Genomic DNA, 60,948 nt, shown 5'->3' with positions numbered 1-60,948 from the left:
AGGTGATGTAAGAGACGTGGGTTCAATCCCTGGGTCAGGAAGATTCTCTGGAGGAGGGCACGGCCATCCACTCCAGTATTCTTGTTTGGAGAATTTCATGGACAGAGGAGCCTGGTGGGCTACAATCCATAGGGTCGCAAAGAGTCAGACACGACTGCAGAAACTTTGCACACAAACACACGTACATCCAATAACATTTCTCTTCTTCAGGGGAACGCAACTCTGTTGCTTTTAATCCAAAGATTCAGAAACTTCTTCCCAAGATCCTCCTGGGAATGCCAGGGAATTCACTTCAGTGGTTCAGATGCACAAATACAGCTCGGGTCTCTCACCTCCAGACTTGCATTCTCACTCTTCAATCCCCCAGATGAGTGATAAAAGCCACTTTTGAAAACTTATAAGGAAAGGGTATATAAGCTCCAGTTTTCTATTAGACCCTGAGAAACTAAAAAGCACTTTTCAACTCCGCTGAGTCATTTATGTATGTAATCATCATGTCTTTTTATTATCTATATATCTGATGCTTTGACATCTGGGGTCTTGCTGACCCTAAAGTGACCACCCTTCCCAGGGCTAGTCAGTTCCTAGAGATAATAAAAACATTTGTTTACAAGTGTGCCATTTATATGCAAACCAACCAATCCAGGGACTTCCCTGCTGGTCCAGTGGCTAAGAGTCCATGTTCCCCAATGCAGGGGGCCTGAGTTCAATCCCTGGTCAAGGGACTAGATCCTACATGTCACAACTATAAATAAAAGTTAGCCACAACTAAAGATCCCACAGGCTGCAACAAAGATTGAAGATGTCACAAGTCACAGCTAAGACTCGGTGCAGCCAAATAACTATTTTAATATAAATGTTCCAATAATAACAGTGGTGAAGAATCTGCCTTCAATGCAGGAGCCCCAGGTTCGATCCCTGGGTTGGGAAGATCCCCTGGAGAAGGGAATGGCAACCCACTCCAGTATTCTTGCCTGGAGAATCCCATGGACAAAGGAGCCTGGAGGGACTAACCAATCCAGAGCCCACACTCCCACCATCTCTATTGGGCAGTCACACATTGAGCCTTAACCCCCCGGGACCAGGTACCAGACAAATAAAGGCAGTACTTGCCTGCCAGACTCAATGGAATCTTCTGAACTAGCCAACACTAACCTGCTTACTCCGCCAGCATTTCCAGCAAAAACCCCAGTAAGGGCTCTTGCCCACACACCCCCTCAGTCCCTCTGCTGTTTCCCACCTCGCCCTACATAGCACGGCAGGCCCCCCTCCTCCTGGGAACTGTGAGTAACCAGCTATCTTTCCAATAGTAACTGTCCCCCAAGCTGCTGGCCTCAGCACACCTGAATAGTAAGGAAAACCTACAATTAAAGTAATGTACATCTTATTAATGCATGTATATATATGGCATCCATATAAACAGTACCGATGAACCTATTTACAGAGCAGGAATGGAAACACAGATGTAGAGAACAGACTTGTGGACACCAGCAGGGAAGAAGAGGGGGGACAAATGGAGAGAGCAGAATTGACATAAATACACCATCACTCGTAAAACAGACAGGTGGTGGGAAACTGCTGAACCGCACAGGGCTCTCAGCTGGATGATCTGTGATGACCTGGATGGGTAGGATGAGGGCGCAGGGAGGCTTAAGAGGGAAGGGGTATCTGTCTACATAGAGCGGATTCACACTGTTGTGCAGCAGAAACACAACATTGCAGAGCAATTATACGCCAATTAAAAAATAGATAAGTTTAAAAAAAATAAAGCGGCATACATCTGCATATTACAGACATTTTACATGTTCATCTGCCTACTTGAAAGACTCTCAAGGAGAGGCCATGTCAATGACTACCTGCAAGTTCTTCAATAACACCTGCACGGCTGACAGGCGGGCCAATTCTGACTCCCATTCACTTAACTCACTCCCATTCATTTAATGGTGCCATTAAAAATATAAACATCTCAGAAAATGGTTTTGTGAAAGTTAACATAAAATTCATTCATTCGGATATGTATTGAGCATCTACAATATACCACGCAGTACTAGAGATTCAATAATAAGTCATGGTCCAGACCTCTAAGAGCTTCTAGTATAAAAAAAATTTGGTACCCATATATCACGCTATATTATGTAGAATATAGTAGGGAGTCAACCTGTTCCTGCCTCCTAGCTGTGGTGGGGGTGGGGTGCTTGGGGGCACCAGCAACAACATAGCCAAAAAGGAAGTTAAAGTACTGGCAAATGTAAAGGATGGAAAGATCCTTTTCATCCATGAATACCCTCCCTTTCTTCCTGAAACTCTGGCCTCTGACCCACCCAATTACCTCCATTTTTAGTAAGCAGGTTATGGTTGGTTAGCTGGGATGATTTCACTGGGTTCTAAACTTCCAAGAATTTCTTACATTAAAAAAAAAAAAAGTGACCTATATCTTCTGGGTCATCTGCAAGATTTGTCATATCTGCCTTCCATTCCTTGGCCAAGCAAGAAAGGGAGTCAAGCCAAAACAGACTGCTGGCCCAGAAGACATCCATGCCAGAGCAGGCACCACCAGTGGGATGGCCCAATGAAGGATGGTGATGGCCGAGGTGGGCTTGCTGGTCAAAATTGCTATATGTCAAATAGTCCCACTCCTTTGTGTTAAGGGGTAGGGAAGGCTTGTCACATGGAGCCACATGACAGGTTTTACCCAATGGGTTGGAAGCAGAAGAATGTGCATTGGTCACTTCTAGACCAAGACTGTAACTGCAAGAGTGAAACCCTGAAGCTGCATTGCCCAGTATGGCAGCCACCAGCCAAGTGTGGTTACCGAGCACTGGAAACGTGGCTGGTCCAAACTGAGATGTGCTATAAGCATGAAATACTCATGGGGAAATTATAACATGGGGCTAAATAAAAGACAGTATCAAAATTAATTTCACCTGAATCATCTTCATTTTGCCCTTTTAATGAGGCTCCTAGAAAAAGTATATATGCAGCTCAAATTATATTTCTATTAGACAGCACTGCCTTAGACTTTTTCCCTCCTCTTCTACAGTGACTGGGACTTTGCCAGATAAGGTTACTCCTGATGACCAGGGTCCTGAGGTGGGAATGACAATGATGTCAAGAGAGTCCTCCTGCAACCCTCAAAGCACATGCAGCATAAGCAAGAAATAGACCTTTAATTAATCTAAGCAACTAAGATCGGCTTTGCTCATTACCGTGGCATGACCCAGTCTATTCTGACTGATACAAGAAAGATGAAGACACTGGGAGTCAGTCGGGGTGGAGGTGGGGTAGGACATGCAGTAGGAAAGGGACACAGGAGAGAAGTTTCTCATGCCACGTCTTGTCTCTACTCATCTCTGCACATGTGTAAAAACATGTGCACACACACACACATACCTGTTTAAAGACACGAAACACTTGTTTTGCCCGGTGACACTTCAGACCCACCGGTGTCAGACAAGCTGCATGGATCTTATATGGGCTTCTCTGATAGCTCAGTTGGTAAAGAATCTGCCTGCAATGCAGGAGACCCCAGTTGGGTTCCTGGGTCGGGAAGATCCACTAGAGAAGGGATAGGCTACCCACTCCAGTATTCTTGGGCTTTCCTTGTGGCTCAACTGGTAAAGAATCCACCTGCAATGCAGGAGACCTGGGTTGGATCCCTGGGTTGGGAAGATCCCCTGGAGAAGGGAAAGACTACCCACTCAGGTAATCTGGCCTGGAGAATTCCATGGACTATACAATCCATGGGTCTGCAAAGAGTCAGACTTGACTAAGTGACTTTCACTTCACTTTTCTGTGGGGATTGTTAACATTCGGGTTGTCGGCTTCTCTGTGTAGCATCCACCTGTGCTGGCATGTTTTTGGCTCATGCCTGCCCACTGAACCATGCCTGATATTTTACTTCTAGGGCAGACCATCACCAGAATGCCACATTCAACCTGTGTCCTTGATTCAATCAGGACCCACAGTGATAGTGCAGGGAAAAGTGATCCTGAGATGAACATCTGAAGGGAATTTTGAGAAGGGTGCCCTGCCACCTTAGGGTGAACTTCTGGTCTTCAGTGAACACTGCGGAAGAGGGATCATAAAATCCTGTTGTGAAGGAGGTGTGAGTGATGTTTACAAAGATAAACTTGCCAAGAACCAGAAGTCCAGATTCCTTTACCATTCACCTATCAGCTACTGTCCTCATTCCCTGCTTCCATGACAGGTGTTTTAGCTACAACAGAATATTTAATTAACAGAAGGGGGCACCCTTCTCAGAATTCCCTTCAGATGTTCATCTCAGGATCACTTTTCCCTGCACTATCACTGTGGGTCCTGATTGAATCAAGGACACAGGTTGAATGTGGCATTCTGGTGATGGTCTGCCCTAGAAGTAAAATATCAGGTGTGGTTCCGTGGGCAGGCGTGAGCTAAAATTAACAGGTTCAAAATAGGAAATTTCTTTTTCACATAAAAAGAGGTCCAGGGATAGTGAGTCCAGGGCTAGAGTAGTGATTCAATAAAGGCATTAAGGACCCAGACTCCACTCATCTTTCCTTCCATCTTCCGAAGCAGGTTGGCACACTACCTCATGGTTGTAAAATGGCTGCTTCAGCTCCAGCATCATGTCTACCTTCCAGATGGGAAGAAGAAAAGGGTAGGAACTAGCTTCAGTTTCATCCCTGTGGCACAAAATGTAGAACAGGTGCCCAGTCCTCACACTTGGGGAAGAAGGGTCATATTTCAGAGAGGTGGGTACCTTCTTCTCCTAAATCCACGGGCCTTGATTCAGGGCTTCATCAGCTGGGAACCTTTTTGAAATCTTTGTGTTTAGAGGGGTCTTTTTTGTAATATGCACAAAAGCACTGTTTATGCTAGTGGACTTGGACCTAGTAGCCTTGGTTGAAGGGCCTCTGCCTCACACCCTCCAAGGATGCCCCTAGGCAGCTGTAATGCTCACTTTTCCTGTAAAAGTGACCAACAGTTTGGAAAACAGTGCCTTGGGGTTAGAGTGTGTAGCCCACGGTGGGTCATCCCCACACGATCTCCAGCCCTATGCTCATCCTGATCCCCATCTCTTGCCCACAAACATCACCACCACCACCATCCAGAAACACAACAGGTTCTTACTGATCCTTATGGCAGCAGTTCATTCCCACCAAAACCTTAGCAGATAATGACCAAGAATTATTGGGAGCCCCTGATACTAAGAGGCCACCATGGGAGTAGCAAAGCTTTTCCTGGTGCTCCAGGGCCAAGGGCAGTGATGGGGCTGAGAGAAGAGGGCGGCTCTCTGGAGGCAGGATGTCTCACTCCTGCTACCCCACTGCCAATTCTGGTTCAGTTCCAGAGGTCGGACAGGGTTTTCTGCCACCCGTCCCTCCCCCGCCCACTCTGAGCGGGAAGTGGGACCCATTCCATAAACACAACTCTCACAAATGGCATTTCTGGCTGGGAAAACTGCCCTGCAGCAAAAAGAGCCAGAGCTAATTTAGTGCTCACTTCTCATCAGCTGAAATGTTTTTATTTTGGGAGCGAATTGGTGAGCCATAATTATTATTGATCTCTGTGACAGCAATCAGAGAAAGCGTTCGTGTACCCTCGAAAGAGCAGGACCAGAAATAGATGCAGTGTCTCTCTCAACCAGTTAGAGCTTCTACTTGCTCTAAATTGATTTTAGAGCTGACGTGCCATTTAAAGAAAAATAATGATAATAAAGTTCTACAGAGTGAATCTGGACATCCTAATCCCTCCCCTGTCAGTATTTATGGAGCACCCGCTGAGGTCTAGCTATACAGTCTTAGAGAACAGTCTTACCTGACTTTCAACAGATGGGTGTTAATGGGATATTTATTTACAGAGCAAAATTAAATTGGAGCTGCATCTTAATGCACAATTTACATAATCAGCTTTGTTCTGAACTGATGAGCTGTTTTCCATAGCACTTGGGACCCTTCAGTCACAGCTGCCTCAAAGCCACAGCCACTGGGAATGGAGATTAAACAGTTTCCTCAAGCCAGGAGTCTTGATGAGGGTCTATTCACCCATACCAGAGACCTCGTCATTTCTCTACACACTGGCAAATGATCAAAGATTCATGTTCATTTCTTGCCACCATTTGGCACCAAAAGAAAGATGTTCAGTTTGTATTTGGAAACCATTACAGTCATGGATAATCTCACCTTCACGTCTGTAAAGTTTATGGCATTTCAATTTCTTAATGCCTCACACTCCAAACAGCACACATAATTACCAATGAACCACACCATGTGCCTGGGGAGCCTGGAGGAAATCTAATGATGAATTTCATTGTAATACTTGTGCACAGAAAGCTGGTTTCCAGGGAGAGTGGATCATAGCAAGATGGATTCAGAGCCTGGAGGCATACAGGGAGTAAACGACCAAGGCGAGAGAACTGAATCCTCAATAAGGACCTGTCATCTCCTTACCTGACCCCAGCCCAACGGCAGTGTGTTGGCCAAATACTTCCTTGTCTTTCCAACCCATCTGATCTGCACCAGCTCCCTAGTGGATGGCGCTGCCCCTGAGAGACGTCAGAGCAGTGAACACTTTCATGGAAACTCAAGCTCTTTCAGTATGCTCTGTTCAGTCCTGAAGAGATAGCAATCATCACAGGCCCTTACCATCCTTTACAGATGAGAGAATTGAGCCCTAGAAAAGGTAAGTAATTAGCCCCCAGCCCCCTAGTGGAGTAAATCAAGTAACCAGAACATGAACTCAGTCTGTCTCCAGAGCACAAGGCACTTACTCACCCTGCTGTATGCAGCCTCCTGAAGCAAACAGCACAGACAGTTCTACTCTCAAACCTGAGGTTCCGAGAAGAGAAATCAGAGGAGGCTGAAAAATGAGGCTTCTATCACCCAGGGCTGTATTTGCTTACCTTGATTCTTACCTTGGGCAAACAAAAAGTTCTTATAGGAAAGGTTGATGTAAATTATTTATTTATCCATTCATTCATTTATTCATTACAGTATGGCTTGTAAGCTATAGTTAAGACATAATAGGTCAAAGTCATACCCCCTGGGGAACAAGCAATATACACCACTGGGATCTCTACAAATTTGGGATTTCGTGATGTCGTCTAGTTACCTAAATAAACTTCAGTTCTAACAGAAAGATCTATATATAGGAAACACTCCTAAAAGTCACCGAGCTTATTAGAGACAACCAAATGCAGGAGGAGAAATACTCACTTGGTGGGGTGGGGGCCGGCGGGGGGTTCTATAGATTCTTCCACTCTCTAGGCATAAGACCCACGTGGACCTGAGTTTCAGGGTGGGATAAGTGGCTATCGACATCCGTTCACTCTTAAACACCTTACTCAGTTCCACTGCGGACTCCACACTCGCTCTAGGGTGATCCAGAAACAAACAGATGAGAGCAGGAAGGTGCTCAGTTTCCCCAGGGCGTCCAGGAAGGTAAGCCCTGCACAAGATACAAAATGAGGAAAGGTCAGACTCTGACTTCTCACTCGGGTACCCTTCCATGATTCCGTCTGCGGGGGACCCACAGTCTTCAGCTAAACGTGCTCCAGTCCTTCACCTTGTAGCGCTCCATGTATCAGACCATTCCTGCCTCCTACTGCTTTACTAAAATTGGCCTCATCTGTCCCTTTCCCCGAGGATCCTGCTCTCCATCCTCTGATAGTGGGCACTAAAAGTTCAGGTGACCTTTTGCAGAGATAGTTAGCTCTTCATTAGGAGCCCTCTCGAGGTACAGTGGGCCTCCCAGGTGGCTCAGTGCTAAAGAATCCACCTGCCGTTACAGGACACCTGAGTCCAATCCCTGCATCAGGAAGATCCCCTGAAGAAGTAAATGCAACCCACTCCAGTGTTCTTGCCTGGAGAATCCCATGGACAGAGGAGCCTGGTGGGCTGTAGTCCACAGGACTGCAAAAGAATTGGACACAACTGCGTGACTAAACAACAATAACAAGAGATACAGTGCTTAAATCTCAGTTGTGTTTCTAATGGTGTCAATTTCAGGCCAAGGTAGCAACTTGAGTGAATGAGAAAAAAAAGAGAGAGATGACCACTTCAGTAGATTGGATGGTGGCCCCCCAAATTATGTACGTGTCCTAACACCCAGAAACTGTGGAGGTGACCTTATTTTGAAAAGGAGCCTTTATAAATATAATTAAGTTAGGATCTCAGGAGAAAATCTTCCTGGATTACCCAGAGGGCTCCTACATACAGTAACAAATTCTTACAATAAATAGGAGGCTGAGTGCCGAAGAATTAAAGCTTCTGAATTGTGGTGTTAGAAAAGACTCTTGAGAGTCCCTTGAACGGCAAGAAGACCAAACCAGTCAATCCTAACGGAAATCAACCCAATGAATATTCACTGGAAGGACGGATGCTGAAGCTGAAGCTCCAATACTCTGGCCACTTGATGAGAAGAACTGACTCCTTAGAAAAGACCCTGATGCTGGGAAAGATCGAAGGCAGGAGAAGGGAATGACAGGATGAGATGGTTGGATGGCATCACTGACTCAATGCACATGAGTTTGAGCAAACCCTGGGAGATGGTGAAGGACAGGGGAGACTGGCGTGCTGCAGTCCGTGGGGTCGCAAAGAGTTGGACACGACTGAGGGACTGAACAATAATATGAGAAACAGAGGAGACAGACACAGAGGAGAACACCATGAAAAGACGGAGGCAGAGGCTGGGGTGATGAAGTCACAAGCCAAGAAGCACCGGGAGCCACCAGAACCTGGAAAAGACAAGGAAGGATTCTCCCCTCATGAGCTTTCAGATTTTAGACTCACACTTGGACAGCTGTCTCCCAGGGGGCAGCCCAGTATTCTCTGTGGCATGCCTCCCTACCAAACCCACATGCCTATGGTGGGAAGAAAGTGTGTCAGTCGCTTAGTCATGTCTGACTCTTTGCGACCGTGTAAACTGTAGCCTGCCAGGCTCCTCTGTCCAGGGGATTCTCTAGGCAAGAATACTGGAGTGGGTTGCCATTCCCTTCTCTAGGGGATCTTCCTGATTGAACCTGGGTCTCCCACATGGCAGATAGATTCTTTACCGTCTGAGCTACCCGGGAAGCCCATGGTGGGAAGAAGGTGGGGAGCAAATACCAATATTCTTGTGACCCCAGATTGGGAGGGTAGATTCGGAGAAATAAAATATCTAGCACCAGGACCTTAAGAGAGAAAGTCACAATTTCCTAAGATACTGGAGAAAAGGTTTAACATAACAGAGGGGATTAATGGGATCAAGAAATAATGGAATTAAAATGAGAAAAGGCACGCTTGGGCAAATTCACGACTGCAAGAACTAAAATTAGACTGTGCAATGATTTCTATAGGTGGATGATGGAAGACTTGTCACTCAGCACATTTAAGGCTAAATCAGTCTGCAGGAGACAAATTAGAGATACGAGATGCATCACCCAGGCCGTTATTCAAATGATTCAGAAAGAAAAAGAAAACCACTCTTTGGGACTAAACCAGTTCTCCCATCTGAAAAAAAGAAATCTGCATTTGATCTTCATGGGGATGGAATTTACCTGGCAATTGCTTGCCTACTTTTTTGCATAAACCCGGATTTTGAAATGCACTTAACTTTCTCTGGAGTACCTTGTTGAGGTCAGGAAAACATGCTCTGCCAGCAAGACAATCAAATCACCATAAAGACAGTTTCAACGGATTCCAAGAGCTCTGGGAACCAAAGGTCTCTGTCTAGGGTGCTCTGAGAGGTGAAATGCAGGCAGGGGGAGTTTGTGGGCAGGGACTGAGGCTCCCTTGCAGCCTCATCATCTTTCTCCACCCACCTCAACCACACATCAGGGGGGATTATTCTGAGGGCCATGATGCCATTGCTTGGAGGATCCCAGCCCTGTGGAGTCATCTGATCAACCTCCTGGGCCACAGTGGGCTCCTCTGTGGGAGAAGGCGGGAGGGGGAGTGACCCCTCCCTGCCCCATCCTCCCAAAATTCAGTCCCGATTGTCCTCCCCACTGAGGCTGAGGCAGGGACTGTTCTTTGCCTTCCTCAAAATCAGATTTTACCCATGATTTGCACAAGCTCCTTTACTGGAATGAGCAATTCCCATCAGCAAGGAGTCCTCCTCCATTCTGCTTGCTTGTACACGTGTTTGCCTGCCAGCCCCTGCCTCCATTCTGAGCCCGCCTCCACTCACCTTCTGCCTGGATGCTCAGCTCAGCCACACTGGCGTCCTGCCTCAGGGCCTTTGAACATGCCATTCCCCTGCCAGGAGAAGTGTCCCCTGCCCATTTCTAACTCTGTAGCTTCTCCTCTCCATTCTGATCTCAGCTTGGACATCTCAAAGGGACCTTTCACTCTGCTTTCCAGTCAGCACACGAGGACCTCAGAAGTTGTCCTCACAAGGAAAAACTTTACAATCTGAAAATCAACAACTCTTCTCTGTCTGCCAAGAACTGAGGTCACAGGAAAAACCACTGCCCCTGAACTGCAGAGACAGAGAGAGGATAACAGAGAACCACAAATTACAGGAGCAGAAACGCCCCTGAGAACCAGTGCTGAGACAGGAATCTCTGAACTGTAACTGATGAGTCGCTGGAGGCTCTGAGTGGACGACTCCGAGAGGGACCCAGTCTTGAGGGAACCCTCACACTCTCCTGAGTTTCAGGAGCTCCTGCAGATTTTCCTGGTGAAGATCAAAGAAAAATCCTCTCCCACTTCCAGCAGGGAGAAGGGAAAGGTAGCCACTGTGAAATACACTGGAACACTGTTCTTCTAAAGGAGGTCTTCCCTCAGGAGGGACTGTTTCGCCAGCGCCTAACCTGCTGGGGTTTTACCAGAGCCCAGCCTACCTTGGGGAAGGGAGATACTCAACTGCAGCCCCCTCTAGCAATCCTGTCCCACCTAAAGGTGGGGGGTGGGAGTGAGATGCACTTGTGAAGGTCAGACCCCAGAATCGCCAACAGGCTGACACTAGGATGATACAGTGCTTCCTCTCTCCACACCTTCACAATGCGTCAACATATCACATCCCGTATCACATCTCATCACATATCACCTCAGTATCACATCACATATCACATCAGTATCACATCAGTATCACATCGATATCATCTCAATATCACATCACACCATATAAACATCACATCAATATCACATCACATATCACATCAATATCACATCACATAAACATCACATCACATATCACATCTCATCCCATATCACATCAGTATCACATCACATATCACCTCAGTATCACATCACATATCACATCAGTATCACATCAGTATCACTTCGATATCACCTCAATATCACATCACATCATATAAACATCACATCAATATCACATCACATATCACATCAATATCACATCACATAAACATCACATCACATATCACATCTCATCCCATATCACATCAGTATCACATATCACCTCAGTATCACATCACATCATATAAACATCACATATCACATCTCATCCCATATCACATCATGTCACATATCACCTCAGTATCACATCACATATCACATCAATATCACATCGATATCACATCACATCATATAAACGTCACATCAATATCACATCACATATCACATCAATATCACATCACATATCACATCATATAAACATCACATCAATATCACATCACATCAATATCATATCGATATCACATCACATATCACACATCAATATCACATCACATCATATAAACATCACATCACATATTACATCACATATCACATCAATATCACATCACATATCATACCTTCCTAACTCATCAATATACACATCATATATAAACAGGGGATAACAATAAAGAACATCACACCCCACACCTTATTTAAGAAGTCTCAAAGAGGCCTTTCCTGACAATACTGTCTCAAACCATACACAATCCATAGCATTTAGCACTGCCTAAGATCAATAACCTCAGATATGCAAATGACACCACCCTTATGGCAGAAAATGAAGAGGAACCAAAAAGCCTCTTGAGGAAAGTAAAAGAGGAAAGTGAAAAAGTTGGCTTAAAACTCAACATTCAGAAAACTAAGATCATGGCATCTGGTCCCATCACTTCATGGCAAATAGATGGGGAAACAGTGGAAGCAGTGTTAGACTTTATTTTGGGGGGCTCCAAAATCACTACTGATGGTGACTGCAGCCATGAAATTAAAAGACGCTTACTCCTTGGAAGGAAAGTTATGACCAAACTAGATAGCATATTAAAAAGCAGAGACATTACTTTGCCAACAAAGGTCCATTTGGTCAAGGCTACGGTTTTTCCAGTGGTCATGTATGGATGTGAGAGTTGGACTGTGAAGAAAGCTGAGCGCCGAAAAATTGATGCTTTTGAACTGTGGAGTTGGAGAAGACTCTTGAGAGTCCCTTGGACTACAAGGAGATCCAACCAGTCCATCCTAAAGGAGATCAGTCCTGAGTGTTCATTGGAAGGACTGATGCTGAAGCTGAAACTCCAGTACTTTGGCCACCTCATGCAAAGAGTTGACTCATTGGTAAAGATCCTGATGCTGGGAGGGATTAGGGGCAGGAGGAGAAGGGGACAACAGAGGATGAGAGGGCTGGATGGCATCACTGACTCAATGGACATGAGTTTGAGTAAACTCCAGGAGTTGGTGATGGAGAGAGAGGCCTGGCATGCTGCGATTCATGGGGTCGCAAAGAGTCGGACACGACTGAGTGACTGAACTGAGCTGATACTATACAGTCCATGGAATTCTCCAGGCTAGAATACTGGAGTGGGTAGCCTTTCCCTTCTACAGGGGATCTTCCCAACCCAAGGATTGAACCCAGGTCTCCCACATTGCAGGCAGATTCTTTACCAACTGAGCTATCAGGGAAGCCCCATCTGAGTCCCAAGGCTGTAAGCAAATCTGTCTTTTGCTCCAGAGGGAAACACTCTCTATCTCAAGGTTGTTCAATATACAAACATCCTGAAAGCATAGTCTGAAACAAAGGACATTGAATGCCTGGCTTGCCAGGTATACAGAAATTCCCTGTGGTCAAGTGACTGAGAATCCGCCTGCCGATGCAGGGGATACAGGTCTGATCCCTGGCCCGGGAGGATTCTGCATGCTGAGAGGCAACTAAGCCTCACACCTGAGAGGCCGTGCTCTGCCACAAGGGAAGCCACCAGAAAGAGAAGCCCACACACAGCAACTGGAGAGTAGCCCCGGCTCACTGCAACTAGAGAAAGCCCGTGTGCAGCAACAAAGATCCAGCACAGCCGGAAAAAAATAAATGCTTTAAAAAAAAAAAGCAAGACTTTTATACATTGTCTCTCCAACTAGCAGCAACGTTCCCTAATCTGGACTCCATCCCAGTCTCTGTACACATATGTAATCTAGGAAGTGGTTATGTTCTGCCAACTAGTAGTCTACAAACCCTAACAACTAAAACAACACGAAACTCTGGGGGCGGCGGCAGAGGCAAGGACATAGACCCCAGTGTGTCTCAGCATTGGGCGGTTGCCTGTCTGATGTAGCAATTCTCACTTCTCTGCCCTCCTGCTCCCGTGGCTTGTTTCTCATCTGCTGCTGTTAAACACAATAAGACTGCTGAGATCAGAGAAGAGTGTTCAGTCACATCAGCTTTTGATGGCACTGACTTCAGCATTCTGATAATTTGGACTTGACATAATCCAGTGCTGGGGGACACTTGAGATCAGACCTCATTAGCAAAGGGAAGGAAAGCTTTTGGTTTTTAGCTACACTGTCAGCAGATGAATGTGTGTAGAACCTTTCTTCCAAGTTGTCTCTTGAGTTGCTTATTTACTGAGCACCTACTGTGTGCCAGACACCATGCCAAGCAGGACTAATTCCTAGATGATTAAAATTGTCTTGAAGGAATTCTCAGGCTGAGAGGAAGGACAGATACAAAACCAAACTACATGGTAGTATGGTGAATGATTTGATAAAGGAATATTCATGGGGAATTCCCTGGTGGTCCAGTAGTTGGTTAGGACTCCAAGTTCTCACTGCTTAGGGCCCTGATTAGGGAGCTAAAATCCCACAAACCATGTAGCTTGGCCAAAACATTTAAGGAAAAAACAACAATAACAACAAAAAAGTCACGGCCAAGAGTTCAGTGAGGATACAAAAGATGGTCATTGGCCTAAACTTAAATTTCCAAGAAGGCTTCCTAACACAGATGATTCTTGAATTGAGTCTTAAAGGGTGACTGAGAATTGCAAGACAGAAAGGCATACAAGATACAAAAGAATGTTTCAGGTACAAAGAACTGTGTGGGCAAAGAATGATACCAAGACAGGAGCTGAAGAAAGGAGCTTGGATTTTCTTTCATAAGTTTTTTTGCATCATGGTATGGGCTACAGTCCATAGGGTTACAGCGTCAGACATGACTGAAGGGACTTAGCATGCACACACGTGTGGTAAATGGCATCTGTGTGAAATACAGGGCTTCCCCAGTGGCTCAGCTGGGAAGAAACTGCCTGCAATGTGGGAGACCTGGGTTTGATCCCTGGGTTGGGAAGATGCTTTGGAGGAGGAAATGGCAACCCATTCCAGTATTCTTGCCTGAAGAATTCCACAGACAGAGGAGCCTGGCGGGCTACAGTCCACCGGGTCACAAAGAGCTGGACACGACTCAGCAACTGAGCACACACACTGGCTACAGCGCAGAAAGGATTTGCTGAGGATCTGACCCCAATAGATTAGGCATCGTCTGATGAGGACTGGAGCCGGGTCAGCGGTCTCACAGATCAAGAGTAACAGTCAAGTTCAAGAAACATTAAGGAAGAAAAACTGGCCTAATTTGGCGATTTACTACAGGGGGAAAAGAAGGGAGAAAACGTGGTCTAGTTTTCTGGTTTCTAGCCTGGATATTGAACAAATGTATAAATACACAAGTCTACTTTGTCCAAAAGATTAAGATCTTTCCCCTTTAATCATATCACACAAAGAGAACGACAGGGCCTGCTTGTTTGCTTTTTTTTAAGATTTCCGACTTCAGACAAACAAAGAAAACACTGAGGCCTTTTGGCATCCTCTCTTCCTTTCCCAGTTCCTATCTGATTATCACAGCCAATACTCTTAAAGAAACAGAATTTTTAAAAAAAAATTTTTTAAGAAATTTGGCTTCCTGTGTGACAGCCTGATATTAAACTCTCTTCAGCTTGGGGCCACCTCTCCATCTGTCGGATCTCAGAACGCTGCAAGGGGCCTTCATCAGCATAAGCAGCCTCTTTGCTTCCATTCTTCCCAAGACTCCAGGTCTCAAGATAACCGTGTGGGTCTCAAATCTTCCAGATGACCCTGAGATTAATAAAGCTAGCCACTTAGGCATTGTCGATTCATCACACTGTACAGCTCTAGGGAGCGCATCTCTGAATACTTCTAAATCGGGGTGGCTTTAAACACACCAAATGGCAACATCAATGTTTCTTGGAGATGCACAAAAGAGTTCAGAAAGCTACACTGCTACATCTACCCTGGACCCAACAGGCCTTTTTCACGCCCCTGGCAGGCCGGACCTTGGATGTTGTTTGCTCTGTAGTCACGAAGCTGTGTTCAACTCTTCTGTAACCCCACGGACTGTAGCCCACCAGGCTCCTCTGTCCATGGGGTTCTCCAGGCAAGAATACAGGAGTGGGTTGCCATTTCCTTCTCCAGGGGGTCTTCCCGACCCAGGGATCAAACCTGTGTCTCCTCCATTGCAGGCAGCTTCTTCATCACTGCACCACCTGAGAAGACAGACCTCAAATAGCACTAGCCAATTCTGGATGCTCCAAGAACTGCAAAAAAAAAAAAAAAAAAAAAAAAAAAAAAAAATTCACCTCCTATAAACCAAACTTATGTTTCTTGAAAAAGAAAGTAAAAATTGCTCAGTCATGTCCAATTCTTTGCGACCCCAGGGACTATACAGTCCATGTAATTCTCCAGGCAAGAATACTGGAGTGGGTAGCCTATTCCTTCTCCAGGGGATCTTCCCAACCCAGGGATGGAACCCAGGTCTCCCACATTGCAGGCAGATTCTTTACCAGCTGAGCCACAATGTTTCTTACATAACAACAAATGTAATGTATGGATCTTGTTTGGATCAAACAGATAATGGGAGACATTTTATTATGGATCAGATATTAGATGATATTCAGGAACTACAGTTAATTTGGATAGGTGTATGATTATAACACGATGAAGTGAAGTGAAAGTTGCTCAGTCATGTCTGACTCTTTCCAACAGTCCATAGAATTCTCCAGGCCAGAATACTAGAGTGGGTAGCCTTTCCCTTCTCAGGGGATATTCCCAACCCAGAGCTCAAACCCAGGTCTCCTGCATTGCAGGTGGATTCTTTACCAGCTGAGCCACCAGGGAAGCCTGAATTATATTAAAATGTCTACCAGTGATACATCCTGAAACACTTGTGTGACATCCAGGATTTGCGTTGAAAAACTCTACCCAAAAAAAAAAAAAAAAAAAACACCAAATCAGAGCAGTAAATGAAGATGGGCTCATTGATCTACAGAAGATGCATAATGGAGGTATAGGGAATTACCATATTTTCTATGTGTGTATGAGAAAATTTCCACTTTATTCTGCTTCTGCTTCTGCTTCAGGCATTGATCACCTATTAGATTTCTCAGCATCACATTTATCCCAACTTGCATTTATTTTAGCAAGCAAGTGGGGCTGTGTGATTCTCTTCCAAACCATTAACCTTGTTGCATTAACATAATAATCATAGATACCATTACTTAGTGTTTATTACATTCCACACACTAAGTTCACCATTTTGTATACATTAACTTATCCAATCCTCACAATAAATCTGTGTTTAAGAGCATAAAGAGGAGCTCAGATGCTGAATTGAGACAGCTCTTCCAGGACCACCAAAAATCATGCTATACCAACTAAAAAATCCTCAAAAGTATTTGAGGTAGTTTTCTATGAATCGCTCTAATTTCTGTATTTTTAAAGATACACACACAAAAATATTATAATAATAATGGGTAAAACATATTGAGTGCTTCCAACATGGTCCCTAATAAGCACTTTGCATGTACCATCTCATCTGATTTGCACAACAACCTTTAAGGTATATAGTGGATGTTTAGCGGAAGAAGTGCACTAGGGTCCCAACCAAATGCTCTCCTGCATCCTCGTCTGTCAGAGCTCCTGCATCAAGAGAGGAAATGCATTTCCATCCCTTGAATCTGGGCTGGCCTTGTGACTTGCTTCCACCTACAGAACGTGGTCAGTAGAAGTAAGGATGGACCAGTTCCAAGCCTAGATTTCAGGAGGCCTTGCTTTCTCTCTATTGGGCCTCTGCTGTGAGATGATGCTTGGAGTAACTTGCTGGAGGATGAGAGACCACATGCCAAAGAGACAAAGGGTTGGGACTGACAGATCCTCCCTGGAAGCAGAGCCACATAACAATCTGCCAGCCAAGCAAGGTGTATGGGTGAACTGAACTACAACCAGAACTGCCCAGCTGAAACCAGCCTAACCAAAGTGGTTCAGCAGCTACGAAATTTTGGAATGGGTTTATGATGCAACAAGAGTTATCTGATATAGCAGGTGTCATGATTTTCTCCAGAAGAAGAAACCATGACACAGAAAGGTTAAGCAGCTTGCCCAAAGTCACACTGTGAGTGGGGGAGCTGAGATAGACACCCAGCAGTCTGATTCTGAAGCCCACGCTGCTGGAGCCCACAGCTGTTCAGAGTAAAGACCAAGGGGAGAGGTTACTGGGCTCTGGCTCCCGGAGGCCCACTCACGACACAGGAAGATTCATTACAAACACCTGGCAACACAGGCGTCTTCATCTTCCCTTATTACTTTGAGTACAACCTCCCTAGAACTCTGCCTGCCCTTCCCAGAAGAAGGAACTTCTCCTGTCTGGATGTAACCTCCAAGAGACGAGGCAGATATTTGATTAAATTATGTTGGATTCTGAAGGAGCCCAGTGGGGTCCCTGAGAAGCAGTGATGTGTTAACTGAAGTCAGAATATTCAGAAGAATATAAACTCGCTTCCACACTTAAGCCAGAGACCCATAGTGAAGTTTTATTGTGTCCTAAAGGCTGTGGGAAGCCAGTGATGAATTTTAAATGAGGAAACAGCATTTTCATATATGAGAAAATCAGTCTGGTTGCAACAGGAAGAATGGACTGAAAGTAACCTTGGCAATAGAGAGAGAAACTCAGAGTTGGAGCAGTCACCCAGGGGGAGACGTGGCCAGGACTGGGATTACACCCATGGGAACAGAGAGAAGCAGGATTCAAGGGCTATATAGGAAAGAATACCCATAGGGCCTGGTGACTAGCTGAATGAGTGAAGGAAAGGGGAAAAGTGAAGTCAACCCAACCATAGGTCCACGAAAAGTGACTGGCAAGCAGGAAGTTCTATTCCCCTTACAGTGTTCTTGGGTGACGACTGACCAATTTCTGAAAAGGGATTAAGATTCAGTGTTTCCATGGTGCAGGGACTTCTGATGGAGTGCTCTGAATCACCCTATTTGTAAAGAATAAAGACACGCTTCGAGAGAGAAAATGTCAGAATTAAACAGCCACTTGTCTTGACAGCATCTAAAATAATCTGTCACCTGCTCCTAACTTTGTTCTCAGTTACAAAGGCCATTGTTTGAGTGAACAAAGAGGTAAGGAATCTGGAAAGAACTGTTTTTGCAGAGACACTGATGAGGTCAAGCTGGAGAAGACTTGCACGTGATGAGGAGGGCGGGGGACTTCCCTAGTCGGGGAGTGGGTCCAACTCCTGGTCAGGGAACTGAGATCTCACACGCGGCATGGCCAAAAAAATAAATAAAAATAAATTTTAAAAAAAAATGAGGAGGGTGGTGGGCAGCTCCAAGCACTCATATTCTGTCTGCTGCAAACATCTCAGGGGCTCAAAATTATCACCAGAAAGAAGGCAATTTCCAGTAGCTGCTCTGGGCATAGCTAGAATATTCTAAAACTGACTGGTTTCTCAGAAGAAGCCATTTCCCATCTGAAGAACCAGAAATTCAACTCATAGGACAATACATAGATGGCTATTTGTAAGGGCCTCCAACTTCCTCCATCTGACACCATGTCCCAATGCACCCAGCTCCCAGGGCTCCCCATTCTGCCCGACCTACCTCCTGCAAGCATTCCTACAGGCAGGCGGAGGTCATGCCATTTTAGGGAAAGTCCTTAGAAAGGGAAGTGTTCAAGAACCGAATCTGCACATACAAAGGACTACCAGATTTGCTCCAAAATTGCTGATTCAGATTCCTACTGCTGACACTGCTAAACTCGTTCTTACAAACAGATTTTCTTACTGCAAAAAACAAAAAAAGTCATTCTAATTCTTTAGTTTTCACTAAATTAGTAGTTTTAGGTTATGAGTGTCCCCTGTTTGACCTAACTTTCAACTAACAAGCCCAAAATAGGCTGATGGCCAGAACTCAGGCAATTCTATAGGAGGATTCTAGTTGATTCTAGTCACCAAGGGTACCAGCCAGCCAAGCCAGGGGCTACATGGGAGACGCAAGGAAAGCCAGAATGCTTAGCTCTCTAAAGGCAAGCCCTGAAAGTGAAAGTGAAGTCGCTCAGTCGTGCCCTTTTGCCACCTGGGGAACTGTAGCCAACCAGGCTCCTCCGTCATGGGATTTTCCAGGCAAGCATACTGGAGTGGGTTGCCATTTCCTTCTCCAGGGGAATCTTTCCAACCCAGGAATCGAATCCGTGCCTCCTGAATTGTAGACAGACGTTTTGCCATCTGAGCCACCTGGCAGGATTGCAACCAAGACCTGACCTGCAAAGAGAAAGCAGCCTTGGCTATTAGAGAAAGGGCTTCAAGTTGGACCAGAAGGCAGACACAGGAAGAGTTGAAAAAAGGAGCAGAGAAGCGTAAAGGAAGGTCTCCACGAAGAATGAAATTTCACTCTGTTCTCCAAGAGCTTAGCAGCCAATGGATGTTAGTTAATCTGTGACAGATTGTGTTACACAATGAAACATGGTTTTGAAGTAAATCTCCCCCACTCCATAAAAATATTTTATGGTTCGTCTTACTAATTTTTCACCCATTTAGATTCTGCATGACAGAGAAAGTTGACAGTGTTAAATGTCCTCTGAGCTCCCTCAGCTTGCTACCTACCGACTGCTGTTAGGTAGCTTAATCCAAGTTAAATATTTGTAACACAAACATGGTGAGAGCCTGTCATCTAGTTGTCTAGAATCGCAGAAATCAATTCGGTTTCATCAAAAAACAAAAATGAAAAAAGCCCTATGCCTTGGGGTTAGAACACTGACTTAAAGTCCAGTATTTTATGATGCCCAGCATGATGCATTTACCAAATTCAGGAGGAAAAAATTGCAAAGGTCCAGAGGCCCATCAGCAACAACTTCCTGTTTATCAGATTTTTGTGGCAAGAGGGGAATGAATGACTCGGCCTCTGAGTGCCCGACAGTCACCTTCCACCCTTGTGTAGGGGTTGGACGTGTTGTCACCACCTGGAGAGAGAAAATACTCTGTTCTCCCTCATTTGGAATTTCTGATAAAGCTATTTTGGATAAGACTCAAATCCCTAAATCTGGAAAACAGGCATCCAGACCATTTTTAAACTTCATTTTTGGAGACCAGGTTTACTCAGCAATGTGATCTAACAGGAATTTGAGATCCACCGTCTTTAGGTCTGTGTTGAAGTCCTAGTTTGGCTCTTCCTGGCTAAACTCTGGCAAATCACATGGTGTGTTAGTTTCAGAGCTGCAGGAGAAACGAAAAATGCCTATTGTGGAGCCCTACACCAAGCTCACAGGACAAAAATCTCTGAAACTGACCAAGCCCCATAGCAACTGTTGCCCTGAGCCTCCAGACCTAAACTGGCCAGTTCCCAGATCCCATATTAGGTAAAAGAAATACCCATCCTATTATCCATGCTATAGCATCCTAACCAACCACCTAATGTCACCATTCCAGTAGGAATTTCTGTCTTGAGGCCATAAAAATTGGGCACTAGCTTGCGAAAGGGTCCAGCTCTCCCTTGAGCCGGCCTGCTGTTCAGCGTCTCCCATTCCGCCTCATGTCTGGAAATTCTTTTCTAACCCACGCATGGACCACGACACCTACCTTATGGGTGCCGCCAAAGATACAGAGGTCACAGCAAGCGAAAAGTGACGGGCGAGGAGCTCTGCGGGAACAGGCTGCCACCTCCGGCTCACCTTCTGAAATCTGCTCAAAGCTCAGAAACTGAGGCAGTGTGAACGACAGATCAGGATTGAGGACGTTGCAGTCTCGAGCTCACGGCGGTCACTGGTTTTCCATCAGCAGAGTGAGTAAAGTCCCCTCCGTCACATAAGCCTGCTCACCTACACCCATGACTAGGAAATGAGCACTCTACAGAAAATCAGGCAGCTTTGCTCACCTTACCACGGTGATTCCTCAATCATGTTGCATACTGGATCCACCTGGAGAGCTTTTAAGCCTCACAGTATCCAGGCCTACCCAAGACCAATTAAGATAGAACGTCTGCAGATGGTGTCGAGGCATCAGTAATTTTTCAAATAACACCCCCCTCCCCAGGTGAGACTACTATACAGAAGAGTTTAGGAACCTCTTTCTGGCTTCCCCTGTGTCTTTTCAACCTCTTGGTTCTAAAGTTATGTCTAATTTCACAATGGGAGTCAGAGTCCAGGACACCGATCTTGAGTCTCTGTGCCTCCCTCCAGGGAGCCTGTTAACCAGACCCCTCGCCTTATATCCAGCTGGGAGGTGGGAACTGCAAGTGAGCTGAGGGCAACTGGGGGCAAGGAGGTGAGCCTTGGGTTCGGAGAGCACAGAGCAGCCCTTCCCAAACTAGGTGATCAGCAAGTCACAGAAAAAGAGATCTCAATATCAGATACAATTGGCCAGTTCTGGGTCCACTGAAGAAGATAAGCAGGTTTTTTCATTGCAGAACCTCTCAGACCCTTTCAGTTGGAGTGTGACTATGAGCCTGCCCAAGACGACTGTCTCCCCCTCATGGAAACCTTCATTTTCTCAGAGCATTTCAAGAGCTGCTGTTTCAAGGAAGATACTCTGAGAAACCTAGAGCAATGTTGGGGGTAGGGCTGGGGTTCTGTCCCCTGGGGGACATTTGACAGTGGCTGGAAATGGTTGTCACAGCTGGGGGTCAGGTGGCGATTACTGGCCTCTAGTGGGTCATGGCCAGGGCTGCTGCTGCTGCTGCTAAGTCGCTTCAGTCGTGTCCGACTCTTAGCGACCCCATGGACTGCAGCCTCCCAAGCTCCTCCGTCCATGGGATTTTCCAGGCAAGAGCACTGGAGTGGGGTGCCATTGCCTTCTCCGGGGGCTGCTGCTAAACACCCTATAACACACAGGGCAGCCCTAGACAAGGAGTTATCCAGTCCACTGTTGCCAGCAGCCCAGCTGAAAAGTCCTGGCCTTGAGCCCCACAGCCCAACCCCCACTCTATGGCCTCATCAACACTAGGTGATGAGAGAGCAAGAAAGATAGGAGAAGGAGGAGGGAAACAAAGCAGGGAAAAGGGAGGAAATGAAAGAGAAAAACACATGATAAGGGAGGCTGTGGAAGGAGGAGTCAGGAGAAAAAAAGAAAAAGAAGCCAGATTCATAATTGCCAAAACTTGGAGGTAGCCAAGAAGTCCTAAAGTGGGTGAATAGATAAACACACTGCGGTACATTCAGACAACAGAACAGCATTCAGCATTAAAAAGAAATGAGCGATCAAGCCATGAAAAGACACGGAGGAGCCTTTAACGTCTGCTGCTGAAGAGCCTGCCTCCTGTACGATTCCACCTATATGACATTCTGGAAAAGGTAAAACCGTGGGAACAGTAAAAAGATCAGTGGTTGCTGGGGTGAGAGGTAGGGAAAGATGAATGAGCAGAGCACAAAGGAGATGTGGGGCAGTGAATGTGCTCTGTGTATTCATGGTGGATGCATGTCATTACACACCTAACCCAGACCCATAGAGTGTACGACACCCAGCGTGGACCCCAGTGTAAGCCATGCCTTTGGGTGACAGGCATGGGTCAACGGAGGTTCATCAACTGGAACCAGAGTGCCCTCTGGGGGAGGGGAGGAGAGGCTGACAGGCGGGCAGGCCATGGGGGCTGTGGAGGAGGGGACGGAGGGAATTCTCTGCACTTTGTGCTTCATTCTGCTGTGACCCTGTGCTGCGCTCACTCAGCTGGGTCCAACTCTGTGACCCAATGGACTACAGCCCACCAGGCTCCTCTGTCTATGGGATGCTCTAGGCAAGAATACTGGAGTGGGTAGCTGTTCCCTTCTCCCAGGGGATCCTCCCGACCCAGGGATCCAACCAGGGTCTCCTGCATTGCAGGTGATTCTTTACCAGCTGAGCTACCAGGGAGCCTGCAAGTGCTCAAATCAAGAAAAAAAAAAAAGCACACAAAACCCTCGAAAGCTGTGGTTAGGCCCCAGCCTCCTCAGGCCTTTATTACTTCTCTGAATTGACCAGGCCGCTCATTCTGCTCTTGCACTGGGCACCAGCTCGTAGGGGCCCACGGGGAAGGTGGGCGTTATGCGGTGGGGGCGCCCCAGCCTGGTGCCTCTATGCGCCTGGGGGGCGGGGGAGCCTCAGACCCTGCTGGGCTTCTTGGGGTCCTTGCTCTTGGCCGGCATGAAGGCGTACAGCTCCTCGATGAGCATCTCCATCCGGGCGGTGACCTCGGTCACCGTGTCGATGACCAGCTTCTGCTGCAGCTTCAGCTTGTTGTTCTCCCACAGCGCCTTGTTCTCCTCCTGGAAGAGCCTGTGCTCCTCGCGCAGCGCGTGCAGCGCCCGGTTCTCCTCCTGCAGGAGCCGGTTCTCGTCGCGGAGGACCTGCAGGCTCTGGTTCTCCTCCCGCAGCGCCTGCAGCGCCTGGTTCATCTCCCGCAGCAGCTCCAGGGACTGGCTGCCATCGGGCAGGCCCGGGCCCCCCTTGCCCACCTCCTCCCCGGGCTGTGCGGACAGGGTGCCCACCATCTCCCGCAGGGCCCGGAGGGTCTTGGAGCCGTCCGGTGGGGCCGGGAGGCCCTTGGGCTCCTCGAAGTGGGAGGGGAGGCCGGGGCCCGGGTCCGGCAGCAGCCCGTGGGACTCCTCGTGGGGCGAGGAGATGGGCTTGATCTCCTCGGTCGAGGCGGTCTTCTCGTCGGGCTGGGCCCAGTAGGCCTTCCTCTGCTCCAGCAGCTGCTGCAGGGCCCGGTTCTCCTCGCGGAGGAGCTGCAGGGTGCTGTCCTCCCGGCCGCGGTGCGCCTGCAGCGCCGGCTCCTTCTTCATCGCCTCCAGGGACGAGGCGTTGTCCTTGTGCAGCAGCGGCGACGAGGCCCGGCTGTCGTCGCGGCCCAGCGCGGCCTGGTGCTCCTCCCAGAAGACCTGCAGGATCTTGTTCTCCTTGCGGAGCATGCGGTTCTCCTCGCGCAGCGCCCGGTTCTCCTCGCGCAGCGTCTTGTTCTCCTGAAGCAGGCACTCCTTGGCCAGCCTCTTGTGGTGCAGCTTGTGGTGGAAGGACGAGGACGGGGAGAAGTAGGGCGACTGCAGCAGGCAGTTCTCGCTGACCCAGCGGCCGTCCTGGAAGACGAACATCTCGTCGCTGAGCTGCACCCGCGGCGGGTTGTAATCCAGCTCCAGGTCCGCCTGCGACGTGGGGTGCTCCATGGGGTCCAGGGGCACCGAGGAGAAGCGGTTGAGCGGGTAGGAGTGCTGGCTGACCACCCGACGGCTCAGCCTGGGCAGGGCGGCCTGCCGGGCACAGCGAGGGGTCGGGTACAAGTTGTGGAGCCTCAGGAAGGGCTCGGCTGTGCCCCTCTGCGGGAAAGAAGAGGGAAGCCCAGGGTTAGCAAAGATGAGGCTGGCTGCTCCCGAGGCTGGCTGACCGCGTAAGAGGCCCGAGACCCCACGAGAAACCCCGTCTGGGAGTCTGGACCCGCCACCGAGGGTGCTTTCGCACTTGGCCCGGCTATTGGCGCGGCTTTATTCTATGGTGGTGGTAGCGGTTTAGTCGCTCAGTCGTGTCCGACTCTTGCGACCCCATGGACTGTAACCCGCCAGGCTCCTCTGTCCATAGGATTCTCCAGGCAAGAATACTGGAGTGGGTTGCCACTTCCTTCTCCAGGCTCTATTCTATAATGTCCCAGCAGATACAGAATTAGCAAATACTGAACCGGGACTCAGGGGAGACCACAGCGTTAGGTTCCTGCCAACCTCCAGTGGGCCACATTTTCCTCAACCGATCAATACCTAACTTTTTCTTCTTTTGAAAGACACCTTATTTAAAATGCATTTTGATTCATTAACCTTGAACTTGGGGCCAACAGCACTGTAACTCATGCGGGAAGGAAGCTTACCTAACACAGGTGTCTTCTCCGTAAGGGATATCACTGCCTTCTTGTGCTTTAAGGGGGACTAGACAGCCCTTCAGCAGTAGGCTTGAGGGCCATTTTAGACAGTGAAATCACCGACAAAGAGCACAAGAGTGTGAAAACAAGTGACATGAAACAAACGGTGGAAAGGACACTGTTTCATAGTCAGAGCGGAAACAAGAAGGCGCCTAAACTGGAAACGTGTGCATCAAGTAACTCAAATCATTCACCCTTCTGTGAGTGTCCATGATAAACCACAAAAGTGCCACAGGTCTTGATTTGGCGGTTGCAAACTAGTTTCAAGAAAAAAAATTTAGGCAAATTCACAAACAAGGAATCTGTGAGTAATAAGAATCAACAATATTGCATGTAATAAGAATCAACAATATTGCATGGAGGTTTTCAAGGCATTAATGTTGGGAGTCAACCACCTCTGAGTCCTGACCTGGTTATCTGATCAGTTACAAGAATGTGGACAGATTATGTGAGTTACCATGCTTTCAAACTGGAGGAACAGCACCCACTGCCTTGCTGCATAGAAATACTTTAGAATTAAAAGATAATGTGTGAAAGCATGAAGCAGGGGCTCTCGCACACTTCTGTCATCATACAAGAAGAATAAACATCATTCTCTTGCTACCCCAGGTGGACCCACAACTGGCGTCACCCTAACAGTCACTCAAATTATCCAGGATGGCAGTGCCACTGGTAAGTCCCACCTTCTCCCTGGCCCTATTCAGGCTCATCCTTCACTCTTCACCACCCCCGAGTTTGTCCTGATAGCAGCTCCTTAAATACTGACAAACACAGTGCCAGGCTCAAAACAGAGTCCTGCTGAAAAGTTTGGAAAGGAAAGGCACCACCACAGTTGTGTCACTGACCATGGGAGGTGGACATGTTGTAGTGAAGACATCAAAGGATGCCAAGGGATGCATAAAGAGGAATCTGTGAGGGTGGCCATGCACCTCGAAACCACCCCACAAAAAGAGGATCGGAGTCACAGAGCTTACCTCCGACAAACCAGGAGTGGTCACACTTTTCAATACAGAGTCATCTCAGTGCATTTTAAATGCAGATTTTGGAGCCTCTGCTTACAAGACTGATTCATACATTCAGTCATTCATCTGGGTTTCTAACCAGCTCCCTCAGGTGATTCTGGCTTCCAGTGTCAGAACTGTTCTGAGGGTTGTCATGTTAGTCACTCAGTCAGGTTCAACTCTTTGCAACCCCATGGACTGTAGCCCACCAGGCTCCTCTGTTCATGGAGTTCTCTGAGGGTTACACCAGGGTTAAACTAGGCCCAGAGGTCAAGATGGGGATCACACAGATGCTTATCCTAGTTCTCTTGCTGATAGCATGAAACTAGAGAATTCGCTCACCTTTTCTGAGACCCAGATTTTCACTAGTACAAAAGAGAGTCAGACTCTGTGATCTTAAAAGCACCTTCCAACATTGAAAGTCAGCAAATGGTACCTGTCAAATGGAAATAATACCATGTGCCTGCTTAGTTCACAGCACCGTTACGAGGACTGAAAAGAGATAATGAATGCAAAAGTGTTTTTAAAACTGCCAGGTGCCATAGAAATGGAAGGCATTGTTATCGAGAAAAGGAGATTTCGCTAATGAAGGAATTCTGAGATGATTCATAAAGCAATGAACAGGTGGGATGCCTCCTGGAGAAGAGGTAACAATTGCAGCAATGAATTTAAATAAAAATAAGATCACGGGAGCTGCTTCTAAATACACCAAAAGCATTTCATCCAAGTACATCGCAATGCTCTCCAAATATTAATTTCTCGTTTCTTAGGTTATTTTCACAATTTTACAGATAGAGAAGATAGAAAACAAGTCAGGTTATTTGCATTATATATATTGATATATATATATATATATATAAGCATATATAGAGATATAATTTGTACAGTGTATAAAGTTGGTTAGAATTCTTTAAGACCTAAAGAGCTAGATAAATAGAAGTCACAGTTCTGTGCTGTTAACTTTGCAATAAGCACATGTCATTAACTTTGAAAGGATATGCTTAATCTTCCAGAGAGCAAGGGTGCAGGGACATTCTGCGATCAGCACATTATTTACTTTAAATAAATCCAGCCTCAGTAGTTTTCATCTTTCTCAGCGGGAGAAGCACACTGGCTCTTGGGACTGAACCTGTGATCTGCATGAATCCCACTGTGAAGAGCCCAGACCATTTCTTGAAATTGAAGGTGCCTTGATCCCAGAGTGAATAAGGAGTCAGAAGTCATCTTCATCCTTAAAGGGTGAGGCAACAGAGGTCTCCATCTCAGTAGTAACATCCTGCTCTCGAGGATGTTATTATGGAAAATGTAGTTTTAGTCAATGATTTATATTTCCATCATGAGAAAGAAAGGTAAGTTTTGTGCAGACCCTGGGCTGAGTGATCCATCCACTGAATTCATTTAATCCTCACAACACTGATTTAATAAGGGGTTACTATTATTCCCATTTTACAGATGGATGGACTGAAACAGAGTAGTTAAATAACCAGCACAAGTTCCACTTACTAAGTCACAAATCCAGTTCTGGCTCCCTGAACTTATTTATGTGAAGCACACATATGGGAAAGCTCCATGAATTTAGCAAAGGGCTTTCAGTACTTGGGGACTTTTTATTATGGAAAATTTCAAATGTATACAGAAAGAGAGAGGATAGTCTAATACATCTCCATGTATCCATCGCCCAGCTTCAGTGGTTATCAAATCAAGGCCACACTTGTTTCATCTGTAACATCATCCAATTTCAGAACCACTCTTCTGCCACTGGCTTATTTCAAAACATAGACATTGTGTTGTTTTATCCATAAATAAGTCAATGTGTATTTTTTAAACAAAACCACAATACCATTATCCTCCCTTTAAAATTTAACAATGATCCCTTAATGTCAACAAATACTAATTCAAAATTTCCCAACTGTCTCGTTTCTTTTTTACGATTGATTTTTATCAGAAAGATACTCTTTCTGATCCAACTGAACAACTAAAGAGAAATCACTGGTGCTTTATACCCACTCACAGTATCCTTCATGGCCTTGAAATTATCCTACTTAGAGAGCTGCCTGTATTTTATTATATCCACCATCCTGAACTGGGCAGCCAAAGGGTTTCCAACTATGCCCTCCGCATAAAGGCACTAAACAGAACACCTCACACGCGGTGGCAAGTCCCTAGTAGTGGGCAGTCTGGGTGCTTGGGCCCTTGTCCTTACGCACGCCACTGGGTGGCCTCCATCACATCCTCTCACCCTCTGACCTTGGACTTCACTCCTGTGTGATGGAAGGGTCAGTGGCATTATCTCTAAACGCCCTTTTGTCTAACTTTCTCTGGTGCAAGGGATCTGAGTTTGTAAACTGGCCTTGCTGTGACCCCAGCAGCCCTCCTTTATTAACCTGGCTGACATCAAGTCCCCTCCTGACGTGGCCAACGCTTCCCAGTAGACCCTGCGCTGTCAGTTTCACGCCTGGCAACCTAATCCAGAAAACACTGATGGACTAGTAGGTCTCCTTTACCTTCTTAACCAAGAGAACAAACCCTCCTCATGACTAAGTCTTTCTATTCTTCCTCTTCTCCCACACAGGATCCAGAAGATGGCCAAGTCTAGCATCGTTTCATGGCCTAGTTTCTTAGATAAAACACTTACTTTAAAAAATTTGATAGTCATGTATTTATTTTAATGGGTATTAGGAAAATATACCTATTTTTATCAAACCCACAATCCCATGGATAGGATTAGGATAAGCCAACATAGAGCAAATTCTGTTCTCCTTCTGAAAATGAGAGGCTGTAAAGAAAAACAACAAATATACAGGCATTTCAGATATACCAAGAATCATGTGTAAACTCTGGGAAGATGCTGAACCAAGACCAATTCTTTCTTTCCCATATTTCCCTGATTCCAATCAGACCTAACTGGACCTAGTCCGCAAAGGAAAGCTCTTTCTTGGCCTCATGCAAACTCCTTGCCCTAATCAATTCCTACTTTAAACATTCTTGCACCAAATCTTCCTCCACATTTATGTCAATGAATCAACTAACACTAATTGGGCTTTTGTTCTCAGACCTGCCCTCAGGGAACTTCCAGTCAATTTGAAAATCAATGCATTAGCACCAACTATTTCTTGGTGTAAAACCATTAATTCTGATAGCAAAGTATGGGGCACAGAGGACTGGACATCATGAAACCAAAGAGAGTCCCAGCTCTGTGCTGTAAGTTCATGGCCTTTACAAAATCACTTGACTTCTCTGCCTCAGTTTCCATATCTAGGAAATGTGGGCACTAGCATGATTCAGAGCCACCCTCTATGTTTGTGCAGGCTGTACAATGTCCAACTCTAGAGGATGCCATTCACAACTGGTGTTGCAGTGCACAACCTGGGCAACCATCCACAGCCATTTTACTAACATCTGCCCTGTTTGTTTCAGAGGTTCTGTTGTAGAGTTCAAAAATAAAAGGAGACTATGTGACATCTTCTTTGTTTATAGGGAGCTTCAGACATGCAAGAATGGTGACTGTGCATTCAGAAGAGAAGTTGCTTAGCATTTCCTTCCATTGTATAGAACAAGGTAAAGCAAGTAACACAGAATGACTACTATGGGATGGTACGCTGATTTCCATATTTATATGTAATATCTTACTGAAAAGAGCTACCATGGGTCTACTGAAGCTCACGTAGCCAGCAAGGATTTAAAACCAGGATATCTGACTCCAAACTGCATGTTCACTCTAGCTCTTCACAATGCTCCGATATTTTATTCTGCATGTGTTATGTTTTCATTCCTTTGCAGTGGTTTTCATGCATCCTGTCCCATCTTCTCCCCAGATTAACAAATTGTAATTCTCTTAGCACAATCACCTGCCCCTTACTTTTTTGACATCCCTAGTTCTGGAAATCAGAACAACACATTCCACATCCAGTGGCGGGATAATGCGTCCTTGCCAATGCACTCATCAACCAAAGTGCACTGAAGGGGGAGGAGGAGATATTAGGTGGAACCACACAACACTGTTGCATCATACTATTTTGAGCCCTCCAGAGTGATGATCTCGTTTGCCTTAATATTTCCAGTCTATTTGATAAAGCCATATGCACATCTCAGTTCACATTTTAAACTGCGGAGCAGGGGCACCATGGGGCGTCCACCCGTCCACCTACATAGCCTTAAAGGGAGCTGCCCTCTGCACACAGGCTTGCTGCTGGTCCATGGCACCATCCTGAGCCTATAATCCAGTGAGGGTAGAGGCCTCAAACTCCCAGTAGCTTTGGGCTTAAAAGTCCCATCTTAGGCTGCTCCTGTGAAAGTCACTCAGCTTCTCTGAAAGTCGCCTCAGTGCAGCTGCTCTGCCTATGCCAGGGGTTACTGGGAGAGGCCAAGAGAGTGGTTGCTCAGGTGTCATCAAGACCAAACAGAGGGCCAGTTCTCCTCGTAAAGCTTAACCGGTCCTGGCCTAAAACACTAGAGCAAATCCTAAGTGTCTTTCTCTATGAAAGAACTTGACAAAAAGTGAGCGTCTGCAAGCACTCAAGGTCCTTGAGGTAGCAAACCCCAGACCGCCTTAGCTGACGTCTGAAGCCAGCTCCTTCTCAGTAGGTCTCCTCAACCAGTGGTATCACAGGCTTGGTTTCATGGGCCAAACTAATCTGCCCCTGGGGTCACTGAGCCCTCAGCCAGAGGTCTGGGCCAATTAAAAGCCCCTGGAACACCCCCCAAAGTTCTCCTCAGCCCCGGAGGTGGGTCTCTGGCAGCATGACCCAAACCCCAGCACAGCCTGGCTCGGTTTCCAAGAAAGAAAAATCAGTTTCTTCCTTGACATGTAGGACATGTCTTTGTAGGTAGGAGAGGAGAAGCGGGGGGTTTCTTCTTGGAAAAATGGGATATAGGAAAGAAGCAGGAGGGGAAGACGAGTGGCTGTGGGGCTCATCACACCTCCCATCGGGTCACCTTTGTTAGGAAGGTGACCCAGAGACTGCCCTCGGGAGCAAAGTGCTCCCGGCTGTGACCTAAGGAAGGTGCATCAGTGCTAAGGATGCAGGAAGGGCCCTGGGTACCGAGAGCTCCCGCTCAGACGCCCGAATCCCACCTGTGGTTGAGCTCCATCCTTAGCATCAGGCCTGGGCTTCCCTGGTGGCTCAGATGGTAAAGAATCTGCCTGCAATGCAGGAGACCCAGGTTCCATCCCTGGGTCAGGAAGAGATCCCCTGGAGAAGGGAATGGCAACCCACTCCAGTAGTCTTGCCCGGATAATCCCATGGACAGAGGAGTTTGGCGGGCTACAGTCCATGGCATTGCTGAGTAGCGAACATGACTGAGCGACTAACACTTTCCCTTTTCACTCTCTATCCTTCTCCTCAGCATCCTTTTTAAAAATACATGTGGTTCTGGAGGGAAAATGTATGAAATCACCAACTACATGCATCAGTCAGATCACCAGCCTCGTGTGTGGCAAACGGAGACCACACAAGAGGGATGGCGGCTGGAAACGGGGGCAGGGCTAAGGGCAGAGAGGAGGTGATAAAACCAAAGCATCTTTCTGAAGCTAAGGGGTGTCCAAGGAACAGGACCTTCGGGGGTGGAGCTTTTGAGGTTGCTGGCCTCCCATCTGAAGAGTTGGGGAACAGAACTGGACAGTGACTCTCCAGTTCAGTTGCCATGCACTGAGATTCTCTGCACTTCCAGAGAAGTATGGTCACCGCAGACCAGAAGAGATGTCCAAATGCCCCCAGCAGTCTCCAAGTCTGTTGACCAAGTTTTTTAAAGCCCTGCTTTTGCCAGCATTACTGAGGGTTATGGTCAGAGAACATTCAGCCCTCTGGGGTTACATTTCAAGCCTGGGGAACCTGAGACCCAGCATATGCTGGAAGGAAAAGCAGCTGCCGCTGCTGCTAAGTCGCTTCAGTCATGTCTGACTCTGTGCGACCCCATAGATGGCAGCCCACCAGGCTCCTCTTTCCCTGGGATTCTCCAGATCTGCCACTAATTTTCAGACCAGATGACAAGGCTGAGTGTCATGATCATATGCTTAAATCAACTCCGCTCCCGAGTGCCATGAGAAAGTCAATGTTGGTTTTAATAAATGCTAACAGATAAGAGGATAATTCGCAGGTCAATGTAATTGATTTTGATAGAATCCTAACACTAACAGCAAAGAGGCTAAAGATGTCATCTGTCGCCATATGTGGTAGTTTTAGCTAATTGTTTAACACAGAATCTTCTGAAATCTTCCTCCTAACACTTTTTCAAACTGGCAGAGGTACAGGCGTTGTCAGCCACAGATTCCATAGCTTCTAAAGAACAAGCCCAAACAAAGGCGATTGAAAAAAGGCAACAGGGAGGGACAAGGCGGGGCCCTGGAGGGGGCGACGGGACCTCTTTCTGACCTGGTGTGGATCCTTCATTAATAATCTTGCAGGAAGCAGTGCCTTTATGAGATTCACAGAGAGCACTCACTGGGAAAACGGGAATGCTGGGGAGAACTGAACCGTTATGTACAAAAGGAACCGGGGGGTTGGGGTTGGGGTGGGCAAGGGAGGTGAGGGGCGGCACGCAGAGAACTTGGGAAGGAAGTAACACTGATGGCTGGCAAGTTAATGCGCTGGAGAGAAACAGATTAGAAAACACAAATATTTACTGTGAGGAAGGAAGACTGGAAATCAATAAGACCTGAAAAGACCTAAGGGTGATAACAGATAGAGAATCATAGATATTTGCAATGCAAATGAGAAGCGTTCAGGCTGGGTTGGGAGCTGGGGGGGCCAGAGGCAGTTTCTGGAGACACAGAGCTGCTCCTGCAATTCCTTCTCGAAACAAATGGACTCACTCTCAGAACCAGAACGAAGCAGAATGTGGCAGATTCGTGCAGGGAGCTCCGGGGCTTGGCAGTTAAGATGGGGGGCGGGGAGGCACCACCTCCTAAAAGCCAGGGAGGAAGCAGGCGGCATGTGCCCAGCTTGGGGCAGAGGACGTGAGCACTGACCTGGCTCCAAGCCTCCAACTCCAGCTCCGCCATTACTAGTGGACCTCCTGAGGTTCCAGTTCCGGGTCCTTTACTCTCTCTCCCTCGCTCTGCAGGGCCCAGGGCCCCGGACGTGACCAAACCAGGGCTCAGTCCCTCTCCTTTCCTCCCCTTGTTACCCAGATCAACCCTTCCCCTGCTACCAGCCATTAGCCTCTCCTCTGGGGAGGTCCAGCCAGCACACTGGTCCCTCTCACAGCCCGTTCAGATCACCTAGGCATACAGGCGCTCCTTTACCCCCAGAGAGAAGGAAATGGCAACACACTCCAGTACTCTTGCCTGGAGAATCCCACGGACAGAGGAGCCCGGCGGGGCTACAGTCCGTGGGGTCGCAAAGAGTCGGACACCACCGAGCGGCCGAGCACACTTCCCCCAGAGTGTGCCCAGCGCGTCCTGGCAGGGGTCTGGAAGCCGGCGGGAATGGCACCCTCCGCCGTGTACCCGTGAGGCTCATCTGCCCGTGTGTGGCACAGGCAGCAGGCTGTCCTCTAATGTCATGCCTCCAAGACCCCACTGGGGGATCAGCCCTCTTCCCACACATCCCTGGACAGAGCTTTCAGATCGTTACCTCTGCGTTGGATTCCTCCACCCTACATTTCAGCCCCTCTGGCTGCACCGCCATGATCTTCCACCAGGGCCTTAGGTGACTCTGGAGAAGCGAGGCTGCCCCTTTGTGACATAGCAGTAGAAACAATCCAATCAGGACCACCCCTCCCGGGAAACGGCTGCTTAGGAGGAGGAGAACTGAGAATGCCCAGCCGGTCACCCGTTCGCTGGCCTCCATTCTGTCCCCCTTACGCTCTGTCTCTGGTACACGGCAGGCCCTGATTCTCCCGACCCCTCCACAGGACCCCTCCACAGGACCCCATACCCCTTGGTCCACGTCCCAGGTTCATGGGTGCAGGCCTATGCCCTTGATCCCAAGTCTCAGTTCTAATTCTCTCCCCGGAAGTCCAGAGTAGTTGCTCAATGTGCGTGTGTGCTAAGTCACTTCAGTCGTGTCCGACTCTCTGCAACCCTCTGGACTGTAGCCCGTTAGGCTCCTCTGTCCATGGGATTTCCCAGGCAAGAATACTGGAGTGGGTTGCCATTTCCTCCTCCAGGGGATCTTCCCGAGCCGGGGATCGAACCCTAGCCTCTTACATCTCTCGCAGTGGCAGGCGGGCTTTTTACCACTAGCGCCACCTAGTGGTAAATAAGCTACAGACGCTCTAATTTTGAAAAGACTGTCACAGACACTTCTAGTGGGCTGGACGGTCTTACCAGATCACCGAACCCATCCCCCTCACTCAGCTGATGAGAAACCCAAAATGCAGAGCGACTAAGTGGGCTCCCCCCGGCACACAGCTGGCTGGCAGCTGACCTACAGCTAGAATCTGAGGCCCTGGCCACCGTTGTTCTGCAATATCTCGCTCGAGCTTGGAAAGAGGAGGGTTATTCCGGCCAAAACCTCCTGAGAGGTTACAACCTTCTGTGTTTATCCCTACCTGAGGTAGAACCACATTGATGGGAATTTCTAGGTTTTCAGATCTGGTATCTCTTTTTCTTGTAAAATTTGGCCTCGAGTGCTGTGGAAAAGAGAAAATAGGCAGATTTCTGTTTTCCAGCCCCTCCTCTGAGCCTCAGCTGCTCAACTGCGTAACACAGGACTTCTACTATTCACTTCTCCCCTCCTGTTATTTATGTACATTATGAGATGGTATCTGATAAGATGCTTCAGCAGTCTCTGAACAGAAATTAAGACAGGTCTTATAGCTGATGACAAAGCCTTCTGAAAATCTTTGGAGCAGAGGTCCCTATACCTACTGCCTTTTGTAATATTACTATTTCTAGCTCAAGGAAAAAGCCATACCAATGTTAGGTGCCAAGTATAGGTCCTGTGCAAAAGTTGGTCACCAAAACACTCAGAACATTCCAGCGGTGACATCACAAAACAATATGGTATTTTTCAAGGCTCATGGTCTCTCTCTGAGCATCACAGGAGGGAATGAGGGCTCTGCGGGCCAGGCATCTGGTTGTGTCCACGTGGCCAGTCAGGGTCAGTGTGACACACAATAGCCCAGACACTGGACCCCTGTTTGGTCATCCTGGCTGACATCTGCATCTCCACTGCCAGGCTGGACTGAGACCCCTTTCCTCTCTCCACAGGTGGCATCTTCTACTTGGATTACTCAAGAAGGAAGAAACGCAAATTGAACTCTTCCCAGACCAAGAGAGAGAAAAAAAAAATGGAGTCTGAGATGTTTTCTGACACCGACGCATTCTTCAATTCTCTGACACCCACTGGAGGTCCTACAATTCAATTCTGACACACCCTACCTGGCATTAATGTCAGATCCCCCAAGTTAAAGGGCTCAGTCCCCACAGAACTGCCCCCACCTCAGATGCCAGTCAAGAGTCTTGGGCCACCAATGCATACATGCTGAGCCACTTCAGTCCTGTCTGACTCTGTGTGACCCTATGGACTCTAAGCCTGCCAGGCTCCTCTGTCCTGGGGGAAATCCCAGCTCGTGCCTGGGATTCTCCAGGCAAGAATACTGGAGTGGGTTGCCATGGCCTCCTCCAGGGGATCTTCCCGACCCAGGGATCAAACCCGTATCTCTTATGTCTCCTGCATCGGCAGGTGGGTTCTTTACCACCAGCGCCACCCGGGAAGCCCCTTGGGACACCAGTCTCACACTCAGGCTCACGCTTAGTTGCTCAGTCGTGTCCCACGCTTTGCCATCCCATGGACTGCAGCCCGCCAGGCACCTCTGTTCATGGAATTCTCTGCAAGCAACTGGACCACCAATACTTCAACTAACCAGCTATACATCACGGGTTTCCACCACTCAATCCTTAATTTCGATCATTGGCTAGAAAAGCTCAAAGAACTTAGGAAAACACTTTACTTACAATTACGGGGCTTTTTAAAAAGTAAAAGATACAGCTCAGGAAAAGCCAAATGGAAGAAATGTTTAAGGCAACGTATGAGGGGAGAGGAAGACAGAGCTTCCATTCTCATCAGGGCAAACCACCCTTCTGGCATCTCCCTGCGTTCCTGCGTTTCCCCAACCCGGAAGCTCTCCAAACCCTGTCATTTAGAGGTTTTTACAGAGGTTTCATTACATGGTCATGATTGATTATTTCATTGGCCTTTGAAGATTGAATAATAAAACATACTGTCACTCAAGAAATCTCAAAAGTTTTAGTTACTCTGTGCCAGGAACTGGGGACCAAGACCAAATACATATTTTTATTAGATCACATGCAGCAACTGTTGACACCTGGGCTTCATGAAACGGGCAGGCTGGTCTCCCGGCCTCTATTCTGTCAAATCATTTGTCCCTGGAGGCTGTCAGTGGGAACGCTCTTATGTATTTCAAGTCTCCTGTTAGGCAGAAAGCTCCAAACCCGTGTTATTATACCACACAGAGCGAAGGCAATGATGGATCAGGACCACCGAAACAACCCGCCGAAAGCTCCTACCCCTTACTCACACACAAGCCTCGCTTTAAGAAAATCCAGTGGGCAAAAAAATCAAAGACATACATATGCAAAAACCAAGAGGGTATTTAATCCCATTATATTATCAAAGAATGTCTTATTTTCAATCAGAATTTCTCCCAGGGTTTCTTTTTCTAACTTGTATTTTATTTTTTTATTTGTGGCTATAAATATATAACAAACTTATAACATATATATAACAAACATATAACATTAAATTTTCTATCTTAAATATTTTCAAGCATATAGCCCGGGAGTGTCAAGAATATCCACACTGCTGTGCAATGGATCGACAGAATATTTTCATCTTGCAAAACTGAACCTCTATGACCATTAAACACTTCCACTCCTGCCTCCCCTCAACCCTTAGAAACCATCTCTCTACTTTCTACTTCTATGATTTGGGGGGGGGGGGGGGGCAGGCATGGTGGGGGTGGGTGGGAACGCCAGATAACATGTAGGATCTTAGTTCCCCAACCAGGACTGAAAATGTGCTCCTGCAGTGGAAGTGAGGAGTCCTAACCACTGAACTGCTAGGGAAGTCCCTATTTCTATGCTTTCAATTACTTTAGGTACCTTATATACCTGGAATCTTACAGTATTTGTCCTTTGGTGACTGGCGTATTTAGCACAATGTCTTCCAGACACCTCCATTTGGGCACATGTGACAGGATCTCCCTTTTTTAAGCAACATAATATGTCTTTGTGTTCATGTACCACATTTCCTTTATCCGTTCATTAGCTGATGAACATCTGGGACTTCCCCCTCTTGACTATTGTGAAAAATACTGCAATGAACACAAGGGTGTAAATATCTCTTTGAGATTCTGCTTATATTTCTTCTGGATATAAGCCCAGAAGTAGGATTGCTGGATCATACATAATTTAATTTTTAATTTTTTGAGGAACTTCCATACTGTTTTCCATTGCAGCTACACCATCACTCCCCCCAGCAGTGCAGTGAAGTGAAAGTCACTCGGTCATGTCCGACTCTTTGCCTTCCCAAGGATCTTCCCAACCCAGTGATCGAACCCAGGTCTCCCGCCTTGCAGGAGGATTCTTAACCAGCTGAGCCACCATGGAAGCCCAAGAATACTGGAGTGGGTAGCCAGCGGATCTTCCCAACCCAAGAATCGAACCGAGATCTCCTGCATTGCAGGCGGATTCTTTACCAGCGGAGCTACAGGGCAGAAGGGTTCCCCAATTTTCCACACCCTCATCAACACTGGCTCTTTTCTGTTTCTCCAAGTGTTTCTGTAAGTGATTAACTTTCGCACTGCCTCAAAACACAAGTCAGTTTCCCCTGATACACACACCTCACGGAAGCAGCTTCATATCCACATTAGAGGCTGAGCTGGGAAGACTAAACAGAGAGGGAGCTGTATGCATCACCTAGAGCCGCCGAACAAAGGACTGTGAACCGAATGGCTTAAGACAATAAACATGCATCATCTCTGGGAGACTCATTATCCATTGTTATCTGATCAAAGCCCCTTCCCACCTAGTCCTAGGAGGGGGACTGCTGAGGGAAGGAAGGAAAGCAAATAGGCACATGGACTGACCTGCCACATTAGCGTGAAAAGAACTTTTTACTGAACCCAAACAAAAAGTACTGATAAGAATAAAGAAGGCTGCAAGATAGCAAGGTCATGGGCACTGGTCACTGTGGACCAGGGTACAAATCTGGGGGCCCAGAAATAGTTATGTACTACGCATCTCAGTCAGCTCTGTCTGCTATCACATCCACAGACTGGATGACCTAATGACTGACAATTATTTCCTATAGTTCTTGAGACTGGGAAGTTCAGAATTAAGGTTCCTGATAAGGCCCATTTCCGGGTTTGCAGATGGCCACCTTCTCACTGTGTCATCACGTGGAGGAGAGAGAGAAAAAGAGAGAGAGACAGAGAGTGTGTGTGTGTGTGTGTGTTTGTGTGTATTCTGGTCTCTCTCTTTTATAAGGACACCAATCCCATCCTTAATACTTCATCCAAACCTCATTACCTTCCAAAGGCCAAATCTTGAAATACCATCAGATGATGGCTTCAAAATATGAATTTTGGAGGGATGCAAATATTCAGTCCGTATTGCTATGTGACCTGGGCAAGTGACCCCACATCTCAGAAGCCCTGTTTCCTCATCTCCGAAATGAGGAAATTACATTTGAGAGTACCTATGTAAAGAAGCCGACAGCAGGCTCTCAATAATCATTGTTTTGGCGCCTTCATAGAAAATTGCCTTTCTCCCTTTGACTTATAATCTCAAAGCAGCTGCCACCCAACTGGTGCTGCTCTTAAAACCTGCTCGATGCTGCATCTTGCCTGGGGGCTTGTGTCTTTGCTTGCTTGATTTGCCTTTTGTTTTTAAGGGAAGAGCATTCCGAGCTGGGCATCCTGGTACCGGCATCTGCAGTTGTTCATGACGGGTCCCTTCTTCCTCGGCAGGAGACACGCATTCATAACCCAGTACTGAAAAGCTTCCTTGAGACTGTGCTCCATGTGCCTTGTTATTACTCAGATTAACACCGTCATCAATCATCCACGTCCCGTGAGCGCCCGCCACGAGTGGGCGCAGCACAGAACGGAGGAAGACATGCCTCGGGGGTTTCTAATCTAAACAGACAGGCAGAGCAGACAGAGAGCAGAGGGCAAGCACGCACACTGGCTTCGCACGCCTGCAACTTGCCTGTTGATGAATCGCAGGGGAAAATTCAACAAGCATCATCAGGGGGCCCATCAGGGAGCACGGGGCCCCCATTCTTCCCCCAGAGAGCCACGGAAACTGCAGCTCTCGGCCCAGGAGTCAGAGGTGCGCATGGGGTGATGTGCTGACCTCTCTCTCCTTCTCATTTGTGGAGGAGGAGATGAGGCGTGGCATGGGGGAATTACATGAGGCCTGTCGTCTCCAGACTGCATGATGTGCTGGGGAAGGTCCGTTGTTTTCGCTCCTGAGGATAGGCTTCTCTGGTGGCTCAGCAGTAAAGAATCTGCCCACCAATGCAGGAGACACGGGTTCATGGACAGACATTTCTCCAAAGACAGACAGATGGCTAACACACACATGAGAAGATGCTCAACATCACTCTTTATCAGAGAAATGCAAATCAAAACCACAATGAGGTACCATTGCAGGCCAGTCAGAATGGCTGCTATCCAAAAGTCTACAAGCAATAAATGCTGGAGAGGGTGTGGAGAAAAGGGAACCCTCTTACACTGTTGGTGGGAATGCAAACTAGTACAGCCGCTATGGAGAACAGTGTGGAGATTCCTTAAAAAACTGGAAATAGAACTGCCATATGACCCAGCAATCCCACTGCTGGGCATACACATCGAGGAAACCAGAATTGAAAGAGACACGTGTACCCCAGTATTCATCACAGCACTGTTTATAATAGCCAGGACATAGAAGCAACCTAGATGCCCATCAGCAGACGAATGGATAAGAAAGCTGTGGTACATATACACCATGGAATATTACTCAGCCATTTAAAAGAACACATTTGAATCAGTTCTAATGAGGTGGATGAAACTTGAGCCTATTATACAGAGTGAAGTAAGCCAGAAAGAAAAACACCAATACAGTATACTAATGCATATATATGGAATTCAGAAAGATGGTAACAATAACCCTATATGTGAGACAGCAAAAGAGACACAGATGTGTAGAACAGTCTTTTGGACTCTGGGAGAAGGTGAGGGTGGGATGATTTGAGAGAATAACATTGAAACACATTTTACCATATATGAAACAGATCACCAGTTCAGGTTCAATGCATGAGACAGGGTGCTCAGGGCTGGTGCACTGGGATGACCCAGAGGGATGGGATGGGGAGGGAGGTAGGAGTGGGGTTCAGGATGGGGAACACATGTGCACCCATGGCTGATTCATGTCAATGTGTGGCAAAACCACTACAATATTGTAAATTAGCCTCCAATTAAAATAAATAAATTAAAAAAAAAAAAAAAAGGAGACACTGGTTCAGTCCCTGGGTTGGGAAGATCCCCTGGAGAAGGGAATGACTTACCCACTCCAGTACTCTTGCCTGGAGAATCCCATGGACACAGGAGCCTGGCGGGCTACAGTCCTTGGGATCGCAAAGAGTCAGACACAGCTGAGTGACTAACATTTTCACTTTCAAAAGTAATTAATGCGATTCTGTACTTTTCAGTCTAAGCAAAATTTTGAAATCATCAAATTAGTTAAAAGTTTAACCCCTTCAACTAATTACCCATTAGCTGTTCCCTCATGATAATGAAATGTTTAACAAATAGCATGTGATCCCTAAATTGTGCCAGATAAGTTGATTATAGTATTTCTTCAAGAAGTAACAAGGGCTCTATTTGCTCAGCTTCCTCGGTGAGTTTTAACGTGTTCAGACCTCTGAAACATGGTCTGAGGTCTGGCTGGCAACACCATAAGGAAGGACAACCTCTAAAGGTGACCATGTCAGAGAAACACTCACCTTCTCACTGGGTAACTGAAAAAGTGAAGTTAGCACCTACATGTGACCCCTCTTCCACTCGGAGCTGGCGGTGTGACCTCTGCCACTTAACTTTTGCTAAGCCTCAGTTCCTTTGGTGATAGAATAGATGTGACAGTCCTTAAAATTTGGAGTTGTGGGGAGGGCCAAACTAGATAATGTAGGAGATGAAAGACTTCAGAGCCATGGTGGGTAGGCTTCACCCACAAGAGTGAAGGGTAACTATGTACTGATTGACAAGTTCGGGTGGCTGAAACTAATACAATATTATAAACCAACTGAACTTCAAGAATAAATTAACTAAATAAAAATAAAAGGTTTTAAAAGTTATAATTCTGAGGGAGTAAAGAAAAACTTTGGTTTAACAGATACAAAGCTTCAGTTTTGCAGGATGGAAACCATTCTGGAAATGAACGGTGGTGATGGTTGTACAAGAGTATGAATGCTCTCAAAGCCAATGAACTGTACACTTCAAACGATTAAGATGCTAAATTTGAAGTTATGTGTATTTCACCACAGTTAAAAAAAATAAAATAATTCACAAAAATGTTCAGGTGAACTGAAATCATTTTTTGGAACAAAAAATGCAGCTTTATTTCTTGATTTTTACCTTCTACTTCAGCAAATGGCAGAAGACATTGCTCTGTCCATTTATAATTCAATGACTTTCAGATTTATGCTGATAATTTAGGATGTGAACATTCAGTTTCACATACACCCTGCCCTCCTTCACCTTCCCCCTTCCTATCAGAATAGCATCGCTCTTCCATCCTCTGTCCCCAGAGGAATCAGTTGAAGAGTATCTCACATGAAGTCATTATTAATAATTATTATTCATTATTAATAAACTCACAGACATGAGTCTGAGCAAGCTCCAGGAGTTGGTGATGGACAGGGAAGTCTGACGTGCTGCAGTTCATGGGGTCGCAGTCAGACACAACTGAGCGACTGAACTGAACTGAAGGAATGGTTTGCTGTCATCATGAAATAAGGTGGCTATGAGTGCTCTGTGCAGTCTCTGGCATGCAGTATGTGTCTATTAATAAAGGTCAGTCATATCTGATCACTGTTTATAAACCAGAGTTTCCATCAGGTTAAATGCCCTGAGTGACCCTACTGCCCCAAGACAAACCGTGGACACTAAATATTCTTCAGATCTTCTCACAAATTTGACCCAGACTATTTTGAACACTGTACCAGGGAATTGCATACGAGCATTGTTAATCTATAGTCAGTGGGCTGCAAAATCTTTTCATAGTAAATCCTACCAAAAATATACTTCCAGTGCAAACCCCTAAAGGTATATTTCTTAATTTATAAATTTGATGCTTTTTCTTACATATTATTATGGCATGCATGTGATAAAACACACTCAAAATTGAAATTTTACAGGATAATCAAAGAAAATAACTTCTCTAAGAATGCTATTTTATCTTATTCATTACAAACACAAAATAATTTTTTGTTTCCACAAAAAATTAGATAGTAATATTTTTATTGAGCACAGTGTAAATTTTTCTAAAATGTGGTTCCTTCTTAAAATCTTGGTTTAACATAGTAAGCCAAAAGTCAAATTCTAAGTTAGTTTACTGTTGTTTTTGGACTTAATGACTGTCCTCAATGAAAAGGGTACCTCACAATGGTCTGCTGACCCAAATGGGAAAATATTTACAGTATTGACAGCAATTTCTAAATAGCAATATTTAGGATTCAGTTCTATCCCCAAATAATGCAAAGTGTATTGCTAAAATTTGCATCCCAAATGTTCTCTTCATTGAATGAGGTTTTACTCAAAAAAAAAAAAAAAAAAAAAAAAAAACATGCTCTAAACTCTCTTACTTATTCTTAAAACACTATCACTTCCATGAAGGCAAAAACTGTTTCTTAACAACCACTTGTCACCACAAGAAAAGGTTAGCAAATTTAGAACACTGTTCTTCTGTAAAAAGAAACAACTGCAAAATCTCTGAGACACAAGTGATTTTTATCATCACTCTCCATCTTGCTACAAAATAACTGCAAAGATCCTGGCATTTTGTACATCTCTCCCACTTGTAAAAATCAGATCAATTGCATCCATGACATTGTCTAGTTCATTGTGCATGTCTTGGGTTTGATTGCTTTGCTGTGATACTTTGACTGTGAATTACCACCCGGTGAATAAATTGCATGAGTGATGCTATCCCTACACACTCCCCCCTCATCCTCTTCATATTCTAAAGCAGATGCTCCATCAAATGTTATTTTAAACAATTGTTCCATCAGAACAATATTTCTAGTAAAGTTATTTACAGCTGAGATAACATCTTTTCTGACTTGTCATCCTATAATTGGTTCACAAAAGAATAGCTCTTTGTATGTTTTATTATTGAAGGAGAAGCTGTATCTGTACTTCACTCAGCTGTATAACAAACACTACTTGATTTGTTTCAATACTAGTTTCTTCAAAGTTTTCTCTGCATCCATCAGCAGTTTTGCTGGCTAAGGAATGAATATTCATTTCATTCAGTCATTCAGAAAGGATTTATTGAGCACGTGCTCTGAGTCAGTCGCTGTCCTGGGTGCTGAAAAAGTAAGGCACAAAATTAAGATCTCACGGAGCTGTGTGCCTGTGCGGGAAAACAGATGGTAAGCAAAAAAAAAAAAAATACATGTCAGAGTAAGCACTCCAAAGAAAAGTTCAATAGGATATTGGGATAGCAAGTGGCAGAGTGAGCCATTTCAGGTGATGAGGAAGACTTCCTTAAGAAGGTGACATTTGAGCAAAGGTATTGTGGGTGAGCCATGGAGTATCTGGAAGAAGCACAGTCGGCAGAGGGGCAGCAGGGGCAAAGGCCCTGGGGTAGGAGCCTGACTGGTGTGGCTGAACCGTAAGGTCTGTGTGCCTCGAGCCAGTGAGTGCATGAAGAGCAAGAGGACCAGAGGTCAGAGGATTTTTTTCCCCAACCAGGATAGGAAGCCCCTGGAGGGTGCTCAGCAGTGTGGCAAGATCTGACTTAGGTTTTAAAAGATTTCTGTGGCCACCCATGGAGAATAGACTGCAATGTGGCAAGGCAGGAACAGGGGACCAATTTCAATTGTCCAAACAAGAGATGATCTCAAATGGTCATGATAAGAGCATAAGAAAATTATAAGAGTTCAGATAAAGTCTGATACAGAGCCAAAGAGACCTGCTGATAGGTTTGGATATATGGCAAGGGAGAAAGGAGCTAGGGCTTTTAATCTAGGCACTGGGGAAAATGTGGTGGTAATTTACAAGGGGGGAGAAGACGGGGGGTGGGGCAAGGAACAGAGATTAAGAATTCAGTTTAGACACGCTAAGTCAAGGAAGATTACATTCAAGGGAAGTGTCAAGAAACCAGCCGCTTATAAGAGTCTGGATTTACAAGAGAGGCATTTGGAATGGAAATATAAATTTGAAACTTGTCATTGTGTAAATGGTATTAAAAGCCTTGTCACTATATTTTCCCATGTATTATTTCAGCTGTATTTATTGCCGTGGGAAGAACAAGTATTTTCCCCAGCAGCATGCCTCTTCTATTTTTTTCACGACCAAGTAAGAAACCTCAAAAGATGCTTTTAAGCACTTTCCATTATACTAATTAAAATTTTTTAAGATGCTACATTGAATAGGACATTATTTTAAGTCAATAAAAAAAAAAGATGGTAGACATCTTTACTGTCTGTTTTTCCTATCTTGTTGGCTTTATACTCTTATTAGACAGTATTCCAAGACATACCACAGTTCAGATGAAGGTCATCGTTAGTAATAGTGGGTATAAATTTGTATTTGTGCAACTACAAAGTAACTTCCCTGAAAGAGATAGTTGAGGCCACCATGGTGTTCTTTAGCAGGTGGCTGGATAAATAAACTATGATATATCCAGATACTTTATATTATATATTATTTAGTGCTGAATGCATATTGTTGTTGTCTAGTCACTCAGTCATGTCTGACTGTGAGCCCATGGACTGTAGCCCACCAGGCTCCTCTGTGGGATTTCTCATGCAAGAATACTACAGTGGGTACAAGCACCAGAAAGAAATGAGCAATCAAGTCAGGAAAAGATATGGAGGAAGCTTAAATGCATATTACTAAATGAAAGAAGTCAATTTAAAAGGCTATGTACCATATGATTCCAAGCATATGGTATTCTGGAAAAGCAAAACTTTGTAGAGAGCAAAAAATATCAGTAGTTATCAGTGGGCACAAGATACAAGAGATGAATAGATGGAGCACAGAGGATTTTTAGAACAATGAAAATATTAACACTCTGCATGATACAATAATGATAAGTGTATATCATTAAACACACGTCCAAGCCCATAGATTGTACAACATCAAGAATAGCCTTGAAACTATGGGCTTTGAGTAATTATGATGTGTCTACATAGGTTCATCAGTTCTAACAAACACACCACTCCAGTGGGCGACGTTGCTAGGGGTGAGGCTGTACATATGTGACGGCAAAGGTCACAAGGGAAATCTTTGTCCCTTCCCCTAATTCTCCTCTGAGTCTTCATTGCTCAGTCGCTCAGTCGTGTTTGACTCTTTGCAACCCCATGGACTGCAGCACGCCAGGCTTCCCTGTTCTTCACTATCTCCCAGAGCTTGCTCAAACTCATGTCCATCGAGTCAGTGATGCCCTCCAACCATCTCATCCTTTGTCGCCCCCTTCTCCTCAGGGTCTTTTCTAGTGAGATGACTCCTTGCATCAGGTGGTCAAAGTACTGGAGCTTCAGCTTCAGCATCAGTCCTTCCAAAGAATGTTAAACTGAGTCTTAAACTGCTACCAAAAAAAAAACAAAATGCCTTAATGAAAATAATTCAAATTTAAAACAATATGTAGTTCTAGAAGTGGGACTCTCATTGCCACTTCTTGTGCACTTATTCTTGCCTTATTCTTACCTTCTAACCACGATCATTGCAGATATCGTTTTAAGTCACGTGTTCATTTGTGGGTGATTGATTTACATGGGACTAGACTACATCACCCTCAAATCCACTCTCCCTGACACATGAGAACCACTGTCCACCATCCACCATCACCCCATAACCGCTTGGGAAAGTCCAGCTTTCTCTCAGGACACTTCCCTTCTCCGATGAGAATGTGGCACTGGATGTTTTTCCAAGAAGCAAAGACACCATTCACTGAGACAAGTCTTCCTAAGGGCAAAGGAACCATCTCAAAGCTCCTAAGAGGAGGTGATGGCTTCATGCCTCCCCAGTCATTGCAGTACTGCCTCCTGCACTAGATCTGGGGGAACCGGATTTCTCTCTGGTCCTTCCACTGTCAGCCTGATCTGGGCTCTCTCAGACACCTTTAAAGAAGCAGTAGCTCTTTCAGAACAGGACAGCTGACTTAGAAAGTCAAGTTTTCCAGTGATTCCTATACCATTCAGGGTCCCAGCAGAAAGCAGGCGGCCCCCCAAATTTAAGGTAAGTTCAGAATGACTTCAGGGCTTCCCTGGTGGCTAGGTGGTAAAGAATCTGCCTGCAATGCAGGAGACCTGGGTTCCATCCCTGGGTCGGGAAGATCCCCTGGAGAAAGGAACGGCAACCCACTCCAGTATTCTTGTCTGGAGAATTCCATGGCCAGAGGAGCCTGGCAGGCTACAGTCCGTGGGGTCGCAAAGAGTTGAACGTGACTGAGCAACTTTCACTTTTTGAGAATGACCTGACATTTGCAAGATGCCAGGCAGGGTGTAGGGACACCCTAGGGCATAGTACAGTCCCTTTGGGCTGCTCATAGGCCCAGGCTCCCAGCCCAAGGCCCAAGGAGGCAAGGGGAGGGAGTGATTATGAGAATATGGAAGACAGTATGGAAGACTGCTGCTGAGCAGTATCTTCAACACAGGCCACAGACAGCCCAAGGAGATGCCACAGGGGAGTCAGGAGAAAGTATGCCCACCTGCACCACCTTCCTGCCTCCCGTCTCCTGTCCCACTGATCAAATCCAGACAGCAAGAGAGCTCCTTGATGGAGTCGGCATCCTGGAGCAAAGAGAAGAGGCAGAGCCTGGACCTAAGGAACACACAGGATAACCCACATGATTCCCAAATGGAAGGAATCAATTACATCAGAGTCTATTCAAGGCACATTTTACAAAATGTGTGAGGACTTCCCTGGTGGTCCAGTGGTTAAGAATCGCCTGCCAATGCAGAGGATGTGGGTTCGATCGATCCCTGGTCTGGGAAGATTCCACAAAACTCAGGGCAACTAAGCCTGCAAGCCCCAACTACTGAAGCCCGCGCCCACTAAAGCCCATCCTCTGCAACAGGAGAAGCCACTGCAATGAGAAGCCTGTGCACTGCGACAAAGAGTAGCCTCCCCCAGCCCTGCTCACCGGAAACAGAGAAAACCCAAGCGCAGCAATGAAGCATCAGCACAGCCAAATACAAAAAATACATAAAACACGGGAATTCCGCAGAGACAACCCTGCTCTCCCCGAAACGCAGTGAGCATATAGGGGTGGTGGAGAAGGAAACGGCAATGCGCTCCAGTATCCTTGCCTGGGAAATCCCGTGGACGGAGGAGACTGGCGGACTATGGTCCATGGGGTTTCAAGAGAGTCGGACACCACTCAGCAATTAAACAAAATAGAGGGGTGGAATCTAAACAACCTATGCTTTTTTAATTCCTTATATGATTCCAATGCACAACCAAGTTCGAAATCTCTGACTTTATAAGACACACAAATGACCTTGAAACTCCAAAAACAGGTCACAAAATCCCTTCTCACCATAAATTCAAGCCCACAAGACCAAATCACCCTGAGAATCTTCTGTAAAAGGACTGCATTTTATACTATTACAGTGTCAGGTCTGGAGCAGCCCTTATCAGTCAGAGAGAGAACTGTGTCACTTTCTATCCTCAAGTACTAATCCGTAGGACAGCTGAGTCCAAGGATAAATTTTTTGCATTGGAACCTGATTGTCCCTTTACCCCCTGAGTAGAAAATAGAAGCAATAGCTCAAAAAGACCTGATGCTTTGAAAACTTTGTATACAAATCTAGACCCTCAACTTGAAATGATTGCAGGCTCTCATGGATAAATTTATTTATTTAAATTTATTTCCATAAGGACCATCCTTTGGCAAGGCACATCGTTCAGAAGTTTCATTTCAAGATCAGGCTTTCTGTTATGATCTTTGAAGTGAAGCCAGAAGGGGGAAAAAATTGACAGTCTGAACTCTAGACTCTTGGCTTCAGAAATGCCTATTAATTCAATACAATAAAACTCACAAACTCCCAGTAATTCTCAAGGTGCTCTTAAAATTGAAATTGATTCTGTGAAACTGCTTTCACCTACTATCATTAAGGAAAATTCCATTTTAACTCAACTCTTAAAAGAGAGGAGGGCAAGAAGAAAAGTATTATGTCCAGGAATACAGAATGTTATTTATGAACACTGGACCCGGGAGAAGGGAAAACAGAAGGCGTATGCCCAGCCTGGACCACTCGATGTCTGCAGGTCCTGGCTCCAGCCACATTTTCCTAGGGACTTACAGGGAGGAAGCAGCTCAGAATTTCCCATCACACTGCACAGCTAAGTGGCAAATTGTTTTCCACAAAAGTAACAAAACCCAACATGAAAAGAAGCGTGGGCAGAGCGGCAGGGGGAGCAGAAGGCATTTCTTCACTTACACAGCCAGAGTAACAAAAGGACTTCCTTCGGGACTTCCCTGGTGATCCGGTGGTTAAGAATCTGCCTTGCAGTGTAGGGGAACAGTTCGATCCCTGGTCAGAGAACTAAACTTCCACATGCCGAGGGGCAACTAAGCCTGAATGCCAAACTAGAGAGTCTGGGAGCCACAATGAAAGATCCCAAATGCCGCAATTAAGATCCGATGCAGCCAAATTAATAAGTTTTTTTAAAAAGAATTAGATTATTTAAAAAAAAAAAAAAAAAGACTTCCTTTGACTGCAGATGTTGGAGTTGGAAAGTCAAGTCCAGGTCCATCCACAGAGTGAATGGACCCCCAGGGCTGTGGTTAGCATGGCTAGACTCAGGCTCCCTGACAGTGTGTTAGTTTGCCCCGTAACCTTGAACCAAGGCTCTTAAATGTCTTCTACCAATTTCCCAAATGATAACAGGAGGAAAAACCTGCTTACCTTACAAACCCTATCGGAGACAAAATTCCTTTTCCTACTGGAATATCCTCAGGGCTTCCCTGGTGCTCAGACAGTAAAGAGTCTGCCCACCATGCGGGAGATCTGGGTTTGATCCCTGGGTCGGGAAGATCCCCTGGAGGAGAAAATGGCAACCCACTCCAGTATTCTTGCCTGGAGAAGCCCATGGACAGAGGAGCCTGGCGGGTCATAGGGTCACATAGATTGAACACCACTGAGCGACTAACACTTTCACAGATACGTCCTCGTTCAGTTCAGTCGCCCCGTCGTGTCTGACTCTTTGCAACCCCATGGACTGCAGCACGCAGCAGATACAGCCCACACTGCAATGAAGCACTTGCCATGAATGAGAAATCCAATGGTTGCCAAGTGGCTTTTAACTATTCCTGGAGAGCTGATTTTAAAAGTAGTTACAACGACCTATTATATAGCACATGGAACTGCTCAGTGTTACGTGCCAGCCTAGATGGGCACGGGCTTCAGGGGAGAATGCATACCTGTATGTGTACGGCAGAGTCCCTTTGCTGTTCACCTAAGACTACCGTAACATTGTTAATTGGCTACATCCAAATACAAAATGCTTTTGGTGTTAAAAAAAATTTTTTAAGATAAACCAAAAAAAAAGAAAAGATTTTTAAAAAAGTAGCTATTGGGACTTCCCTGGCAGTCCAGTGGTTAAGACTGCACTTCCATCATGGGGGGGTGTTGGTTCTATTCCTGGTCTGGGAACTAAGATCCCACATGTTGCATGGCACAGCCAAAAAATAAAATAAATAAAAGCCCTTATTTATGAGAGTAGCTAAGAGGCCAGGTTCTGATGACAGACAGCTCTGTTTACCTACTGTAGCAAGAAGTTTTTGGTAGAGTCACCAACATTTTTCCCCTTTCCCCTTAATTCCTATTATCCCGCGACTCTTTTCCTCCACATACCAGGATTTTCTACATTTACTACCTGTATCAACGACAGCATACAGATCCCCTAAGAACTGTGTTCCCGCCCACCATGGAGTGTAGATGTCTCTGGAAAGTGACTTCCCAGCCAGGGACTGCACTTCCCGCACCCCCTGGGCCACAGTGAGGCCAGGTGACTGAGTTCTGTCCGACTCTGTGGGCAGAAATGACGCATACTACTTCAGGATCATCTCTGCCTGGTCACTAGAAAGAAGAGGAATGCAAGAGGATGCCTCATTCAGCACAGAGATTCCTGAAGTCAGTGCAAGAAAAGAGACATAGACTTCTTCTATGAGATCTTCAGCATCACTTACTTGCCTGAGAACCAATGTTGCTGATTCCTTAACCAGGATGCAGTCCGTGTCTCTTTAGAAATAACATGATATGATATGTCAAGATAACATGCAAATACAAGATCTCATTCTTAAGAGTGGTAGAATTATCTCCATTTAATAATGGAGGGGGAAACTCAGGATAAAAGAAGCAACATCTTGTCCAAGGTCATTCAAATAAAATTCGGTAGTTCTAAGATTTGAAGCCAGGGTTTCTGGCTTTGGGGCTACCTTGGTGGCTCAGACAGTAAAGAAGTTCCCTGCAGTGTGGGAGACCCAGGTTTGGGTCCTATGGACAGAGGAGTGTGGCAGGTTACAGTCCACGGAGTCTCAAAGAGTCAGACACGGCTGAGTGGCTAACACTTTGACTTTTCACTTTTCTGGCTTTGAAGGCAGTGATGACGGCAGCTTCCTCTTGGGGACAGTGTACCCGACGGGATCCATAACTGTCATTCACCTGTCACCCTCAAAGACCCAGACCCTATCCAACAGAGGATCTGAGAATGACTAATTGAACCCACCTATCTCTAAAAGCGGTTTCCATGGTGGCTCAGACAGTAAAGCATCTGCCTGCAATCCAGGAGACCTGGGTTCGATCCCTGGGTTAAGACATCCTACTTGAGATCTGAGAAGGAAAACAAGTTCTCTCCAAGCTCTGATCCACATGGATGCATGGGCCATAGGGTCTGGCCATCTGCCCACCATTTTCTTTGTATGACTGGCCTCTGCCAGGTGTCACGCCAGCCGGCGTAGATATAAACCAAGGTCAGTGTAATTAATCATGCAAACTTAAAGCCTTTAATGTCCAGCATTAAAATCATACCATAAACTTGGGACACTATAAAGGATTCATGGCCAAAATGGAGACATGACTAAGGCCTTGAACACACCTGATCATATTTGAATCAAGTCTGATCCTCATTGCCCAGCAGGAGCTCTTCTAACTCATTATTGTTATCAAGAAAAAATTCATGTAGCCCAAACATGTATGGATTTCTATTCATGTGACCCACTGGAGAAAACCCCCAGACAATCCACAAGGGACCCTTCCCTTTGCTTTTTCCAACCATTTAGCCCAATACAGCCCAGACCTACTTGCAAGAGCCAACGAGCACACTGCCAAGGTTACCACGGCAGCCTCTCCATGTCCCCCTTGAGAAGGGCCTCCATCTGCAGACCCCATCCCCTCCATTACAGAACTACAAACGTTTATCACCTCCACTTCAAGGAGGCTCCCATACTGTGCCACTGTGAAGCCTACTTTTCACCCTACCCTCCCCACATGGGTGTCTGAGACAATGCAGTGGTTCTCCATAAATTTCTCCAGCCTCCTGACCCCCGACAGAAGGACTGACTGGCAGAATCTTGCCAAAGAACTGGCCATCTGAGAAATGGCCGCTTCCTTTGACTTAGGCCAAAGCTCTTCAATGGATGGAAGGGTTTTCCCAGCTTATCTTCATGATCTCACCTCCTCCCATTCCTGAGCCTTAAACACTTTTTTTCCTAATTGCCCCCCATTTATAGAATTTTAATGCCACAAATATACAGATACAATGAATCTGTTCATGCATTGTATATCTATCTAAGTTTTATACATAAAAAGTACAAGGGGTTTCTTTGCCCCCTCCCTCCAAGAACAAATTCTGGCACTCTTGGGAGTGTTATCTCCCTCTTTGGGAAGAAAAATACAGGCTTAAATTTACACTTAGTGAAACATAGCAGGATGCTATGGTCTTTGTCCCCCATGTCCTCAGTCTGCCTTTTGTCTGCGGAAAAACTTGAGCCAAGCAAGTAAATTTAATCAGGGAAGTAAGAAAATGCAGAAACAATGGAAAATAGTCAAATAAGATCAAAGAATAATAATTTAGTAAGGAGGCACAGTCAAGGACCTTTAGTTCCTTCTCAAGGGTTATAGATAATATTCTGAGCCACATCCTGTGAGCTGTCTTACAGATATTAAAACTCCCACGAGGTGGAAGAAGTTAACTACATGAGGACTAGACTATAGCCATGACATAAGCTGCCAAAATTTTGAGAACTGGCCTTAAAGAAATGGGGAAAAGCAGCCTTGGAGCTGAAGACTAACTGAAACCATCAAGGTGGCCCTGGTCAGACCCCCGCATGACCAAATACAAGACGGGCATCAGAGCCGAGAGCTGTGTCTGCACGGAGCCCCCTCCCTCCATCTCTAAAAGCTCTTGCCCCCGCCGGTCAGTGAGGGGGTCGGCCTTTGGACAGGAGCCCGCCCTTCCCTGCCCCCGTTGCCAGCCTCTGAAATAAAGCAAACTTTCTTTCCCACCAAGTTTTCCTCTTTATTAACTTCTGAGCGGTGAGCAGCTGGACCCCACTTTCGGCAACATAAAAGGTATCCAGACATGTCCTGTTGAGTGGAGAAAACAGAGGTGAATGCAAAGGGGGCCAATTTGGAGGAAAGGGGGTGGAGAGGAAGCAGGGGACCAATTCCCATCCTTTATAATACTGTCAAGGGTCAGGCGTGAGACTCGGCCTTATTTACCAACACGGTGCCTATTCACTTACGAGAGGCATAAATACCACCTCCAATACTAAATTCACTGGCTTTCCCCACACTCTGGCAGGCTCAGCGCTTAAAGAAAACGCTATGCCAGGATTAATTTCGAATAAGAAACACTTCGCCAGGGCAGACGGGCCCGTCGCTCTGTTCTCCGCCACTCTGTGACTCCAGCTCTCTGGCCGCCCACCATGGTGCTCCAGGCCATTCAGAGTTTATTACAGCATGGTGTAATTAGCCAGGAGTATTTTAGACCCATATTTTTATTCCTCATCTCCCTGATCGATTTTCTAAATTATGCGTCAGCACAAAGGTGTTTAAAAAAAAAAAATGCTTAACTCAGCAGCAATTAACTGCAAAGCTTTTAAAGCTTAGTTTTCATTTCATAGGTCTTCAAGAGCCAGAAATAATATCAATAATATTGAAATCAAGTTGTTTTTTTACCCCTGGATAAAAAGGCGGCAAATGGCTTCAGAGGCACTATTATCTAAGGCGACATTAACCAATCTGCTTTTCTGCTCTGTTTCTAGCTGTTACATTCTCCCTCTCTCTCTCTCTCTCTCTCTTTCTCTCTCTCACACACACACACACCCCATGGGCAGGATTTAATGGAGGGGGCATTGCTCATGAAGATGATGTTTGAAAGAATATTTTATATCTCTGAACACTTTGAGAACACCAATGTTTTGTTTGGACAATACGTCCTCATCCGTTTTCTAGAACTGGCAAAGCTAAGCCTCTAAGAGCATAACCCTCACGGTTATTCTGAGACAGTTTAACACGAAGAACACAAGGAAGAAAGACAGAAATACCCAGCCGTCTCTTTCACAAACACTGTGTAAAGAACCTCCAATTTGCAGAGAGTTTGGCGACATGGTTACTTTGCAGCCATGATGAGCAAGGAGTGCTTTCCAGAATTTGTATTTATTTGGGAAGCAGAGCTTGCCCTTAGCGTATCTGTTGATATAACTGCCCCCAGGGTCTTTCACGTTGGGAGAGTCTACACAAACAAGCAACATGCAAGTCAGGGAGAAGGAAACTGAAAGAACGGGCATTAAGAATTTGTGCTTCATCATGGAATTGTGCAGAAAGATGGAGGCTGGCAAAATACTTCCACTACTGCCTTCACCTGTCAACCACCAAATGGCTACTTTAAAGCCTTCTAATCCCACTGCCCCTTTCAAGTTTGCCCTTGATGTGAATTTTAACCATATTTCACCTTCAACATTTAAGTACAGAAACATGAGGGTGGGCATGTGCGTGCATGTGCGTGGTGTTTGGCGTGAGCAGCCACTCTTTGTGATCTAGCCTTAAGATGCTCCTTCATAAGCTGCAGAATTAAACCTTTTTTTCTAGGCTAACTTATCTGGTTGAACTCACATACCTAAATTCTTCTTGTCTCACAGTGTATTTTATCATATGATACAGAGACCTTCATGGGCTTCTCCAGTGGTTCAGCAGTAAAGAATCCGCCTGCAGTAAAGAATTGATCCATGGTTGGGGAAGATCCCCTGGAGAAAGAAATGGCAACCCACTCCAGTGTTCTTGCCTGGGAAATCCCATGGACAGAGGAGGCTTGCAGCTATCGTCCATGAAGTCACAAAGAGTCAGATAAGACTGAGCAACTGAGCACAACCTTCATACGTCTTCTAGCTTCCCTTCTTAGCCTCGGCTGCCAGGAATCCCACAGCTAAATGCTAAGCACAGTTGCACTAACCAGTTTTGACATGCACCTTCCACCACCACTCTCTTACCCCCATCCCCACTGCTGCCCCCACCCCACACCCATTAGATGATATTTGGCCTTTGTTCTTTTATCTTTACTTGGATATAACTTTTACAACAAGCTGCCCTATAGCTTGTTTGGTAAAAATACAAACAAAAGAAAAAGAACTAAATTATCTTTAAGTGACTTTACATTATGCAGCAAATTCCCTGGTGGCTCAGATGGTAAAGAATCTGCCTGCCCTAATTAAAAAAAAAAAAAAAGAAAAGAATCTGCCTGCAATGTAGGAGACCTGGGTTTGGTCCCTGGGTTGGGAAGATCTCCTGAAGAAGAGAATGGCAACCCACTCCAGTATTCTTGCCTGGAGAAATCCATGGACAGAGCCTGGTGGGTTATAGTCCATGGGGTCACAGAGTCGGACACGACTGAGCTACTATCACTAACACTTATGGAGCGAAGTCCTTGTGACAGGCTTGTGCTGACATCCCTCTGGGCAAATGTTGATTGGGGCGGGGGCGGGGAGGGGCGCATTTTAGCGCAGCAATTAGTGCACACAACCAAATCCAAAAACCTCAACACCGTAACCTGCTCCATGTGAACAATCATTTCTGCCTCCCTCGGTGACGTTTTCCATCTACAAAGTGATGACAACGCTTACTCCTTCCCCTGTAACACTCGTGTTATGAGGATCAATGCTGCAGCATCCAGAAAGTGCTTTGAGCTCCTCTGGGGACTGACTCTATAATTATAATTACCATTATTGACAGTGGCGGGGAACTGCTGGAGGCTTTTTGAGGAATAAGAGACTTGGGCACCTGCCTGGCCTTTGACTGGAGCTGCAGCTTGGCTTCTGTGTGTGGGGAGGAGGGAGGGCATGCTTACCACTAGCTCCAATAATCCAGATTAACAAACAAAAAAAAAGGGTTCTCAAAATGCAGAAAGATTCCAAAAAGGCTGAAAACAATACATCATTGCCATCACCATTAAAAGGAAGCCTGAAACATCTAATAGGGGCTTTCCTGGTAGTCCAGTGATTAAGAATCCGCCTGTGATGGAGAGGACATGGGTTCGATCCCTGGTCTGGGAAGTTCCCACCTGCCGAGGAGCAACTAAGTCCGTGCATCGCAACTACTGAGCTTGCGCCCTAGAGCCCAGGAGCTACAACTACTGAGCCCATGTCTTGGGCTTAGAGTCTGAGCCCTGAAACAAGAGGGGCCACCACCACGAGAAGCCTGCTCACTGTAACGAAGAGCAGCCCTCAACCGCCACAACTAGAGGCAGCCCACTGGCAGCAATGAAGACCCACCACAGCCAAAAAACAAAAGATAAACAAATCTTAAAAAAAGGAACACCCGAGAGCACAACCAGAAAACACACATGTGGTAGGGACAGCCGGCAGCAAGTGACACGGGGCCCGGAGGGCTTCAGGCCATCCACGCAAAGATCATCTTTTCCTACTTAGGAAATGCTTTTACAGGATCCCATTCTTTATGTTGGGAAAAATATATATATGATGTCCACATCCATCAGGCTGTCAGGGCTTTTTATGACCCTTTAAGACTACGTCGTCTGGAACCCTGCATTATCTATCTCAAGGAGACATGGGGCTCCATAACTTTGTCACCTGCCTCCTGGTGGGGACCGATCACCCTTCTCCGATCTGACGACTGTCACTACATCATTTTGAGCTCGGTCAGAATGCCACAGGCAGATTCTTCCTTCGACAGCTCCGGCTACTCCTGTGATCGGAAAACTACCCTTTCCAGCCAGCGGCATTTTAAGATGGTATTTCTGAAAGATATCTTCTGATTTCTTCTCAAGTTCCCCTCTTTTGGATGTTTTCTTTGAAGTCTTTTCTGACCCTAAGGAATGCCAGGACAGATCCTAAAACCAGACATGATTTACCTGACTCCAAAAAAACACATTTGCCTCCTATTTTAAAAGTCCAAGTCCAATTCTCGAGGTCATGTTGGAGCAGTTGCTTCATTGTGCTCAGCCACGTCTGACTCTTTGACCCCATGGACAGTTGCCCACCAGGCTCCTCTGTCCATGGGATTCTCCAGACAAGAATACTGGAGTGGGTTGCCATTTTCTCCTCCAGGGAATCTTCCTGACCCAGGGATCGAACGCGCATCTCCTGCATTGGCAGGAAGATTCTTTACCACTCTACCACCTGGGAAGCCGAGATGGAGCAATAACAGTGGCTAAACAGAAGCTTTAGGAACTAAATGAGATGGGATGGTGTCTGGGTCAGGGGACTGGAAAGCCAAAGCAAGAGAATAACTGAAGAAAGATATACACCGAGGATGTAGTTCCAAGATTCGTTTTGGGTGCAAAAGAAAAATACACTGTACTTAGCACTCTGCTTTCAGTGCGGCATCAATGAATGCCAAGAAAGAAACACCATTTCAGAATATCTGAAATTCAACTGCAAACTTGCATTAACACTTAGCAAAAAAGGAGGGGAACACAAAGTGACAAATTTACTTGGAGTCTTGTGGGCTCTCTTTTAGCCAAATCGCTGCTTTGAGACAGCTCATCATCTCTGTAAGAACAGGAACTGCAGACTTGTCACTTTCTCCGCTCTCTGCTAATACAAGCTGAGGGATCATGTGTCTGCTCTACCCGGCCGGCAGCTCAAGTCCCGTTCTCTGCAACGCAGCTCGAGACAAAAAAGAGCCCTCTCAGGGGACTAATGAATGACTGTCATCAGTGCTCTCTGACTGGATGACGGTGGAATAAGCGTTGATGGAAGAGGGGCGCCTTCACATGGGAAGTACAGCCTCACTGACCAGGATAACTGGCCCAGGGATTGGTAGTCCCCAAACACAGCGTTTGAGTAACAACACGCTGCTCTTAGTTACATCCATCCCCTGGCCTGTCCTCGGGGGCTGCCACCTCGCTGGTCCACATGATCAGGCTCATTACAATTCTTCCAACCACTTAAACCAGGAGCACACCTCCGGAGAATGTTCTCCCAGCCACTTTGAGGAAACACTGACACCACTGGTTATAAACTCTGCAGGGTAGCAGTTGGCCCTGATCTGAAAGCTGATGCCCAAGACGGAGCTCAATAAACACTTGGTGAGAACCAATGAATGTACAAAGTGGCTTATTAAATACTTAGATTGTGAGGTGCCAGTAATACTCTGTTTCACATGAAGATATAACTGAATCGTCTCTGATCCTAGGAGCATGTCACTGTCCTCATTTTAAAGGCTGAGAGAAGAGAAACAGAGTCACTTGCCCGGGGTCAGTAAGAGTCCGCCTCTGATCCCATCTGAATTTCCTACACTTCCTGCCTGAGAATAGAGGCCTCCCCTCCCAGTGCTGACTCCCTGAAGCCAGCAAGACAAGGTAGACAGATGCACAGAGGTGCTTTCTATAGGAGATGCATGCATTAGGGAGGTTGATAGGCTTGTTATCAAAGCTCCCTTCTGCCCTCTCTCTGCCTCTCCCCTACCCAATGCTGGCAAAGGCAAGTCAAGACGAAAGCACGTGCCAAGTCCCCTCAAAAACCCATCTTCTCCTCCCAGAGGGACACCCTTCTCCCTCCCTTCCCACCGCCCCCTCTACATATACATGCACCCACAACGAGGACTGCATTTCTCCAACTTTGGCTCTGCTTTTGTCACCTGTCCTAGCAAAACATGGAGAAGGTTGCAGCCCCATAATGCAGGTGGATCACCAGGAAAGTCTCCCCAAACCAACTCCTGAAACTTGGCTTTGTTGTATCAATCCTATTTACTTGTGGTGGTATTCTTTCTTCTCTAGCACAGGTTGGACAAGGTGAATTCCAGAGTCCCTCCTGTGTCCAAAAAATTCCAGAACTGAAGTCCTGGCTTTCCAAGGCAGTGCATAAGCCAGTCTTACAGCCAAGACACGGCTCAGCTGAGCTGTGATATGAGCCCATCCCGCTCGGTAACAGGGAATCCTGGGGTGTGCTGACATGGTGGTCTTCACCGTCAAAGAAACTATGGCAATGGGGCTGGCAGGGGCTTCAGGAGCACTTATTCCCAAATTCTCTGCCACATGGGGGGAGAATGGTTTCCAATCAACTCTTTTTTTTTTTTCTTAAGACTTTCAATGCTTCTAGTTTTGCTTTTGTTGTTTGTATTTTGACCATGTGGCATGTGGCATCCTATCTCCCTGACCAGGAATCAAACCAAGGTCCACTGCAATGGAACAACAGAGTCTTATCAGCTGGATCACCAGGGAAGTCCCTTCAAACCAACTCTTGAAACTTGGTTTTGGTGTATCAAGTCCTATTTACTTGTGGTGGTATTTTTTTTCTTTAAAAATAAACACTAAAACAAAACTCCATCGTGTCCAACTCTTTGCAACCCCCTGGACGATACAGTCCATGGAATCCTCCAGGCCAGAACACTGGAGTGGGTAGTCTTTCCCTTCTCCAGGGGATCTTCCCAACCCAGGGGTCAAACCCAGGTCTCCTGCATTGCAGGCAGATTCTCTACCAGCTGAGCCACAGGGGAAGCCCCTAAAACAAAACACCAAAAATAAATAAGTCTCAAAGAGATTACTGTTCCATGTCCTTTAAAGGTGGTTTGATAGTTCTCACTGGCTCTGCATTTCATTCCTGACTCTTGCTTTTGGTTCACCGAGGGAAGCAGCAGGAGGTGGGTTCCTCTCTCCCACCAGTGTGGCTGCCAGGCTGACATTTGCAAAACTAGCACCTGTGTTGCACCTCTACGGCCTGGAGCCTGGGAGCATATGACCCAACTGTCCGTTCTTCAAAACTCATTATTACATCAGCATGATGGCGTCATTAATCAATGAAATTATTTTCACCTACAAGTCAAAACTAAACCAAAGTTTCAGTAAAGTTAAGCAGTAATCAGTAAGTCTATGTGCTGATTTTAATGATACAAATAGATATTAAACTGCTTTGGAAAAGCTAAAACACTGTGTTTAAGTATGAACTGTGCACATGTGTGTTATGAGATATATATAATATAGGTGAAATACTATTAGAATCGGTCAAACTTAACTCCTCCCCCCGAAAAACTCCTCCACCCATTTGTATGTGATTCCCACATGGATTCAAATTCTCAGTCATCTGGGGCTGACAGCAACTTCTTTCAGATTGGCTCTGCTGGCTTTTATGTGAGGGGATGGCTAAGTGTTCAAGGTCACAGGGTTCACCAGAACATTCCACAGGGCTCATCTCATATTCCCTGCCCTCACTCACTGACCAGGCAGGGAATTGCTGGTAGAGGCTATTAAACACTTCTTAAAATTGCTTTTCTGTTTAGCATTCCTTCTTATAAATGATTTCCTGCTCACAACAGCTGGAACGATGGATCAAAAAAGGTTTTCTGCAGAGAAAAGGAGAAATTTCACATTCTCCTGAGAACTGGTTCTCACGAATTGTAGCAGGGGACCCCACAGCTCACGGATAGAGGTTGCAAGAGCTCGTCAGAAGGCCTTGCTGTTTGGGGTGTTGTGGCAATGCCCTAAAGACCACAGCTGGCCAAGAGCAGAGGCCTGACACAAAGTGGTTCAATCAGAGGAACCCGGGTTGATGGCCCCGATAAATTCTTAGATGTCCGGGCCACTAGGCACTGACCATGACTTTTAGTCCTCTGTTCTGCCTTCAGAAAATCCAAATCTAGAAAAGTGATTCAAACAGAAAATTCACCCACCTTCCTTAGCACGCACATGCTTCCTACCAGCACCAACCACTTCATTCCTGCCCTGGGGCAAATGCCAGTGCCCTCTAGTGATGACTGTGGACAGAGCCAAAGGTGCATCTGAATGGCCTCTCAGCTCTGGGTGGTCCTCAATCACACTGAAGAGAAATTTTGAGACGTTTAGTTATTTCTCATTTTTTCCTTAGTTTTTCCCCAAGTTCACAAGTCATACGCTCCTTGTGGGCTTCCCGGTGGCTCAGCGGTGAAGAATCCACCTGCAGTGCAGGAGATGTGGGTTCAATCCTTGGATCAGGACGA

The 60,948-nt window shown here is 46.1% G+C and overlaps 1 protein-coding gene across 3 annotated transcripts; it reads right to left on the bottom strand.

Annotated features, from left to right (window-relative positions):
• Nucleotides 1-23,532: 23,532 nt before the first annotated feature.
• Nucleotides 23,533-35,268, bottom strand: CBY2 (chibby family member 2). 3 transcript variants are annotated; one of them, XM_065901630.1, is made up of 3 exons: nucleotides 35,194-35,268; nucleotides 34,829-34,909; nucleotides 23,533-24,744 (listed from the first exon to the last, which is right to left on the bottom strand). In XM_065901630.1, the coding sequence occupies exons 1-3, from the start codon at nucleotides 35,266-35,268 to the stop codon at nucleotides 23,533-23,535; spliced, it is 1,368 nt and encodes a 455-aa protein (XP_065757702.1). The 3 variants fall into 3 exon arrangements, with proteins under 3 accessions (XP_065757702.1, XP_065757703.1, XP_065757704.1); XM_065901631.1 differs by lacking the exon at nucleotides 34,829-34,909; XM_065901632.1 differs by lacking the exons at nucleotides 34,829-34,909; nucleotides 35,194-35,268 and adding an exon at nucleotides 33,910-33,963.
• Between the last annotated feature and the right edge of the window lie 25,680 nt (nucleotides 35,269-60,948).

The sequence above is a fragment of the Muntiacus reevesi genome, chromosome 11 (genome assembly GCF_963930625.1).
Source record: "Muntiacus reevesi chromosome 11, mMunRee1.1, whole genome shotgun sequence".
NCBI classification, from domain to species: Eukaryota; Metazoa; Chordata; class Mammalia; order Artiodactyla; family Cervidae; genus Muntiacus; species Muntiacus reevesi.
This window is presented reverse-complemented; position numbering and strand designations above follow the sequence as displayed.

Excerpts from the sequence above, each read along its gene's own strand:
- CBY2 (XM_065901630.1), bottom strand. The coding sequence starts at position 35,268 with ATGTCACCGCTGGAATGTTCTGAGTGTTTTGGTGACCAACTTTTGCAC. Across the intron at positions 34,910-35,193 it reads ATACTTGGCACCTAACATTG|CACTCGAGGCCAAATTTTAC; the intron begins GTATGGCTTTTT and ends TCTTTTCCACAG. Across the intron at positions 24,745-34,828 it reads TCAATGTGGTTCTACCTCAG|AGGGGCACAGCCGAGCCCTT; the intron begins GTAGGGATAAAC and ends TCTTTCCCGCAG.